The sequence below is a fragment of the Chiloscyllium plagiosum genome, chromosome 10 (assembly GCF_004010195.1).
Source record: "Chiloscyllium plagiosum isolate BGI_BamShark_2017 chromosome 10, ASM401019v2, whole genome shotgun sequence".
NCBI classification, from domain to species: Eukaryota; Metazoa; Chordata; class Chondrichthyes; order Orectolobiformes; family Hemiscylliidae; genus Chiloscyllium; species Chiloscyllium plagiosum.
Window position 1 is genome coordinate 79,603,677 of NC_057719.1, and position 72,089 is coordinate 79,675,765.

The window sequence follows — 72,089 nt, forward strand, 5'->3', positions numbered from 1 at the left end:
TTTTAGCTATCTTTACCCGCAGTGCAGGAATGTTTAACCACTCTTCTCAGACCCGGACTTTCACATTATTCTGATCTCTGGAACATCAGAGTCAAAAAATGTGATGCTGGAAAAGCACAGCAGATCAGGCAGCATCTGAGGCGCAGGAGAATCAGGAATCGATGAAAAGCTTATGCCCGAAACGTCGATTCTCCTGCTCCTCGGATGCTGCCTGACCTCCTGTGCTTTTCCAGCACCACACTTTTTAGATTCTGATCTCCAGCATCTGCAGTACTCATTTTCTCCCTGAAACATCAGGCCACAAACACAACCAAACCAGGGGATGCAATCAGTTTTGAATCCTTTTTTTATTGTGTACGCCTGGGTGAGTAAACATGTCTGCCTGAGTTGGCTCACACCTGAGATGGAGTTGTGTAGTCAGCCTCTTGTTATCTCCTCTGTTTTTGTCTTTCTGTTTGAAATTTCCCTGATGCCGTACAGACGGGACATTACACAGGTCCACACAGGACTTGACAGACAGTCACTGGTTGTAAACCTCCAGTCATTCTTTGGTTGTAGCATTCCTCTTTTGAAAAAAACATGCGTTGAAATTAAAAGTTTCTTATTTCTGTACATAATTCAGGGTTCTGATCCACCACTACGATGGCAAACTTCATTGACCTTAGAGTGCGCTGGGCCCACTCTTGAGCTGCTGGAATGTGTGGTCGGACTTCAAGCCTTTGTTTGTCTCTGCCTCTGTCAGCTTGGACAGGATCAAACTTTCCCCTGACTTCCCCAACAGCTGAATAACCCGAGGATGCTCGCCACTAAAGCCCACACATAAAGGCAGGCTGGAAACGAGCAATAGTTGGAACCGCATTGCAGCGGCGCTCATAAGGTCAGAAGGAATCCAAGCAGGAATAGGCCATTCAGTCCATCAAGAGTCCTCCGTTATTCAGTAAACTCATAGCAGAACTGATTGAAGCATTAAATCCAGCTTCCTACTCCCATAACCCTTCACCCCTTTGTTTATTAATGATCTGACTAACAAGGCCTCAATGGTGTGGCCTCTAACAGCGTTCCCTCTGATTTTTTTTTCCCAAAGGCACGGTTTCCGAGGCCTGTGCGTGGCTGCAACTTCCAGGACCAGATGCCCATGCCGCAGTCATCGTGCCAATGGCCGTGTGTGGCACATCGGAGCAGCCACTCCCTCACACAGCTTGGATGGAAGGCAGGCCTCCACTGTACTTTGGGAAGCATCATTTCAAATCCTCTGAGAGAAGGAACTTCTCTTTACCACATCTCAAACGGAAGACTCCTTTTTCTGAAAACGTGCGTTGTAGCTTTTTTTTTATTTCCCCAAGAGCGGAAACAACTGATCAGCATCTACCTTGTCAAGCCTCCTCAGAATCATATGTCAAGACCAGTTCCTTTTCTCTAATAACAATATGGCTAAGCTCCTTGACCTTTCCTCATACAACAACCCCTTCATCACAGGGATCAAACTTGTCACAGAGTCATAGAGATATCCCTCTTCAGTCCAACTTGTCCATGCCGACCAGATATCCTAAATCAATCTAGTCCTATTTGCCAGCATATCCCTCTAAACCCTTCCTATTCATATACGCTTCCAGATGCCTTTTAAATGTTGTAATTGTACCAGCCTCCACCACTTCCTCTGGCAGCTCATTCCATACATGCACCACCCTCTGCGTGGAAAATGTTGCCCCTTAGGTCCCTTTTAGGTTTTTCCCCTTTCATCTTAAATCTATGCCCTCTAGTTTCCCCTACATTCAGGAAAAGACCTTGACTATTTACCCTATCCATGCCCCTCATGATTTTATAAACTTCTTTGAGAGCCTTCATTGAAGGGCTTCCTTTGCTAATAAGGAAACCAAAACCGTATGCAGGACAGTGATTGTGGTCTCAGTAAACGTACAATTGTAGCAAGACTTCCTGACTTTTATACCCCCATTCCCTTTGCAATGAAGGCCATTAGTCCTTTTACCTTCCTAAGTATTTGCCAGTGGCTCAGTGGTTAGCAGTGCTGCCTCACAGTGCCAGGGACCTGGGTTTGATTCCAGCCTCAGGGCAACTATCTGTGTGCAGTTTGCACGTGCTCCCCGTGTTTGTGTGCGTTTCGTCTCACTATCCAAAGATGTGCATTTTAGGTGAATTGGCCAAGCTAAATTGCCCATAGTGTTCAGGGATGTATACGCTAGGTGGATTAGTCAGGGGTAAATGTAAGGGAATGGGTCTGGGTGGGTTATTCTTCGGAGGGTCAGTGTGGACTTGTTGGACCAAAGGGCCTGTTTCCACAGGAATCTATGATTCTACTTGCTGCAACAGCACGCTACCTTTTTTAAAAAGCAGTACAGGCCCTTTGGCCCTCGATGTTTAGCCGACATGTGAAACCAATCTGAAGCCCATCTAACCTACACTTTCCATTTTCATCCATATGCCTATCCAATGACCATTTAAATGTCCTTAAAGTCAGCAAGTCTACTACTGTTTCAGGCAGGCAGTTCCATGGCCCTACTACTTTCTGAGTAAAGAAACTACCTCTTACATCTGTCCTATATCTATCACCCTTCAATTCAAAGCTATGTTCACTCATGCATGCCATTACCATCCAAGGAAAAAGGCTCTCCCTGTCCACCCTATCTTTAAAGCTATGCCCCCTCGTGCTCGCCGTCACCATACTTGGAAAAAGGCTTTCCCTGTCCACCCTAACTAACCCTATGATTATCTTATATGTCACCTCTCAACCTTCTTCTCTTTAATAAAAACAGCCTCAAGTCCCTCAGCCTTTCCTTGTAAGACCCTCCCTCCATAACCAGGCAACTTCCTAGTAGATCTCCTCTGAACCCTTTCCAATGCTTCCTCATCCTCCCTATAATGCGGCAACCAGAAATGTACGCAATACTCCAAGTGCGACCATGCCAGAGTTTTGTACAGCTGCAACATAACCTCGTGACTCCAAAACTCAATCCCTCTACCAATAAAAGCTAACACACCATGCGCCTTCTTAACAACCCTATCAACCTGGGTGGCAACTTTCAGGGATCTATGCATATGGACACGAAGGTGCTACTAAGAATCTTACCATTAGCCCAGCATTCTTTATTCCTGTTATTCCTTCCAAAGTGAATCGCCTCACATTTTGTCTACATTAAACTCCATTTGGCACCCCTTAGCCCAGCTCTGCAGCTTACCTATGTCCCTGTATAACCTGCAACATCCTTCTGCACCCTCCGCAACTCCACCGACCTTAGTGTCAACCTCAAATTCACTAACCTATCCTTCTATGCCAGATCATTTATAAAAATGACAAACAGCAGTGGCTCCAAACACTACGAGTAACTGAACTCCAGGATGACCATCTCCCATCATCCACCATCCTGTCTTCTTTCAGCTAGCCAATTTCTGATCCAAACTGCTAAACCACCCTCAATCCCATGCCTCCGTATTTTCTGCAATAGCCTACCATGGGGAACCTTTTCAAACACTTTATTGATATCCGTATACAGCACATCAATGCTTTACCCTCATCCACCTGTTTGGTCACCTTCTCAAAGAACTCAATAAGGTTTGTGAGGCATGACCTACCATTCAAAAAACCATGTTGACTATCCCTAATCAACTTATTCCTTTCTAGATGATTATAAATTCTATCTCTCATAACCTTTTCCAACACTTTACCCACAACTGAGGTAAGGCTCACTGGTCTATAATTACCAGGGTTGTCTCTACTCCCCTTCTTGAACAAGGGAACAACATTTTCTATCCTCCAGACTTCTGGCACTATTCCTGTAGACAATGATGACGTAAAGATCAAAACCAAAGGCTCTGCAACCTCCTCCCAGGCTTCCCAGAGAATCCTAGGATAAATCCCACCCGACCCTCCCCTTCTTGAACAAGGGAACAACATTTTCTATCCTCCAGACTTCTGGCACTATTCCTGTAGACAATGACGACGTAAAGATCAAAACCAAAGGCTCTGCAACCACCTCCCTGGCTTCCCAGAGAATCCTAGGATAAATCCCACCCGACCCAGGGGACTTATCTGTTTTCACACTTTCCAGAATTGCTAACACCTCCTCCTTATGAACCTCAATCCCATCTCATCAGTATTCTCTTTGATCAACATTGTCTTTTCCTGTGTGAATACTGACGAAAGGTATTCATTTGGTGTCTCTCCTATCTCCTTACACTCCATGCACAACTTCCCACTACTGTCACTTTTCTTGTGACTCATGTGTGAGGCCACCCAGATCAAGCCCTCTGTACTGCAACAGCCTGTCTCAGTTTAAGCATTTTTCTGCTTTTCCATTCTTTGCTCCATGGTGGACCATGTAACATGTTCCCACATTGTCCTTAATAGCTCAAAGTTTTGCCCACTCACTTGAACTTTCTCTAATCCCTCTGCAGTCTCTGTATTATCCTCACATCTTGTTTTCTTGCCTGTCTCAGCAAGTTTAGCTACAATGCAGCTTTCCCCTTCACTAGTTACTCACTAAAAGTCTTCACTGGGGCCAGGTCCACTTGGAACAATGTCCATCAATATAGTTCAACCATTTCTTCCTCAACTGAGATCAAAATGGCTCATTAAAACAGCTTTATTAATAACTAGGGAATAAAGCTTAGTTCATCCACAGGAATTCCTCACAAGCCATTTTTGAACATCTATATATCCAAGGTGGCAAGAAAAATGGCTGCCTTTCTTAAAAAAAGCCAAAAGAACTACGGAGACTGGAAGTCAGAACCAAAACAGAAATTGCTGGAAAAGCTCAGCAGGTCTGGTCGTATCTGTGGAGAGAAATCAGAGTTAACAGAGTCTAGTGACCCTTCTTGAACAAAGCTGCAGGTCTGGCAACATCAGTTCTGAGGAAGTTAATGTCTTTGGTTTGCCTTTCATATTATTTTTCCTGCAAAAGCAAAATGAGACTTTTGAAATGAGCTCAGTTCACTAGAAATTCCTGAAATCCAGAGGAGTTTCCAGGGTTTTACTTTAAAGTAAAACCAAAGAATGCCGTTGCTGGAAATCTGAAACAAAAACAGAAATTGCTGAAAAACGTCAGCTGGTCTGGTAGCTTCTGCGGAGAGAAATCAAAGTTAACGTTTCATGTCCAGTTCTGAAGAAAGATTACTCAACTTGAAACGTTCAGTTTGCTTTCTCTCTGCAGATGCTGCTCAAATTGCTGAGTTTCACCAACACTTTCTGTTTCTGTTTGACATTAAAGTGATGCCCCGAGTGAACCCAGCAGATGTGCTTTGAGTACCTCAGCTCACCTTTATCAACTTACTTAGTTCTGCCAATCTCTGGATTGCCCCGGACATAATTACAATGAGTATTTCTTATGGGTGAGAGATGATTGGTCTGTAATGTTGACTTCATGGACCATCTATACTGCCTACAGCAGCATAACTGAAGTCATATCAGTAAAAGGAGGCATAGTCTTGATCAGAAGAGGTTGTGAGCTCTGAGAGATTGATGGCATAAACTGAACAGATTACTAGAGCAATGAGAATGCCAAGAACTGGAAAACCGTATTCACGAAACCAGAATATGACAGAAAGGACAGGTCAAGGTCCAACAAGAATGTATATCCTAAGGGTAAATGGGAAAGGGAATTGGTGTTTTGTATAAAATAGGAAGCTAGAGAATAATTAGCTTCTTTGAGATCTACACATTAAGAGTGAATGGAAAGGGGCTTGGGGTGGTGTAAGTGCAAATGGGAAGGGGTTTGGAGCTTTGGGATTCAGTAAATGAGTTTGAATAGGAAAGGTTCTTACCCATTGGGATTCTAAGCGGAATGAATGGGAACATCATTGGATCTGTTGGGATTCTAAGTCATTAGAACAAATGGAAAGGGGTTTAGATGCAGATTCTATGCAGCAAGATTAGCCGGGACAGAGTTTGCTACCTCGGAACTTTATACATCTTTTCACAGTGTCCCACTTTAGTTCCCAGCCTTTATTGTTCCACTGTCAATAAACAAAGTTAAGCTTTGCTCTCCTATAGCCCAAGACAGGCTGAAATCTGCACCATAAAGAGCCTGATCTGTTTAGGCTGGGCCTCTTCCATCAAACCGTTGAGGGGGAGGAGGGACAAAGAAAAGGGTGGTCATTAGCCAGGTCTCCTGGACGACTGCAGGGCCTTTGTCCAGGCACTAATTTATTTATGAAGGGATCCTGTGTACAGACAGACAGTCGGGGTGTTATAAAACCGAACACATTGCCCCAGGGACAGTCTGAAAGAGAAGGGGGCTGATCTTGGCAAGAGAAAATAGCAGCTATTCCCCACAGGCTTCAATTACTAGTCATTACTCAAGAGCAAAAAAAACAGTGTGTATCTGTGATAGTTAACATAACTGGGGAATTTTCCTAAGTATCCAGGTGTCTTCCCAGAGAAGCTGTTTCTGTGTAACGCTGTTCAGAGATCTTTCAGCTCTGAGCACTGTTTAAGAAAATAGTTTTCAGTAAGTCGTGAAAGTCCTGCGTTTAAATGTCAATCAACTTTCAGGAGTGCCCACGTCGCAGCATAAGAATCTGTCTCACTTTCCTAATTACTTGCTCAGAAACCTTCAGCCAATTCAAACAGAAAAGAATTACCGCCAGCGATTTTATCAAGGGGCTTAGGCGGTTCATAATGAAAATCAACAGCACCTACCCCCGCTCCCTGCACTATTCCACCACCCCACCACCACCTTCGCTGTTTAAATGTCAGAGGTGGTGGAAGGAATTGTCACAGTGAGGGAGCGCTGCGTGGTCAGAGGGGAATAATCAAGACTCCATCTGCTGTTTTGAGTGGAACAGAAAGATCCCATAGCACAGAAGAGCAGGGGGAGGCCTCCTTGGCATCCAGATGGAAGTGTATCCTTTTAACTGAATGTGAGAGCAGATCTTCTGGTCATTTATCTCATTGCAGTTTGTGGGATCCTGCTGTGCACAGGTTATTTTGCGATAGTGATGATACTTCAAAGGTACTTCGAGGCATATAAAATGCTTCCACAGAAACTCAAAAGGGCAGATAGAGTATTTACTTTAAAGTCTTACCATAAAGACAGCTCCACCCCAAATCATTTGCACTCCCTCACTACCGCCCTGTGACATCAACCCAAAATACGGGCTCAGGTTCTAGATTAAGGCTTGAATCTCAATGCAACTGATTTGAAAGTCAGGTGTACCCACTGAGCCAAGGCTGACATTTTTGTTAAATAACTTCCAGTCTATCAGGTACTGGGGACTCGCAACTCCCTAGAATTGTTAGGCATCAGGATCTCATTCATCAAGTAATGGCGATTGAAACAAAAACAAAATAATGTGGATGCTAGTAGTCTGAAACAAAGCCTAAAAACATTAGAGAAACTCTACTGGTCTGGCCGCATCTGCAGAGAGGGAAACACAGTTCACGTTTCGAGTTCAATATGACTCTGCTTCCAAACTATCGGACTCAAAATGTTAACTCTGTTTCTCTCTCAACAGGTGCTACCAGACCTATTGGCTTTCTCCAGCACTTTCTGTTTTTACTTATGAAAGATTTATGTGTTTGCATGCAACACCAGTTATGTTTGTTAGCTGGTATCATGAGGATCTAGCATAAATGGTCAATACTTTCCATAGAATCCCTACCATGTGGAAAGAGGCCATTCAGCCCTTCGAATCTGCACCAAACCTCGACAAAGCATTCCCCCATCCTATCCTTGTGACCCCAGATTTCCCACAGCTAATCCACCTCCCCTGCACATCCCTGAATGCTGCAGACAATTTAGCATGGCCAATCCACCTCACCTGCACATCTTTGACACAGACACAGACACGGCGAGAATGTGCAACCTCTACACAGACAGTCACACAAGATGGAATCAAACCCGAGTCCCCAGCACAGTGAGACAGCAGTGCTAACCACTGAGCCATTGTGCCACTTATAACCATTAACTTTTACTTCAAGTTAAAAACCATGCTCCTCACAGTGCTGTCTTTCTGACATGTTCAGTCAGCGATAATAGGAATTTGCATTTTTGCAGAATCCTCAAGATACTAGTCAAAAATCACACAACACCAGGCTATAGTCCAACAGGTTTATTTGGAAGCACTAGCTTTCGGAGCGCTGCTCCTTCATCAGATAGCTACTTCCAATTAAACCTGTTGGACTATAACCTGGTGTTGTGTGATTTTTAACTTTGTCGACCCCAGTCCAACACCGGCATCTCCACTTCAAGGTCCTAAACGCTCCCTGTGACTTCACGGGTGTGTACACAAGCTGAAATTTAACTCAGGCCAAATCAGGACATATCGGGCTTATTTTATTTGACCATGAGATAAAGGGAACCAATATCGTATTTGACTTTCCAAAAATGTTTGATAAGGCTCCACATAAAAGATTACTGTCAGATAATGAATTATATTAGGCAACTTTCCCATAAGGGCTAAATATAACAGACTGTGATTGTTGTTTTGAAAATTATGCTTTATTCATATAAACATCTATAAGTACATACAAAGGTTCTACATCATATCTGTACAGTCTTTGCACAGAGCAAAAAACACAAACAAAATATTGGAATTTTGACATTTCTCACAGTTTCTCTACAGTTGCAAAAAAAAATGCTTTTCCTATTTATACAGCTAACAATTTAATGACCATTTGGAGGCACTCGAAGAGTTTGACAGTAGAAGAGTCCCTCATCATATCATGGTAGAAAGAACTTAAATGGTTGGGTGCCATGATTTAGTGCGTCCCTCAGCACGTACCCCTGGACCTTGGAATGTGCCAGTCTCTAACACTCGGTCAGGGTCAACTCCTTGCTCTGGAAGATCAATAAGTTCCAGGCAGAGCAAAGAGCATCTTTCACCAAATCGATGATCCTCCAGGCACAGCCAATGTTGTCTCAGTGTGCAAGCCAGGTTACAGACTGTAGAGCACAGAACTGCTCAGGACAAACTTCGACGCAAACCACTGCATCTTTCTCCAGACTTACTTTGCAAAGGCACATTGCAGCAGGAGATGTGTGACAGTCTCAATCCCCCACCCTGCCCCCCCATTATAGCTGCTTTCAGGGCAGCATACGGTGGTACAGAAAGTCTGGACATACATGAAGGATCTAATGGGTATTGTCCTTCTCACCACCAGCTAAGTGGTGTTTTGGTGCTTGAAGAAAGTTCTGGTGATGGGGCATTCTGCCAAATGATTTTGACAGTCTGTTTGGGGAGCCACTCGACAGAATCCACCCTCTCCTTTTCCTGCAGGGTTTCGAGGATGAGAAATGCTGACGGATTTGTGGTCAAAGGTGTTTCCCTTTGCAAGTTTTTCTACGAGAACATTCTGCGGTGCCGAGGCCAGTCCCATCCTTCACGACACCAGGGACAGGTAGAACCTCAACACGTAGTGACACTTGGTGTTTACAAACGCACTACTTGATGCAGCCACACACAAAAGTGGCCAACAGGGTGAGGGCAGCATCCAGTGCGTTCATCCTCCCTTTATCTAGAGCTTTGTACACGGTGTCCCTGCGGACATGGTCCATCAAGGTGAAGTGGAAGATGGATCAGGTGACTGCAAAAGCACAGTTTGGGGAATAGGTCAGACCTGCACATTCAGTGACACTGAGAGCACTTTGTGTCTATAATGGTCTGTGGTGTCATAAAGAAGGATAACTCTCCTTAAGCATGGAGACCAAAACTTTACACTACTTCAGATGCAGGCTCATTAAAACTTGAACAGCTGTGGCAAGAATCTCAATTTTTGTACTCCATCCCCTTTACAATAAATTTCCTAATTACTTGCTATATCTGCACGCTAACGTTTGTGATTCGTGTAAAAGAGCACCCAAATCGACCCATTTATACGACAGAAATGGGTGGCACGGTGGCTCAGTGGTTAGCACGGCTGCCTCACAGTGCCGGGGACCCAGGTTAGATTCCAGCCTTCTGTGACTGTCTGTGTGGAGTTTGCACATTCTCCCCGTTTCCTCTGGGTGCTCAGGTTTCCTCCCACAGTCCAAAGACTTGCAGTTTAGGTGAATTGGCCATGCTAAATTGCCGATAGTGTTAGGTGCATTAGTCGAGGGAAAAAGGGGTTTGGGTGGGTTACTCTTCAAAGGGTCGGTGTAGACTTGTTGGGCTGAAGGGCCTGTTTCCACACTGTAGGGAATCTAATCTAATCTAAAATATACCATCTCTCTTCATTTAAATAGTGTAGCACTTAACACGTAAAGGGTCCCAGTTTGTAACTGGGCAGAAACATTGATGCTACCTTATTAAGAGAGTCAATTAGTGCAGTTGACTAACCAGTTGGCATGGAGACCCTCGGGTTAAACTATCACTGGTCATCTCTCTCTGTCTAATGACAGGGCAGCCCTATGGAGGGCTATCCACTCGGACTATGGCGACTTTACCTTTTGCTTGTATTAGAGAAGATCCATTCAACTGATTCCTGGATTGGAGAGAGTTTCGTGAAGAGGGGAAGTTGAACAGGTTGGGCCTATTAATCATTGGGGTGTAGGAGAATGTGATGGGACCTTTTTTGTAAGTATATGCAGTTCTGATAGAGAGGATGTTTCCCTTCATAAGCAAATCAAGAACAATGGGATACTCGGTCAAAATGTGGGCCATTTATTTAAGACATGGCCGCTGATGAGGCATTTCTTTTCTTACATGGTCTTTAAGCTTTGGAATCCACTAGCTCATTAAGCAGTTGACACAGGGTCATTGGATGTATTCAACCCAGGGTTGCAGGGGGAGCTGATTGGAAAGTGGAGTTAAGGCCACAGTCAGATCTGCTATAATCCTATTGAATGTTGAAGAAGGCTGGAGGGGCCGAATGGTCTACTCCTGTTCCTTCTCCTTATGTCCTCATGTCAGCTAACAAGGCAAATCCCAAGGAGGACCCAAAAGGAGGGGAGAAAGATGGAAAAGTTTAAAGACAGACTTCCAGAGTCTCGGGAGGAGCTACTGATCGATGTTTCAGAATGATGGTGAGAGGCAGATAGATTAACAGCAGGAGATATACAGTCAGTAACACAGGGTGCTGGGGGAGAGGGGTTACTGAGTGACAGTGCGAGGGAGTTGGATTAATATCAGGAGAGATACAGTCAGTAACACAGGGCACTGGGGTGTGAGGGGTTACTGAGTGACAGTGCGAGGGAGCTGGATTAACATCAGGAGAGATACAGTCTGTAACACAGGGTGCGGGGGAGGGGGGTTACTGAGTGACAGTGTGAAGGAGCTGGATTAACATCAGGAGAGATACAGTCTGTAACACAGGGTGTGGGGGAGAGGGGTCACTGAGTGACAGTTTGAAGGAGCTGGATTAACATCAGGAGAGATACAGTCTGTAACACAGGGTGCGGGGGAGAGGGGTTACTGAGTGACAGTGTGAGGGAGCTGGATTAACATCAGGAGAGATACAGTCAGAAACACAAGGTGCTGGGGGAGAGGGGTTACTGTGTGACAGTGTAATGGAGTTGGATTAACATCAGGAGAGATACAGTCTGTAACACAAGGTGCTGGGGGAGAGGGGTTACTGAGTGACAGTGTGAGGGAGCCGGATCAGCATCAGGAGAAATACAGTCAGTAACACAGGGTGCTGGGGGAGACGGCATACTGTGTGACAGTGTAATGGAGTTGGATTAACATCAGGAGAGATGCAATCAGTAACACGGGGCACTGAAGTGATTTGTGGTTGAACAAGAAATATAAAATATCTGTGAGCGGAGAGTGAAAGAGAAAGGAACTGTGGAAGATGGAAGACGGCATCTTTGATTGGATGAAAGGGAGTTCTATTCTATACACTGGCAAAAACCTAAGGAGGAAAGTTATTCAACTGTAAATAATATCAAAGTGTGTTGTTTGGTCCATCAAAGAGATGAACTCTGTACAACAAACTCCCCTGTGCAGCAGATGGCTTTGTGGTTTGGACTCACTTCCCTTTGAGGCCTGTGTGCAGAAGAGGATTGCTGAGTTTGTGGTGGAGCTGGGCACCCTGCAGATTTGTGCCTTGCATGGGCCATATTGTGTAAAAAGTGATTGGTAGGTGGCTGCATCTTTCATCTGGGATCAAATGAGCATTTTTATAAAGGGTCAGTGGGGATGGGCTGTGCGCAAAAAGAAGTAACCACACAGATCCAGACTTTGCAAATGCACAAGCAATACTGTTGAGTAAGTCCTGGTCGATTGTAACTCTGTTCCCATAGTAATCGTAACACGTGCACCAGTTTCCTCAATTTTGCACAGTGCCTTAATTTTATTTATCAAGTTGGTCAAGTCGAACGCATTGGGCAATGCAAATTGTTCTGAAGCTGTGGGTGCACTGTACCTTTAAGAGAGTTAAAAGCTTGAAGTGACAGCACCAAGTGTTCTCAATAAAATACAATATAACATGTAGCCCCGGCTACTGGGTTAGCTAGGGTTGCTGGTTGCCTGGAAATGACAAAACAGGTTCAAATTAGGCCAATCAGTTAAAATTACACACCAAAAACTAACAAATTCCAATTAAGTTTGAATTGAGTATATTGACAATCTTAAAAGCTAAAGACACAATCCAATGCTTGAGGTATAAGACCGGGGAAAATTGAACAGTTGGGAGGAGAACTGCTACCAGACCAACAGCTGTAGACTGCCAGTCAGAACTCTCTGAGAGGGACCTATCTAGAGAAGGAGTTTGCACAGGGAAAAACCTCAACACTGACCTGGAGAGCCAATCTACCGACAAAGATGAAGAGAAGATTTGACTGCTGGTTGGTTTTAAAATTTGAATTTTCCTGTAAATCTTCATTGGGAGTTTTTATCAGACTAGTATTCTTGAAGGGAAAGTAAAGATTGGCGAGAGAAAGGAGGTGTAAATAGTTGTGAGTTAATTATTCCCTGTTATACTTTAAGAAATAAAGTTGTTAATGTTTACTTTAAATAGTTCATGACCCCTCAAATCTAGAGAGATTACTGCATAGGATAAATCTTTTCTGTGTTGCAGATTTAAATTAAGCAGAAGGGGTTACCCCTTGTCGTAACAAAATTCATTCAACGAAGAGCCCTATATGTTTTCCCATTCCCTCCTTCAGATGTCCTCACTTTGTCACTTCAGTCCTGAAAACGTTGAATATGTTGGACCAGTGTCCTCTTGCCACTTGAGTGGTTAAAGCTGATGTGTGACAGTCTAAATGATATTTTTCTGCAGACTGGGGGTGCTGAGCACATCATTGCCTAGCTGCCAGCCATATGCATACCCTTTCTGAACCCCTTCTTTACAGATCGCTTCTGGACTACATACGCCCCGATCTTTACTGCCATACCACTCACACTCCCCAAACTCCAACTGACCTCCTCCTCTAGTGCTACAATGCTGAGATCTCAGCACCCGTCCAATCCTGGCCCTGTGTATGTCGTCCACTCCATTTGCTCCCAGCTTTGGTGCTGTTCTTTCAGCCACCTGACCCCTAAACTCTGGAAGACAATGAGGTCTGCAGATGCTGGAGATCAGAGTTGAGAATGTGTTGCTGGAAAAGCACAGCAGGTCAGTCAGCATCCGAGGAGCAGGAAAACCGATGTTTCGGGCCAGAGCCCTTCATCAGGAATGCCTAAACTCTGGAGTTTGCTCTTTCTCTGTCTCTGTCTCCTCCTTAGTGATTCCTGAAACACTATCTCTTTGACCAAGATTTTGAATACTTGTACCAAGTGATAAATATTGTTTGATAATCACAACTGTGCAGCCTCTTTATGTTTTTTTTTTAAACAATGTTGATTGTGCTGCATGCATTAGCTGCTGTTATTTTGCAACAGATGGAGAACGCAGGAACTTATTTTTAATTCTTTCAAGGGATGTGGGTGCTGCTGGTTAGGCCAGCATTTACTCCCTGTCTCTCATTGTCCAGGGGGCAGTAAAGTGTCGAGCGTTTGCTCTGAGTCTATAGTCACATGTAGGTCAAACTAGGTAAGCAGTTACCTTCCCAAAAGGACATTACTGAACCAGATGGGTTTTCCCCGACAACTGGTGGTGGATTCGTAGTCATTGTTAGATACTTAATTCCAGATTCCATCCACCACAGTGGGATTTGAACCTGGGTCCCCAGAACATAACCGGGGTCTCTGGATTAATAGTCTAACAATAATGCCATTGGGCCATCACCTCTCCATTGCTTAATCTGTAACAGATCCAAAAAAGAGGTGAAGAAAACTCCAGTGGTGAAGAACAAAATCACCATTTTTTTTCCAAAATTGTCACATTTGCCACATGTCATGTCTTAGTCAGTCATGTATTGTCACCAAAAATATCACTTTCTGAAAAATGTCACCGAAGTTGCACTTGAATCCAACCATACTAATGGCGTCCACTGCCTCCTTCTGGACATTTAGTGCCTTGAAATAACAGAAACCGGCTGTAAAAGCTCCAAATGTCAGCTAGCAGAACTGATAAAGGGTCATTGATCTGTGTTTACTCTGTTTCCGCTAATACTATCGGTCCTGCTGAGGGGTGCCAACCTTTTCTTTGATGTTGATTCAGCACCTGAAATCTTCTCTGCCATTGAGTTCCATCACAGTTAATCTGCACCTCCCTCCTACTTCCTGCCAGGGCTCCATATCACTTGTTATCTTCATGCGACAACGATCTATCAACCTCGGTCTCGAAAGCTCTGATTGAACCCAGCAGCCACAGCATTTTGGAGTGAGACAGTTCCACATTTCCCAGCACGAGTTGTGAAGGCCTAGGTCTTTGAGCTCAGTTGGCTGGATGCCCCATTTCCAATACAGAGCGACACTAACAGCATGGGTTTAATTCCCACACCATCTAAGGTTACCCTAAAGGACTCTCCTTCTCTACTTCAACCCTCACCTGAAGCATGGTAATTCTCAGGTTAAACCATCACATCAGCTGTCTCCCTCTCTCTAATGAGAGAGGTCTGGTCTGGTAAGACTATGGCAACTTTATCTTCTGAAGCTCAAGCACAATTAAGAAATTCCAAATGGCCATCAATATGCCATGGGGATCACAATATTTAAGGAAGGATAACAAGGTGGCTCAGTGGTTAGCACTGCAAGCTCATAGGGCCAGGGACGCGGGTTTGATTCCAGCTTCGAGTGTCTGTCTGTGTGGAGTTGGCACATTCTCCCTGTGTCTGCGTGAGTTTCTTCCCAGAGTTCAAAGATGTGCAGGCCAGCCATGGGAAATGGAGGGTTACAAGGATAGGGTGGGTCTGGGTGGGATGCACCTCAGAGGGTCGGTGGGCCGAATGGCCGGCTTCCAGACAATGGGGGTTCTATGAAAGGAGATAAGTTGAACTGTAGTAAATATGGGTGCACTACATTGAGCTCATTAGTTGTCAAATTCTTTTAAATTTCTTTTTAATCGCCTCCAGGTGATCTCAATGTGGCTTCTCATTCACCAATTTGTTCCTTCACAGTGCCCCAAGTTCAGGAAAAGAGCAGAACAAATTTGTCACTGCGCTCTTCGATCTCACAAAATCATCACAACTGGTGAATCAAACTGCCCCCTGGAAGGTGCAGCAACAAGGTGAGTGTCCGGCAAAGTTCGCAAACATGGGTCAAACATGGGCTCCTTTAGAGTCATAGAGATGTACAGCACAGAAACAGGCCCATCGGTCCAACTTGTCCATCTTAAATTAACCTAGCCTCACTTTCCAGCACTTGGCCCATATCCCTCCAAACCCTTCCTATTCATGTACTCATCCAGATGCCTTTTAAATGTTGTGATTGTATCAGCCCCCACACTTCTTCTGGCAGCTCATTCCATACACACTGCCCATTGTGTGAAAAAGTTGCCCCTTAAGTCCTTTTTAAATTTTTCCCCTCTCACCCTAAACATATGCCCTTTAGTTCTGGACTTTCCGACCCCAGGGAAAATTAGATTAGATTAATTAGATTACTTACAGTGTGGAAACAGGCCCTTCGGCCCAACAAGTCCACACTGACCCGCCGAAGCGCAACCCACCCATTCACACATTTACCCCTTTACCTAACACTACGGGCAATTTAGCCTGGCCAATTCACCTGACCTGCACATCTTTGGACTGTGGGAGGAAACCGGAGCACCCGGAGGAAACCCACACAGACACGGGGAGAATGTGCAAACTCCACACAGTCAGTCGCCTGAGGCGGGAATTGAACCCGGGTCCCTGGCGCTGTGAGGCAGCAGTGCTAACCACTGTGCCACCGTGCCGCCCACTTGTCTACTCACCCTATCCATGCCCCTCATGATTTTATAAACTTCTATAAGGTCACCCCTCAGCCTCCAATGCTCTAGGGAAAACGGCCCTAGCCTATTCAGTCTCTCACTATAGCTCAACACCTCCCACGCTGGCAACATCCTTGTAAATCTTTTCTGAACCCTTTCAAGTTTCACAACATCTTTCCGATAGGAGGGAGACTAGAATTGTACATAATGTTCCAAAAGTGGCCTAACTAATGTCCTGTACAGCTGCAACATGACCTCCAACTCCTGCACTCAATACTCTAACCAATAAAGGAAAGCATACCAAACGTCTTCTTCACTATCCTATCTACCTGTGACTCCACTTTCAAGGAACTATGAATTTGCACTCAAATGTCTCTTTGTTCAGCAAAACTCCCCAGGACTTTACCATTAAGCATATATGTCCTGCTCTGATTTGCCTTTCCAAAATGCAGCGCCTCTCATTTCTCTAAATTAAACTCTATCTGCCACACCTCAGCCCCTTGGCCCATCTGATCAAGATCCCGTTGTGCATTGAGATAACCTTCTTCGCTGTCCGCTGTACCTCCAACTTTGGTGCCATCTGCAAGCTTACTAAGTATACCTCCTGTGTGATCAGGCTTCATTCCTTCTTTCTTTTGGTTTACTCTGGACAGGCTCCCACAATTGGGGTAATAATTTATGCCATTTACTATAAGCTCTTCAACTTCAACCAGCTGAGGGTGGGGCATGAAGAGGATGGCTGCACATGGAGTTGACCACCGGGGCCTGTGCCCACTGGAGGTGCCCAAGCTTGGCAGCATTGCCCCTCATGACCAATCACAGTAAGGGTGTCCTCACGTGTGTAAGAAAGAGAGAGAGAGAGAGAGAGAGGGGCAGAATCTGGGAGGAGCTGCAAGTGAGCAACTGATGCAGGAGAGAAAATGGTTGGAGTTTGAAGTAACAGCTTGGAAGGCAAGTGGTTGCCTTGAGCAAGTCACTCGGCTTTACTTTAGCCAATTCCACATCTCAGGGGTGGCATCGTGTGGCTCCAAGGCCAAGGGGTCGACCAAGTGTGGCTCCATGTCACAAGGATGGTCGGGTAGTACTCCAGGTAATGGTGTGTCTCAGTACTGCTCTGCAGGGTGCCACCTCTTGTGGGCCTGAGGGGGGGGTAAGGAAATGTAGAAACTGTAAGGAAGAAGAAGGAAGAGTCTGCACAGGTGGGCAAGCTGCAAAGGAGACTGTCAGCTTGCAGAGTAGGGGTCTGCAACACAGGAGAGCAAAGATTGAGGCTGCAGAGAAAATGGAGAGGCAAGGGATGGATGGAGAAAGTTCTAGAAAAGGAAAGAGAACAATTTGAAATCTGCCAACAATGGAATACTCAAGTACTTGGGGGGCCAGAAAAACTTGAAATCAGTGATGTCATGAACATGTTGAAAGTGACGTGGAATCTCTAGCTTAAGGCAGCATAAGATCAGGAGCCATTATTTGGGAGAAACGTAATGGATGCTATTATAATCAATACTGACTGTAGTTAAATTGATATCTGTGATTGAGATCTGAAATGCAGTAATTTGGGAAGTACAATGTACAAGTTGTGTGCATATTCAATCAAACACACTAGCTGTGACTTTGTGAATCTGTGAAAGGTGTGTTTCAGGTGCTAGCCTGTTGGCTGGTGGCAATTTAAATACTGTGCTGTTTCAGAAATTAAAGCTTTTCTGTGTGTTGTAGCTTTATTTTTAATGCAGGGTTGAAATTTGAGGAAAATGATGAGTCCTTGAAATTCTGTTTCTGTGTGAGTCCAAATATCCTGTAGGCCAACTCAAATACAGAAGACGTTGTTATCTTATCTGACTACATCACCTAGTAAATGAGTTAGTGGGAATGAAGATGTAGTCCCTGAAAAACAAAATGTAGCCTATGGAAATTATAGTGTATCTCTCAAGCAAATTTCAAGAAAAGCCCTCAGTAATGATTGTTTTGACATTTTTTTGATTTAGTTTGATTTGATTTATTGTCGTCATATGTACTGAGATGCAGTGAAAAGTATTGTTTTCTAGTATGCTAATGTATGCTATCCAGACAAAATCATACAAATCAAACAGAATACAGTATATAGTGTTACAGCCACAAAGGAGCTGCAGAGAATAGTCAACTCTAATATACGAGAGGTCTGTTCATAAGTCTGATAACAGCAGGGAAGAAGCTGTTCTTGAATCAATTGCTATGTGTTTCCAAACTTTTGTATCTTCTGCCCCAAGGGAGGAGGGTGCAAGAGAGTACAACTGGGCCAGGGAGGGATCTTTGATTACATTGGCAGCTTTCCCAAGGCACAGAGATGGAAGGCTGGTTTGCTTGATGGATAGGGCTGCATTGACAGCTGTCTGTAATTCGTTGTGTGGTCTCAGGCACAGCAGTTGCCATACCAAGTTGTGGGACAAGTTCACAAAAACTCAAGGCTGGTTGAGCAGTGAATGACCAAGTTGTGTGTAATTGTCTGATGAAGTAGTGATCGCAAAGTGCATCATACTGAACTCTTAGCTTTCACTGGCCTTGATAAATAGAGACAGATACAAGAGCACAGTGTTTTACTGAGCTTATGGAAAATACATCGACCGGATCGTGACTATGGTTTCCAATTCTGGTCACCAGGAGGATGTGAAGGCTTTGAACAGGTTGCAAAGGAGTTTTACTAAAAAAAGCACCAAGAATGAGTGATTACAGACAAGTTTAGATTACTTCACTAACAGCCAAGAAACCTGAGAAGATTCGATGGAGGTGGATAAATTTCTGAAGGTTCAGATAATATAACCAAAAATTGTTTTCAGTGGCTGAAAGATCAATGATTCAGATTCTAATTGTTCAGGAAAAGAACCACAGAAGTAACATTATATAAGGATTTGAAGTATACTCCTTCCCCGAAATCGAGGTGGCTACTGATTCAAATTAATGTTCAGGAGAAGATTGGATAACCGAATGGTGTGAAGGGGTAAACAAAGATTGGATTGGTGAGGGCTAACGTTCTGTCTGAGCTGTGCCTGCATGCAATGTTCCACGCATTGTGATTGATATGCTAATCAAGGCATGGGCTTCAATTTCCAGAAGTCACTGCAGCCGGTAAGAAAATTAGAGGGAACGCTGGAGGCGGTGGGGGGGTGGGGGGGGGGGGGGGTGGTGGCAGTGAAAGGAATGATAGGATTTCTTTCTGAAAGAACCATTGCGGACCCAATAGGCTGAAAGGTCTCCTTGTGGTTTGCGCCATTCCAAACAATAGGACCCAAGATTCACCATCAGGGTACTTGACAGACGCTCCAATTTGACAGAGAAATAATGCAGCAGACTTAGAGAGGGTACGACGGACGAAGTCAGGCGTCAGGGAAAGAATGTTAGGGTCAAGGCCTGCAGCAGGGAGAGGAGCTCAAAATGGAGTCAGGCCACAGTGAGAGCATGGGAAAGACCCCCAGTCTAGCAGTGGAACGGAGATCTGTCCATCAGACGAGAAGTACATGGGCAAATCTACAGCAGGGCAGCAAGCTCTGGAGGCAGCCTGCAAAGCAGTCCAGGAACAAAGGAAACACTCAGAGCAGGGAACGTGGCAAGCTGCATGAATCTGTTGGCTGAACACTTGGCTGAACACAGAGCTCTATGGTTGCCATTTCTGGGTGAACATGCAAATGGCAGGTGAGAGTGCGTCTTCTGGACTGTGCGAGTGGCCCAACTGCGCCAACTGAGATTACTACTCTAAATGCTATTGGCTGACTGTGGACCTCAATCACATTGGATAGCTGGGCTTTAGCCAAGGGATGAGATTGATAGGGTAAGTACCTGGACGGTTGAGGGCCTTCGCCTCACATAGATGTGTTGAATCCGAGCGTGTGGCATCTTGGGGAAGGCCACTGAGGGCATCACAATGATTGCCCACTCACCTCACATTGATGGCAGTCAGCCATTATTTTACCACAGCAACAAGGTGCCATAAACACGGGATTAAAGATATCGCACGGCGCAAGCAAATATTGCATCAGTAAAGGAAAAATCAGAAAAAAAATGGGACATAAGAGGGCACGGTGTCTCACAGTGCCAGGGTTTGAGTTCAGCCTTGGGTAATTGTCTGTGTGGAGTTTGCACATTCTCCCCGTGTCTGCGTGGGTTTCCTCCGGGTGCTCCGGTTTCCTCCCACAATCCAAAGATGTGCAGGTTAGGTGGGTTGTCCATGCTAAATTGGTCACCATAGTGTCCAGGGATGTCTATGTTTAATGGACTAGCCATGGGAAATGCAGGATTACAAGGATAGAGTAAGGGGGCTGTATTTGGGTGGGATGCTCTTCAAAGAGTTGGTGTGGACTTGCTTGGCTAAATGTCCTTTTTCCACATTGTAAGAATTCCATGGTTCAATCCACACTACCTAATCAATTCAAATCCTTGTATGAAAATGAAAAGTGCAGGGAAGGTTTTGAATGTCCTGGTATTGTCCAATGTTCCACTTAGTTTGCAGGTTACAGTATTACAGTACAGCTTTCTAAACATCTCACTCTCAAATGAAGGGATCCAGAATGCCCACATTTGTCAGATCTTGATGAAGGACTTCCCAAGGCTCCACTGTATTTGGATCCTTCCCTGTCTTCAGTGGTGCGCGATGGTGAAACCTTTCTTTGTTTCCTAGCTTCGCAGTAACTTCGATCCATGCCAGAGCATCAGCCTCCAGTTAGTGTTTATGGCAGTCAGCCTACTAACTAAAGTATGAGCAGCTCAGAGCATGAATCCATAGATCCACCAGAATCAGCTTCAAGCTCAGGAGAATGGAGATGTGGCTACCTTCAGATCATCAGAGGCTGGAATCCCATCTGATGAAGGTATTCCTTCCAATGGGTTGGGGGGGGGGGAAGGAGGTAAACAGAACTTATTCATCCCAACTGCCATAAAAAATGGCCAAGAATATGGCTCGAAATTGAAGTCTTAGCCAGGAAGAGGCTTTGAGACTTAGGAGTGGGGCATGGTATGAGGAAGTAATGGGGAGGCAATGGTCAAGTGGGATTATCATGAAGCTGTTAATCCAGAGGCCTAGAGAATGTTCTGGGAACCCGGGTTTGAGTCCCTCCATGGCAGATGGCAGAATTTCACTAAAGAATCTGAAATTAAGAGCCTAGTAATGACAATGAATCCATTGTTGATTGTCAGAAAAACCCATCTGATTCACTAAAGTCCTTCAGGGAAGGAAACTGGTGTCTTTACCTGGTCAGGCCTACACTTGACTCCAGATGTGCAGCAATGTGATTGACTCTTAAATGCCCCAATTAGGAATGGATGAATAAATTTTTAAGTGAAAATGAAGAAATTGTTAAGGGTCAAGTATTATTGGTTAAAAGGGGTACAGTGAAAGACTTCAGGGGAGGTGTAGCATATTAGCATTCTATGATATAGTCATCAATGATGCCATGGTGAGGACAGAACAAGATGGACATGGGACCTGTGATTCTAGGGTCTCAGAATGAGTCCCTCATCCTCTCCCTAATGTACTGTGGTATGTTTAATAAAACCCGTTGGTTTTAGCTTGCCAAAGTGCAAAGCTTATCCTACTACAGCTAGACATTTGAAAATTACCAATTGCCTCAGATGCATCAGTATCCTGGGGCGATCACTGGGATCAGAATTTTAAAATTGCACCGCTACTAGGTCCCAACTCCACAATCTTTTGCAACCGTGGCCCCAGTTGATGCAAAATAAAAATCGACGGCAACCTTTCCTTTCACAACTCCGATGGCTTCGGAGATGAATCCAGCTCCAGTGAAGAAAAGTTCATGAAACCATCCATCGCTGGAGACGGGAAAAGATTAACCACGGGGACAGCTGATTTCGGAATCCCCAACCCTTAGAAGAATCCCGAGGGATGAATACAATTAATTGTAAGGCCAAAGTCAACAATAAGAGAATTGACAGTCCGGAATATTACAGGCACCAACTCAGGTGCGGGACAAACTGAGGCTCTCGACTGTTTAACAGGGTGGAACGACACTCAGGCTTCATTGAACATCACTGCTTTCAAGAGGGATGTTAAACTAAAAGAGCTGGTTGACAGGTCTTAAAGAGAGAACATCACATATCCTGTGTGCCCAAGCTATGGATATATTTATATATTTATAAAGAACTGGAACAGTTTATTAAACAGCCCCTGTTAAAGTTGACAGGATATCAGGATCACCAGGAACACCATTTAAAAAAAAAGTGTAGCCTTAGCATCGCCATTAATTAAAGGACTCTATACCATTAGTAGACCCTGTTATAGGGGGGATTATATAACTCTTTTATGTTGGGTATGGCCTCAGCCTGCTTTCCTATTCAATTCAGGATCCTCTGTGTTTGTGTAGTTTAAGACCCTGTGCTAAAGGATAGCACACTTATAGCCCCAGTGTGTACCACATTGCAAGATGCATTAAGAGTGTTAAACAAAAGTGCTGGGCCTCAGCTATTTACAATCTATGTCAGTGAGGTGGTTGCGAGGTACAGGTATAAAGTATTCAGTTTTGCTTATGATACAAAGTTAGGTGGGAGAGCGTGTTGTGGACCATAGCACCATGAGACATGGGAGCAGAAGTAGGCCGCCGAGACTGCTTCATCATTCGGTGAGATCATGACTGATCTGGTCATCCTCAACTCCACTCTTCCCCCAACCCTTGATTCACTTTCTGATGGAAAATCTGTCCACCCCAGTCTTGAATGTACTTAAAGACACAGCCTTGACAGCCCTGTGAGGCAAAGAAACCACGAAGTGATATTGACAGGTTAGCTAAAGTGGGAAAGATCATGACAGATAGAATATAAGGTTTGAAATAGTAAGGTTGGCCATTTTTGGATGGAAAATAGAAAAGTACAGCATTTTTAAAATGGCAAGAGACTTGGGAAACTTGGGATGGAAGTGTTCTTGTGCAAAATCAACGAAGATTAACTTACAGCTATAGCAATTGGAAAGCCAGTAATACCGTTAGCCTTCATTAGAAAGGGATTGGAGTTAAGAGTAAAGATCATTATTACCCCATACAGAGCATTGGCAAGACCCTGTCTGTAAAGGCTTGGTCTCCTTAGCCAAGGAACTACATATTTGCATTAGATAGAATGCAGCAAAAAAAAAATCAAAAGATTGATTCCTGGGTTGAGGGAATTGTCTTAGGAGATTGAGCAGACTGTACCTACATTCTCTAGAATTTAGAAACTGACAGGTGACCTCATTGAAATATATAAGGTTCTTTAGGGGCTTGTAAAAGTAGAAGGTTCCCCTAGTGGCAGAGAGTAGAATATGGAGTTACAGAAGGGATGACCATTTCAGACAGAGGAGAAATTTCTTCTCTCAAAACTTTGTGAATCTTTCAAATTCTCAACTCCAAATTTCTGTGGCAGCACAGTAGTTGAATGTCTTTAAAACACCAGTCACTAGATTGTTGGATATTATGAGTATCAAGAGACATAGGTGCAGTGCAGGAAGGTAGAGCTGAGGTAGAAGATTAGTCATGAATCATATTGAATGGTAGAACAGACTTGAAGGGCTGAATTACCTTCTCCATCTCCTACCTACTGTATTCTTAAGATGCACTAGAGCAATTTACTAAGGTTTCTTCAGCTGGATCTTCCTGCCATCATCTAGGACATCAATGTCAATGGAAATATGGGGCGCCATCATCTCCAGGTTTTGCTTCAAGCCATCCTAACTTGCTTCATATTGGACTAAATTTTCCTAAAACTTGGTTAAATGTCAATTTCAGGGACTTTCATGAAGGGTTTTTCTCTATGCAGCCCTATTGAGCTATGCCCTGCAATTCTCTGTTGCTCAATGCATTATGTACACACCATGCCTCTACAGCATCACTCCTGCATTCACCGGTGATGGAAATGCTCGCTGCTGCTGGGACCCTTCCAGTTTCCTGACACCAAGCCCATGTTTAAAACCCAACAGGGCATCACGTCAAACAGTGTCAACCAGGAATTACCCTTCACATAGACATATTCCAAGGGAAATAAAATGGACAAGTTTCTAAGGCACTTAAGTGACCACAGACAGCATTTCATTGGAAATAGTATATCTTATTTGTAAAATTATTGGCATTTTAAGTCATTATCTGTCTGACCAACTACCATAGTAGCTGAAGCTACAGGAATGAAATGACAGTGCCCACCCTTCTTAAGTAGAACTACTCTTTCCCTGATGCCCATCATAACATAACATCTTGTCCGAGCTCAAAGTTGTAAAACCATCAAACAGTTGTTAATGTTAACTTTTTTTAAACAATCAGTAAAGTGAAGAAAGAACAAAAAGAAAAGGTTTATTTCTTTCCAGGAGTAAACTGGAACAACTTTCGAGCAACACATTCACAGTCAATGGACAATGCCTTCACCTGACACATCTCCATTGGGAACCGAATGCCAATTAAGTCATGTCAGGCATTTTATGCCTAGTGTTGCTACGTTCTGTAATGATAAATGTGAAGTTCCTCCTGATTAATGCCTCCATCCTCCTTGTCAGAAGACTGCTTCTGCTCTCCCAGCTCTTCAGCCTCCATCAGTCCTTCCTCTTTGCTTGCTCCAGTTGTGCAGACCCAGCTTGCTAGAGTCATAGTCATAGAAATGTACAGCATGGAAACAGACCCTTCAGTCAAACTCTTCCATGCTGACCAGACATCCCAACCCAATCTAGTCCCACCTGCCAGCACCTGGCCCATATCCCTCCAAACCTTCTGATTCATTTACCCATCCAAATCCCTTTTAAATGTTGTAATCGCACCAGCCTCCATCACTTCCTCCGTCAGCTCATTCCATACACGTACCACCCTTTGCATGAAAAAGTTGCCCCTTAGGTCTCTTTTATATCCTTCCCCTCTCACCCTAAACCTATGCCCTCTAGTTATGGATTCCCCCACCCCAGGGAAGACACTTTGTCTATTTGTTCTATCCATGCCCTCCATGATTTTACTAACCTCTACAAGGTCACCTCTCAGCCTCCGACGCTCCAGGGTAAACAGCCCCAGCCTATTCAGCCTCTCCCTGTAGCTCAAATCCTCTAACCCTGGCAACATCCTTGTAAATCTTTTCTGAACCCTTTCAAGTTTCACAACATCCTTTTGATAGGAAGGAAACTAGATTTGCACGTAATATTCCAAAAGTGGCCTAACCAATGTCCTGTACAGCTGCAACATAACCTCCCAACTCCTGTATTCAATACTCTGATCAATAAAGGAAAGCATACCAAATGCTGCCTTCACTATCCTATCTACCTGCGACTCCACTTTCAAGGAGCTATGAGCCTGCACTCCAAGGTCTGTTTGTTCAGTAACACTCCCTGGGACTTTACCATTAAGTGTATAAGTCCTGCTAAGATTTGCTTTCCCAAAAGGCAGCACTTCGCATTTATCTAAATTAAACACCATCTGCCACTTCTCAGCACATTGCAATTACTTCCCTACCTTCCCACAGTGTTCTAACGTACACCTGATCAGGTCCTGGGGATTTATTCACTTTTATGTGTTTCAAGACATCCAGCACTTCGTCTTCTGTAATATGGACATTTTTCAAGATGTCACCATCTATTTCCCTACATTCTATATCTTTCATGTCCTTTTCCACAGTAAACACTGATGCAAAATACTCGTTTAATATCTCCCCCATCTCCTGCGGCTCCACACAAAGTCCGCCTTGTGAGCTTTGAGGGGCCTTATTTTCTCCCTAGTTACCCTTTTGTCCTTAAAGTATTTGTGAAAACCCTTTGGATTCTCCTTAACTCTATTTGCCAAAGCTATCTCATGTCCCCTTTTTGCCCTCCTGATCTCCCTCTTAAGTATACTCCTATTATCTTTATACTCTTCTAAGGATTCAATCGATCTATCTTGTCTATACCTTACATATGCTTCCTTCTTTTTCTTAACCAAAACTTCAATTTCTTTAATCATCCAGCGTTCCCTATACCTACCAGCCTTTCCTTTCACCCTGACAGGAATATACTATCTGTGGACTCTCAATATCTCATTTCTGAAGGCTTCCCATTTTCCAGCTGTCCCTTTACCTGTGAACATCTGCCCCCAATCAGCTTTTGAAAATTCTTGCCTAATACCATAAAATTAGCCTTTCTCCAATTTAAAACTTCAACTTTTAGATCTGGTCTATCCTTTTCCATCACTATTTTAAAACTAATAGAATTATGGTCACTAGCCCCAAAGTGCTTCCCCACTGACACCTCAGTCACCTGCTCTGCCTTATTTCCCAAGAGTAGGTCAAGTTTTGCACCTTCTCTCGTCGGTACATCCACATACTGAATCAGAAAATTTTCTTGTACACAATTAACAAATTCCTCTCCATCTAAACTCTTAACACAATGGCAGTCACAGTCTATGTTTGGAAAGTTAAAATCTCCTACCATAACCACTCTATTATTCTTACAGATAACTGAGATCTCCTTATAAATTTGTTTCTTAATTTCCCTCTGACTATTAGGGGTCTATAATGCAATGCCAATAAGGTGATCATCCCTTTCTTATTTCTCAGTTCCACCCAAATAGCTTCCCTGGATGTATTTCCGGGAATATCGTCCCTCAGCACAGCTGTAATGCTGTCCCTTATCAAAAACACCACTCCCCATCCTCTCTTGCCTCCCTTTCTTTCCTTCCTGTAGCATTTGTATCCTGGAACATTAAGCTGCCAATCCTGTCCATCGTTGAGCCATGTTTCTGTAATTGCTATGATATCCCAGTTCCATGCTCCTAACAATGTCCTAAGTTTATCTGCCTTCCCCCTTCAGCCTCTTGCATTGAAATAAATGCAGTTCAATTTATCAGTCCTACCTTGTTCTCTGCTTTGTCCCTGCCTGCTCTGACTGTTTGACTCGCTTCTTTTCTTAACTGCACCAGTCTCAGATTGATCTCTTTCCTCACTAACTCCCTGAACACCCCCCCACCCCACCACCACCACACTCCCCACCCCACCACCTTACCAGTTTAAATCCTCTTGAGCATGCCAAGCAGCTCTAGTAAGTCTCCCTGCCAGTATCTTAATCCTCTTCCAATTCAAGTGCAATCCGTCCTTCTTGTACAGGTCACTCCTACCCCAGAAGAGATTCCAATGATCTAAAAATGTGAATCCTTCTCCCATACATCAGCTTCTCTGCCATGCATTCATCTGCTGTATCCTTCTATTTCTATCCTCACTAGCTCGTAGCACCAGGAGTAATCCAGATATTACTACCCTCAAGAATCTCTTTTTTAAAATTCCTGCCTAACTCTCTATATTCTCCCTTCAGAATCTCATTCTTTTCCCTTCCTATGTCATTGGTTCCAATGTGTGTAATGACCTTGAGGACATTCTGCACCCTCTCTGAGACATCCTTGATCCTGGCACCAGGGAGGCAACACACCATTCTGCTTTTTCACATCTGTCTTTGCCTCAGACTAGAGAGTCCCCTGGTACAATCAATCACTTGGAACCCGACGTAAGCCTCATTGCATTAGAGCCAGTCTCAATGCCAGAAACTTGGCTGTTCGTGCTACGTTGCCCTGAGAATCCATCACCCCCTATATTTTCCAAAACAGCATACCTGTTTGAAATGGGGATAGCGCTACCTGCCTACCTCTCTTACCTTTCCTGGAGTTAACCCATCTATGTTACTGTATTTGTAACTTTTCTCCCTTCCTATAACTGCCATCCATCACATCCACTTGTTCTTGTAAATTCCTCATTGCCTCTAACTGTCTCTCCAACCGATCCATTTGATCTGATAGGATTCGCAACCAATAGCATTTATTGCGGATGTAATCCTCAGTAACACCTAAACTCTGTCTGGACTGTATTGCAAAGTCCGCCTTCTCCCAGAACCTCATATTTGGGAGGCCTATTCCCTGCTGAGGTAAAAAGGCTGCACTACATCTACACTCAGTCTGAGTCAGAGAGTTCCATAATGGTTGCTAAGGGTAACTCTTGTCTCCCAGTAACTATCTATGTAAGGCTTCCCAGCCATTTAATTTGAAATTTTTCAAATTTCTTTCAAACTCACTTTTCCTTACTATCTTCTTCCTCTACCTGAATAGTCTTCTAAAAGCCAAATGTTTGACTGTGCCCTACCCTTTCTCATTGCTCTCATTTCTTTCTTCGTGTACAACTTGAGAAATTTTCAGATGTCCATATGTAGGGCAGTGTTATATAAGAGCAAGTACTTTTTGTAACTGATATCTATGATGTATCAGAACTCAAACACCCTGTCTACAAAGTATTGTCTCCCATTGTCACAATGTTATCGCACATCTCCATAATTCCATAACTATTGGCACTTTCAAGCTCAAACTTACACAATTTTGATTACCCAGAATTTGCCCAGCTGTGATGATGACTTCCCGCCTGTAGTGGCATTGCTGTTTCTCATGGCTGCATCCGCCAACAACTATTTTCAATTCAACTATCCTGCTTTTGTAAATGCGCAGCAGTACACATTGTGATTTAGCTATTATTGATAACATTAAAAACGTTTATATCAAAGAAAGTACAGAATTATATAACTTTAAAATAAGGAGTAAACTGTGTCTGTGATCTTGGTCCTATTTTCATAGCATTTCTAAGACTCTCCCGATATAAAACATTGAGATGTACTATTACAGCCTCAAAATTCTCTTAGCTCCCTAAATCTGGCCTCTTGCACATTCCAAATGTTAATTGCTGCATCATGTCATGTTTTTCAGCTGCTAGGCCTTATGCTTTGGAATATTCTCCCTCCGCAGCTCTTCCAATGTTCTTTACAATTTACCTCTGACCAATCTTTCAGTAATTTCTCCTCATAGTTCCTTCTGTGGCGCATTGCTAAATTGTATTTGGGATAATCTGACATGTTCAAGACACTATAATCCTGCCTCAAAATTCTTATCAAATTTTGCCACTTTATTACCAATATTAATACTAGATAAAGTATGCAGAATAAATCAGGGCAGGAGGTAGAATTCCATCCATGGGCCCATATGTTTTTTCAGATGGATATTCAGGATCCAAAAGCACTGTTGGTAAGGAGAGAGAGAGAGATCCCTGATGTTTTGGCCATTTTATATCTTTCAAACAACATCATTAATGGGGAGGCAATAGCCTAGTGGTATAATCGCTAGACTATTAATTAGCTAATGTTCTGGAATCCTGGGTTCAAGTCCTGCCATGGCAACTATTGGAATTTGAATTCAATATAGAATCTGGATTTAAGAGTCTAACAATGATCACAAATCCATTGTCAATTGTTGGAAAACCCCATTTGGATCACAAACGTTCTTTAGGGAAGGAAATCTGCCATCTTGGCCTATATGTGACTCCAGGAGAAAGTGAGGACTGCAGATGCTGGAGATCAGAGCTGAAAATGTGTTGCTGGAAATGCGCAGCAGGTCAGGCAGCATCCAAGGAGCAGGAGAATCGACGTTTCAGGCATGAGCCCGAAACATCGATTCTCCTGCTCCTTGGATGCTGCCTGACCTGCTGCACATTTCCAGCAACACATTTTCAGCTCTATATGTGACTCCAGACCCACAGCAATGTGGTTGACTCTTAACTGCCCTCTGGGTAATTAGGGATGGGCAATAAACACTGACCTAGCCAGAGACTCTTTCCTCCCATGAATGAATAATTTTTTTTTAAAACTATTGCCTGAATATTTTGCTGCTGCTTGTAGCATCTTGCTGTTTGCAAATTGCATGCTTCCTTTTCTACATTTTAATAACAACCAGCACTTCAAAAAATACGACATTCTGCACTGGGTTGTCCAGTTTATGTTAGGCACTATATAAATTCAACTATTTTCCTTTTAAGTGCTGCCTCATACCCTAACACTCCCTGGAAATTCTAATAGAATATAAGGTGAATGAAGACCTGTTACTTGCCTCATTTCTTAGAAATAACATGCAAATTGAGTTAACCAAAAGAACAAGAGAGTTAATCACATATAAATAGGTGAGAAAAGAGTTAAGTATCTTTCTACCGGTTAATGTGAGGGATTTTGTTTTCAAACATAAGGCAGATTAATTGACTTCTGATTTTTGTTCTTATGAAGAACAGGAATCCAATCATGGTTTGTGGGTTAGTGGAAAATGTAGATACTCCATTTATGCAAATATGACCTATTACTTTCAAAAATGCAAGGAACAATTAATAGAATCCCCACAGTGTGAAAAGAGGCCATTCAGCCCATCAATTCTCCCCCAAACTACTGAATACCATCCTACTCAAACCCATCCCCTTCCTCGAATCCTACATTTCATATCACTAATCCACCTAGCCTGTACATCCCTAGGCACTACCGGGCAACTATAGCATGACAACCTGCACATCTTTGGACAGTGGGAGAAAACCGGAGTACTCGGTGGAAACCCATGCAGACAAGGGAACAGTGTGCAAACTCCACACAGACAGTCACCTAAGGATGCAATTGAACCAATGCTCCTGGTGCTGTGAGGCAACAGTGGTAAACACTTAGCCACTGTGCCGCTCAAATAAGGCACACATATTTATGCTTTAGCTGCAGGATAGTACATTATATGATACTGAGCACATGGTGGCTTAGTGGTACTGTCACTGAACTTGTAATCCAAAACTCTAGGCTAATATTCTGGGACATAGGTTTGAATTATACTGTGGTGGATGGTGAAGTTTGAATAAAAATGTGAGTTTAATGGTGAACATAACCATTGTCAAGTGTTGTAAAAGTCTATCTGGTTCATTAATGCCCTTTACGGAAGGAAATCTGCCAACATTACTCAGTCTGGCCTACATGTGACTCCAGACCCATAGAAATGTGTTTAATTCTTAATCGCCTCTGGGCAATAAATATCGTCTTAGCCAGCGGCACCTGTGTCCCATGAAGAGTTGAAAAAGAATATTATTTACGTGTTCTGTATGATGATACTATGGCTTTAAGAGGTGTATTTTTCCTGGTTTGTTTTTGAAGAGATAGAGGGGCCAAGTCATATTTTGGAACGCCACTAAGGTAAACAACTTGTGAGGCCTGAGTTTTTTTCAAGCTGGAACAATAGAGGCAGCCTGGATGGGTGGGGGGGGGGGGCACCCCAAGAACCAGGATTTTTAGACATTTTGTTTTTCAAGAGGCGTTGTTGCTGGGGTCTCAGCTGAACTTGGAAGCTGCAGTGCATCTCTCCCAGCTACCTTCTCTTTCAGCATTTTTTCTTGATGTTTTCTCATTCTGCTGCTGGAGTTGAGTGTGAGACTACCTATTTTTCTGAGCCTGCCTTTGTCAAGGTGTGTTTACGGGATGTTCCTACATTGGAGGAGTTATTGTTTTGTGGTAAAACAATCTATTATTGTGTTACGTTTTCCAGTTGAGTTAAGTTATTCCAATTTCTTCTTCCTTTTGTTGTACTTTAACTATAGTGGATGAATAAAGTGTGTTTTGCTTTAAATCCGGCAGTTTGACCAACTGAATTGCATCCAGAGCACGCCTGATACCTACCTGTAAAATAAGAAAAAGTTAGGATCTAGACTATCTTCTGAATATTTTGCGAGGGTTTGGTCTGGTCCATAATACCCTGATGTCTGTATGCACATCCTATTTGCTATTCTCACCATAATATCCCGATCTCACATTCATAATGGTGACTGTGAATGCGTAAATTTTACAATTATATCAGTGCAGGTGCAGCAGCAGCACCACTGCTGGCCAGACAGTGTAATTACAATGTTATGAGTTTACATTAGTAATTTCCATTCTAAACGTAGGCAAAGGAGCTTCCAATGGAAACATGAAAAGTACTGTGCATGTGACTTTAAAATAGGGACTGGAATGCATCTGAGTTCCCAGCCTTTCGCTCTGCTACAATTGAAGACTATGCAAGATAACTGAAGGGTGTTATTATAGCATGCCAAGTTTACATGGAAAGCTTTCAATATAACTGTGGAGGTCAGAATTTATAATAGGAAAAAGTGCAAACAGATGTTTGACCGTCAACATATCATCTAATGGCAGGTGCCATGTTATATGGTAGCAAGAATCAAACATTTAATTAGTTAAAGAAAAAACGTAAAATAAACACAGTGTTCCTCGCAGCAACACAAAAGGTACAAACCTCGCTGCAAAAAGTTACATCTGCAACAGATGTTTGCAATAAATCCTTAACAGAAATAGTGTGACTAATCCTGGGATAAAGTGAAATTGTTATAAAACTCAAGTTGTAAATTGGAACCATCTTTTCTCGTTTCTCCTGTCATTTCTGCAGCGTATCTGTCCACAGTTTTATCCCAGGAGATTAAATCATTTATTCCCCTATCCTGCAGCACACTTGCTAAAATTCAATTCAACAGCAGATAACTTGTCACAATGGTGAGATTTGGCACTTGAAGGTTTTTCATTGATGCATTGTCCAAGTCATACCATGCTCTTTTCCATATCTATTTCTTTTAACACTTTGTGGACATGGTTGATGTTTTCCAATGACTGAGTTAAAAAGACTTTCACTTTATAGATAATTTTTAATCAACCTTTTCAGAGATGCTATCACACACTTCTAGTGGGGGTGGGACTTGAACCCCAGCTCTCTGGTCAGAGCGGTAGCATTGAGGTACAAGAACCATACCTTTCATCCATGTCCTGTGTTTCACTTCATCAAGAATTCTCAAAGCTCTCACGCCCAATAAAACATATATTGAAGTACATATGGGAAATATGATAGTCAATTTGCACACAGCATGCTCCCACACACAATACTGAGATAATGACTTGACAGTCTGCTTTAGCGGGATAAACATTTTCCAAAAGGCAAGAGATAACGCCCCTGATCTTCTCCTTACGTCATCTTTTATGTTTATCTGAGAGGGAAACCTGGTATTGGTTTAACATACCATCCAAAAAGGAGTCCTCTGATACTATAGAAAACCCATCAGTATTGCCATGAAAGTCTCAAAAATTAAGTGCTGAAGTCTCTGGGGTGAGGCCTGAAGTGTAATAGAATGTACAAATAATGAAGATGATGCAACTGATGTTACTCTAACATCTGAAGTGGAGAATAGAGTAAAGAAAAAAAGGAGCATTTAAAGAAGGAGGTTTTAGACACTATGCTAGAGAGCTGTATTCAATAACCTGGAACATATAAATGTAAATAGTGTTGCAATATTGAAGGGAATGAGAGCCTTACTCTAGGATAAAGATGACTGAGGTTGCGAGAAGCCAAGAAGACATTTAAGCTTCAGAAAATAGAACAGCTTCCAAGAGTGTATATGTAGACAGTCAGCATCTAATTAGCTAAAGCAGAACTCATAACCTTCTGATTCAGGGACAGACTGCTAGCAACCTGACATTGCCACAAAAGGCTGGGTTTCACTGTGTCTCTATCTCAGCCTGATTTCTGGTCATTCACCCTCACTTCCTTCAGGGTTACACTGGAATGGTGAACACAATGGGCTGAATCTGACTCCAACTTGCCATTCCGCATTCTTCCTTCATATGTGTGCCAATCTTGGCTTAGTGTCAAAACTACTGTCTCCAAGTTAGAAGGGTTGTTATTTTTCCTGCAAAGAAACCATAAACCAAAATAACCAAATATACTGAATGACCCCCAATAATTTTTACTTCAAGGCAAATCACAACCAAAGCAAATCAAGCAAGAATGAATGGGCAAATGATACTTCAAGTAAAAAGGTAAATTTCAGTCCAAATTGTCAATAGAACAAAGATGTGTCACGCACAGCCATAACCATTCAGATACATATGTAGCACTATGAAGTTACATAACTCCACAATGTATTGTTCTTTGTTCACACCAGGCAGGTCCAGAATTCTATCCACCAAAAGCTTGCCTTTCAGAATTTCACAAGTACAATTATCTGACCGGTAAGATCCAGTTTGAGCCCTAATTGGAAAATGCCCAGCTCTTAAGCATCTTTGAGCTAGTCACATGGCTTTCCAGATTTTTAGCCAACTTGCACAATATCTGCAAGCACTCTTGTCTCCTTTCACGCCAAAGACAAAAACTGACATCTAATTTGCTTCTTCTGCTTACAAGTTGCAATGTGTTCCTTTCTGTATCTGTCTTCTCTTTGCATTTGCACTTCTGCGTTGATCATTGCTGTGGGCGGCACGGTGGCACAGTGGTTAGCACTGCTGCCTCACAGCGCCAGAGACCCGGGTTCAATTCCCGCCTCAGGCGACTGACTGTGTGGAGTTTGCACGTTCTCCCCGTGTCTGCGTGGGTTTCCTCCGGGTGCTCCGGTTTCCTCCCACAGTCCAAAGATGTGCAGGTCAGGTGAATTGGCCATGCTAAATTGCCCGTAGTGTTAGGTAAGGGGTAAATGTATGGGTGGGTTACGCTTCGGCGTGTCGGTGTGGACTTGTTGGGCCGAAGGGCCTGTTTCCACACTGTAAAGTAATCTAATCTAATCATCTTCACTGCTCCCCACACCATTCCACCCCCCTGCCATCTCTTCTGCTTATACCTCCCTTTTGTGTCTGCAGGTCTGCATGGTGTCTGACTACCATATGACTTCATCCGTAACATCTTCACCGCTGGCACTGCCTCCAGGACAAGGGTCACCAGTATAATGTTACATTGCTTATGATGGTGACATAACTAATGAGGTGGCTCTGACATCAGTAGGAGGGAAGACATCAGACCAGAAGAAGCATATGAAGAAATGGGGCTTACACATTACAGCAGAGAGCTGTATTTAGTAACCTGTAATTTACAAATATAAATAAAAGTGTGTCACATTACATCAATTTTAGAAGAGCAATAATTAAACACAAGGAGACAACAGCCTCAGGGACAACATATTAGCAGACACCCACAGCCCAGAGATACTCAAAACTAAATATAGCAGTATTAATCTCAAGCACAAGGTTGCAGCAAGAGAAATAGTCATCAATACAGGATCTGAAGGTAAAATAGAGTCTACTGGTCACATCTGAAAAGGAAAACTCTGCGGGAACAGCAGGACCTTAGAAAGCTTCAAAGACAAGACTCCAAAAGCCAGGAATACAAAAGAGGACTTTGACTGTGTGTTTCTATGTCATTACAAATACAAGCATTAGAGTGGGAAGACTCTGAAGATGAGAATAAGTATCTCAGAAGACTCAAAAGCAGAGCTACAAACCAGCAGCTTTCTAGAGAGTGGAAGCACAGAATCAGAATACTTTGACTATAAGAAGGGAAAATCCTAATTCTCAAATCCCCAAATCCAAAATCTTGTAATTATCCATGGAGGTGGCAGCTTTGGGAGGGACTATGCCATTACCTCAACTATGAGATAATACACAACACCCGCACCGTGGAAAAAACTGGAAGCGCTAGCTCCAGTGCTGTAGGCCAGCTTCAGGTTTGTTCATGGAGATACAGTAATGTCAAATCAACACACTTTTATGTGCTGTAGGCCCAATATCTGATGATGAAAGGCTAAAATACAAGAGCAGCACTGTGCTGCAGAGGCTGGATAAGAACACAAAACTGCAGATGCTGGAAACCAAGGCAGACAGGCAGGAGGCTGGAAGAACACAGCAAGCCAGGCAGCATCAGGAGGTGGAGAAGTTAACATTTCAGGTGTAACCCTTCTTCAGCAAAATGGGGGTGGGTGCAAGGGGAGCTGCAAGCTGTTTCAAGTTCTGGTGAGGCAACAGTTGTGAGCAGATTTGGGCTAAAAATCCCTAAAAAAATATGGTGTTGACTTTAGCGTCTTGCAGAGGTTTCAAGGAATGATCCTGGGGTTGAAGTGTTTGTTATATGAGGTGCGGTTGTGGACTCTGGGTCTGTCAACTCTCAATGGAGTTTTGAAGGTTGGGGGGGTGTCTGATTGAAACTCATTGAGAGGCCTGGTTAGTTTGGGTGTGGAGAAGACGTTTCCACCAGTAGGAGAGATGAGGACCCCAGGGCATAGCCCCAGAGTGAAGGAACCAACCTTTAGAACTGGATGAGGAGAAGTCCTTTCAGCCAGAATGTGGTGAATCTGTGGAACCCATTGCCACAGAAGGCAGAAGATGCCAAGTCATTGAGTGTATTTAAGACAAAGATAGATAGACTCTTGATTAGTGAGGGGATTATGGGAGGAGAATGGGGTTGAGGAATGTATTACCTGTGATCGAATGGTGGAGCAGACTCAATGGACCGAATGGCCTAGCTCTGTTCCTATATCTTACGGTCTTATAGCCTTGTGTTCTGGGAAGACAAAATGTGGAAGAAAGTATGACAGAGATTTACACATTGATTAAGACAATCACTGTGCATTTTACCCCAAATTAAATTTAGCTATAGAGTAGACAATTCTTAATGAGTAATCGGAGCATTGGATTTTTTTCATTGGTTTATATTGTCACATACAATCATGTGGGTGCAGAGCTTTGAAGTTTGAACTTAACTGGGGACCACATGGTAGTCAAACCAGGGAATGAGAAGTTGTTGATCTACCTTCAATCCAAGGAGCATTTAATGCTGTAACAGGTCATTCAATTTGCTACATAGGTAGAAATCAAGATTAAAAAAAAGACGTTAGTTCTGTGAGGAACTATTGGGGATTTTTCTGACCCTGCTGGAAAGCCCACCAAAACATCAAAAGGAGTAGGAGTCAACAGCATCAATCACACTCAGGTAGTACAGTGGCTCAGTGGTTAGCACTGCTGTCTCACAGCACCAGAGACTTGGGTTCGATTCCACCCTCCGGCAACTGTCTATATGGAGTTTGCTATTTCTCCCCACATCTCTGTGGGTTTCTGCCCACAGTCCAACGATGTGCAGGTTAGGTGGATTAGCTATGGGAGATACAGGGATGGGGTTTGCTCAGGTCTCAATGGGATACTCTTCGGAGAGCCAGTGGTGACTCGATAGGCCGAACGGTTTACTTCCACACTGCAGGGATTCTATAAAAGATATGTGTCAGGGCAGAACACAGGTGCAATGTGTTTCCTGCAGGAAGATGTGTGCTATAGATGTGGGTAGTTTGGACCCTTCAAGGAAATATTGTAAGTTAGCAGCACCCTCTTCACCTCAAACCAAAGGAAATGTTCTGTAAAAGAAAAATGTCTGAACAGTAGAAATTACACAGCAATGAAAATGTTCAATAAATTATAGATATAGAACAAAAGTTGAAAACAGCATTCCCAGGTCAGGTTATCACAGAATCATAGAATCCCTAAAGTGTGGAAACAAGCCCTTTCAGTCCAACTAGTCCACACCGACCCTCCGAAGAGTAACCCACACAAACCCATTTCCCTACCCTATTACTCTACATTTACCCCTGACTAACGCATCTAACCTACACATCCCTGAACACTATGGGATAATTTAGCACGGTCAATTCACCTGACCTGCACATCTTTGAATAGTGGGAGGAAATCAGAGCACCCGGAGGAAACCCACGCAGACACGGGGAGCATGTACAAACTCCACACAGACAGTTGCCCATGGCTGGAATTGAACCCGGGTCTCTAGCGCTGTGAGGCAGCACAAGAGTCAGCACAGATTCCAGGCCATCAACTTGAAGCTACAAAGTGTTTGAAACAAAGTGTATTGATAAAGGAACAGATTGTCTCAATACTGGAAGACAGCTTGCCATGGTTGAAGTCTGTGAACGTCACACTAGCAAACATAAAACTTCATGGTCCAGGAGGCATCGATCTTCAAGTGCGTGGGCAAATCATCATGAATTGTGGACAGAAAGGATTAGATTAGAGTGATAAGACATGTTCTGAAGAATCATTATATTTCATTGTTGAACACAACACAAATATTCAGCCAGGTTTCTTAGAAAGTGTAAGTAAAATATCCCAGATTGAAGACCAGAAAGAATTTCCAAATCCGTTTAAAGACTTAGAGTGATTGAAGCAGAGGATATAACATTACTTTGCAAGAAGATGCAAGAACCATCTGTGTGTACACCCTCAGAACAATTCCTCATCCTTTGAGGGGAGAAGTAAAATTTCAGTTGGATAGCATGAATGAAAGGAGGTTTATGTCACAAATGAAAGGACTGACACAATAGTGCTCATCCAAAGTGGATGCCAACAATGGATTCTGGCAAATACCTTAAAACACGTGTCAAGATTACTGATTGCATTTACTACCCCATTCAGGTGGCATTGTTTCAACTGTTCCAGCATTCGGGATCTCTTCTGCATTAGAAAGTTCACAAAGAACAATGTCTCAAATACTGCGAGAGAAACTGGGAGCCATTTTGAATACAGATAATATACTAGTTCATGGTAAAATGAAGAAAGATCAGAACCAGTTGAAAAGAGAGAACATACTCTTGTCAAAAATGTTGAGTCTTCTAGAACAATAACCAGCACTTCACTGGCAAATGAGGGCAAACTCAAACAAATTGATGCAGCTCCAAACTTTGACAAGGAGTGTGAAAAGGGTCAGAACTCTCTTCAAGGGAGTTCAAAATATATTCCAGCAAGTGCTGAAAGGTAATACAGAAAAACAATGTTTGACAATAGTGGAATTTTATTGATGTACAAGCATAGAATGTTTATATTAAAGTCAATGTGAAAAGAAATCATACAGAAATTCTAAGAGAGATATCTCAAGGTACAGGTTCACAGTTCCTTGAAAATGGAGTCACATGTAGACAGTTAAAAATTACAAACCACCAGGTTATAGTCCACCAGGTTTAATTGGAAGCACACTAGCTTTCGGAGCGTCGCTCCTTCATCAGGTGATATGTCCACTATCCCCTGATGAAGGAGCGTCGCTCCGAAAGCTAGTGTGCTTCCAATTAAACCTGTTGGACTATAACCTGGTGTTGTGTGATTTTTAACTTTGTACACCCCAGTCCCACACCGGCATCTCCAAATCATGACACGTAGACAGGGTAGTGAAGAAGGCATTTGGTACACTTGCCTTTATCGGTCAGTGCATTGAGTATAGGAAGTTGGGAGGTCATATGCAGCTGTTCAGCACATTGGTTAGGCCACTTTCAGAATATTGCATTCAATTCTGGTCTTCCAGCTATAGAAAAGGTGTTGTGAAACGTGAAAGGGTTCAGAAAAGATTTAGAACGATGTTGCCAGGTTTGGAGGTTTTGAGCATCAGGAAGAGGCTGAATAGGATGGGCCTATCTTCCCTGGACTGTGGAGGCTGAGGGGTGACCTTATAGAGGTTTATAAAATCATGAGGGGCATGGATAGGGTGAACATTCCAAAGTGGGGAAATCCAAATCTAGAGGACTTAAATTTAAGGTCAGAGGGAAAAGATATCAAAGGGACCTAAGAAGCAACATTTTAATGCAGAGGGTGGTGCGTGTATGAGATGAGCTGCCAGAGGAAGTGATTGAGGCTGGTACAATTTCAACATTTAAAAGGCATCTGGATGGGTATATGATTCAGAAGAGTTTAGGGAGATGTAGTCAAGTGCTGGCAAATGGATTAGATTAATTTAGGATGTTTGGTTGGCTTGGACGAGTTGGACCGAAGGGTGCATTTTCATGTTGTACATCTGTATGACACTAGGTATCACAAAGTGCAGGACAAGAACACAAACGTCAGCAAACATTCTGAAAGACATTTGGAATTACATCGTGTTGAGCCAGATATGTGTCATGCACAGCCAAATGCTTGAGATGGTAATAATAATGAGAATTATGTTGATAATTGTGTTAATGTTTCCATAAACTATGTAGATAATAAGGGTCTATTACTGAAATAGTATAAATCAGGTAGCAATAAAGCTGGGGATTGATGTACTATAATGATTTATGAACATCATAATCATGTAACTGATATGGCGAGTCTAACATCAGTAGAAGATAAGACATCAGACTAGAAGAAGCATATAAGTCAGACACAGTTGTATATGGTGATGAGGCTGAAAGGGGTAATGTTGGAGACTGTATTAAGCTGCATTCAATTTCAATGTCAAGATTAGAGTGGTGCTGGAAAAGCACAGAGGGTCAGAACCCCTCCCATTTATCTCTCCACCCTGGAGGCTCCCAGCCTCATTCCTGATGAAGGGCTCCTGCCCGAAACGTCAATTTTCCTCGGATGCTGCCTGACCTGCTGTGCTTTTTCAGCACCACTCTAATCTTGTCTCTGATCTCCAGCATCTGCAGTCCTCACGCTCACCTTCAATTTCAATGTGTCATATGGGTTCAGGTTGTTGTAAGACAGAACAATGTAAAGTAACTTTTACATAATTTCCATCATTCAACAAACTACATCTTGTTCAGGGCAAGAGTCTTTTCATGTTAAGACTCACAAATGGCTGTTCTTCCACCATTGTAAACTTAAATAGGCCTTTAGACCAAGCAAAGGGAAGAGGTTTAGTGGCAGATTCAAATACTACAGACAGTAGACGGGAGACCTGTATTTAGGAACCAGTAAGGTAAATAAATGAATTGTTCCACATGAGGCATCACAACTGATCCAAGGAAGACAAGAGCCATCAATGAATTTCTAGCACTGAAGTGTATAAATGATTCTTAGACATGGTGAAGCAAGTGGGAAAGTTTATCCTCAACCTAGCCAGTCATACTCAATTTATAATGAGAGAGCTTTTAAAGAAAGGTTAGCACTGAAGTCAAGAGCAGATGGAAACTTTACAAGCCTTACCAAATGATGAAAAGGTAACAGCCTCAAGGAATGTATGCATTGATACTCACAGTCCATTGATACTCCAGGACTAGTATCGACTGTAAATGTGCAGGTAGTGGTATTAAGGTGAAAGATTAAACAACATGGACAAGTATTTCTTACCCATGAAACTTCAAAACGACCATTTTATAATTGATGCAAACTGATCAAAGTCCCTTTCTAAACAATCTTAAAACAATTACAGATTGTAAAGACCTGTTAGATAAATTAGTATACTGCTTCCAGGTCAAAGGGCTAGAGACAAAAAAAACTGCGGATGCTGGAATCCAAAGCAGACAAGCAGGAAGCTGGAAGAACACAGCCAGCCAGGCAGCGTCAAGAGGTGGAGAAGTCGATGTTTCGAATGTAACCCTTCTTCAGGACTGGGGGTGAGTGTTGGGGGGTGCTGCAGATAAAGGGGGAGGCGAGGGTAGTGAGGTTTGGATATGTGAATACAGATAGAGGATATGCCGTGCTTGGTCAATGGGAGAAATGAATCCGGTTGGTGGCAGGGAGGAGTGGAAGGGAGGGGGAGAGGCTGGGAAGGGAGTCAGAGGATGGGAAGGGAAGTTATTTGAAATTGGAGGACTCAGTGTTGAGCCCTCTGGGCTGTAGGCTGCCCAAGCTGAAGATGAGGGGTTGTTCCTCCAATTTGTGATTTAGTTCATTGTGGCAATGGAGGACGCCAAGGATGCTCATGTTGGAAAGGGAGTGAGAAAGGGAATTAAAATAGGCGGGGACTGGGAGGTCCAGTCGGCCCCTGCGGGTCGGCTGAGATGCTCGGCAAACCTTTCCCTAAGTTTACGTTTGGTCTCCCTGATGTAGAGAAGACCACATCGGGAGCTCCTGATGCAGTAAACTAGGTTGGAAGAGAGGCAAGTGAACCTCTGTCTCACCTGAAAGGACTGTTTGGAGCCCTGGATGGAGGTGAGAGAGGTGGTGTACCACCAGGTTTTGCATCTTTTCTGGTTACAGGGGAAGGTACCTGGGATTTCATAGGGGTTGATGGAGAGAGTGGGGCAAACCAGGTTCTGTTGAAGGGAAAGGTCCTTGTGGAAGATAGAAAGGGGTGGGAAGGGGAAGATGTTCTTGGTGGTGGGGTCTAGTTGGAGTTGATGAAAGTGCTTAAGGATGATTCGTTGGATGCGGAGACTAGTGGGTGGACATCTGGGATGCTTGGGAGTGGAATGTCTCCTTGTCCGAACAGATGTGGTGGAGGCAGAGGAATTGGGAGAACGGGATGGAGTTCTTGCAGGATACTGGGTGGAAGGAAGAGGTGTAGACTAGGTAGCTATGGTGATCTGTGGGTTTGTTGTAAACATCCGTCTGGAGATGGAAATGGAAAGGTGAAGAAAGGAGAGGGAGGTGTCCCAGATGGACCAAGTGAATTTGAGGGTAGGGTGGAAGTCGAAGTCAATGAACTGCTCCATTTCAGCCCTGGGTGCAGGACGCTGTATCAATGCAGTCAACAATGTAACAGCAGGAGAGGTGGAGCACTGTGCCTGTGTAGGGACTGAAGAGGGGCAAAGAGGCAGGCATAGTTGGGGCCCAGCCAGGTGCCAATGGCCGCCCCCTGGATTTGGAGGGAATGGGAGAGGTTAAAGGAAAAGTGGTTGAGGGTGAGGTCCAGTTCGGCAAAGCGGAGGAGGGTATTGGTGGAGGGGGACTCGATTGGCCTATTGGAGAGGAAGAAGCGAAGTCTTGGAGGCCATCTTTGTGGGGTATGGATGTCTTGACATCCTGCAATGAAAACAGAGCTCCCCCCTTGTTCCCTCTTGTCCTCACCTACCACCCACCAGTGTCCGCATCCAAAGCATCACCTTAAACACTTCCGCCAACTCCAACTAGACCCCACCACCAAGAATATCTTCCCCTCCCCACCCCTCTCTGCCTTCCACAAGGACCATTCCCTTCGACAGTCCTTGGTTTGCTCCACTCTCCCTACCAACCCCTGTGAACCCCCAGGTACCTTCCCCTGCCACCGGAAAAGATGCAAAACCTGCTGGTACACCACTCCCTTCACCCTCATCCAGGGCCTCAAACAGTCCTTCCAGGTGAGACAGAGGTTCACCTGCCTCTCTTCCATCCTGGTTCACTGCATCAGGTGCTCCCAATGTGGTCTTCTCTACATCGGGGAGACCAAACATAAACTTAGGGAGCGGTTCGCCGAGCATCGCAGCCGGGCCCACAGGGGCTGACCGGATCCCCCAGTCACCGCCCATTTTAATTCCTCTTCGCATTCCCTTTCCGACATGACCATTCTTGGTCTCCTCCATTGCCACATCAAACCGAACCACAAATTGGAGGAACAACACCTTATCTTATGCCTGGGCAGTCTACAGCCTGGAGGACTCAATATTGAGTTCTCCAATTTCAAGTAACCTCCCTTCCCAGCCCATCCTCCTCCCTTCCACTCCTCCCACCACCTACCAGATTCACTCCTCCCATTGACCAGCCAGCCTCCCACCTGCCTTCACCTGTCCCCACTTCACCAGCCTGCCCCCACCATACCCTTTATCTGCAGCTCCATCTACAGCCAACCCCCCAGTCCTGAAGAAGTGTTATGCCCAAAACATCAACAGGTCAAAGGGCAGCACGGAATTCATGTTGCACTTGAGTATGAGGGCCAATGCCAGGCAGTCTGGTACTGAGGGAGAACCGCATTGTCGGAGGTGATACTAAACTGAGGCACCATCTGCTCTCTGAGGTGGATTTAAAAGATGCCAAAGAGCACAGGAATGGTGATCCAGCCAATATCTATCTCTCAGTTAGTATCACCTAAACAGATTATTAGGCAATTCCTATCACCTCCTGCGCACTGAGATCAGCATTTTCCACATTAAAACAGTAGCAATTAAATATTCCTTCAGATATCAAGCATTGTGGGACATCCCCAAGGATGTGAACGGCACTATATAAATGCAGGTTCTTCAGCTCAAGCTTTTTCTCCATGACGCTTGAATGGCCTCAGCACAAAAGGAACCAACCCATTCCACAGAGAATACAAATATTATGTGGCACATACCATTGCCAGTTAAATGGTCCTTGTATTACGAAAAACAGATGTGATATCTGCTGCTTTAAAATGAAAATTTAGGTGGTCTTACCCATTTTAATGCAGTTTCAATCATTGTCAGCAATGTATCTTTTTTTTTCTGAAGAACCACATTCTGTTGAAAGGACCAGATGCGGCCACAGAGTTTTTTAGAAAGACTCAAATTGTAAAAATATAGCAAAGCGTGAAAAACTGGTCAATCAAAAACAATGTTTATGTTCATTTGGGATTAATCCATGTATGGCCTGTATTAAAATGTTTTTTTATCCTGTTGATGTTTATTCAGGAAAGTAACTCAATTCTCCCGAGGGATAGAAGTAGCTGGAATTGAAACAAAATAGAGAACGAGTTCTAAGACACTATTGCTACTGATTCTGAAGGGGTTAATGCTGGAGACTGCATTAAGGTCCACCCGTCCTGAGGCTGTCATACAGGCCTGGGTGGGGATAAGGCAGAACATGTAGGCCTATAGCCACAAGTCCCCTCATAGTTTTTGCACTAATGTCAATTGTACCTGAGAAAAATGCAAAACCAAAAGCCAGTCTGGGCCTATGGTAATTTTATTGGTAAAAGCTGGATAATTCAGGTCAAATTCACTGTGGATCGTTGGAAACATCAGCCACATATTGAGCTTCAAGTGAAAGCATTTATGATCAGTGCCAAATGAAATGGAACTGTGGCATTTTCCAACACGGGTGAATGGAAAAAGTGAAGGGCAAGCAATTATAAGCCCCTCAGGACGCTCATGTGAAGCAGCAATAGAGAGGAGTCTTTGGAAGAGGCCTCAGCACAAGCCATGTGCCTGATCACGTTGGGGATAAATGTGTTGAGAGTTCATTTTCAACAAATGTGGCGCTGTGTTTTAATAGCTGCTATTAAATTGTGACCTTTCCCAACATATTATGTGAGAATTTAACAAAACCAAAGTTGTAAATAAACATCTCGTTCCAATTCTTGCTTCAGAACCCATTCTTGGCTCGGCTCCCAAACATTTCCTTGGTGTGCAGCTTACATTTCCCTGAACTATCACTTGTTAACCATTGATGCCTAGTGCAAGGGGCTCTTTGCTTTTCTTTTCGAAGACCAAAGACGGATTGAGTGATCACTTGTCCAATTGCACCAATTCTGTGAACTGCCTGGAAGTCACCACTTTAACATTCCCACTTGTTACAAGCCCCATGGGGGAAACCATAAATCAAAATAAATGCGTTTACTGCATGAATCCCGAATCAAGAAGTTACCAAAGAAGCTGAGAAAAACTCAGCAGGTCTGACAGCATCGGAACCATTTCTGATGAAAGGTCATCGATCTGAGATGTGAAATGTGTTTTTCAAACTCCACAAATGCTCTCTGACTTTATTTCAGATTTTTGGCATATTTGCAGTACTCTGCTTTTGTGAATAAATTATCAACAAGATTCCACAGATCCTTTAAAGAAATTACAACTCTTCTTTACTGCTTCTTGGTCAATGGTTTTCACATTGCCTCATCTTTGGGAAAATGAAAGCTTTACTCATCACAATGTTTTCTTTGCAACACATTTGAAATATATCAAGTTCTTAACATAATAAATACTTTAACACCTGTACATGGGTAACAACAATGATATGATGTGTTTACAAAACAGATTTCATTCCAAAGTGTTATTTTAAAATGTTGTAAAATCCAACACATTCACCTGGCTTTAAGACATCAGTGTTGTCCTGGTTCCTTAAACTCTCAACATGACGTCAGTAACCACCAAGTTCCAGTCTGCATCAGGCACAATTTTAATGTAAACAGCTACGACATCAAACTCCACTTTGGTCCTTAGTTTTGTACTTTTCCAGGAATACTAGTAAGCTGTGGTCTGTGATGTTTTTTTTTAACATTTAGATTGAACTTTAGACAGACTGGACCTTGGGAGGGGTCCAAATATTTGCTTATTGCTGGTAAATCATCTGGCTTCTAGATATTGGCAACAATGTATCGGACTGCAGGGAGTAAACTCCTATCTTACTCCCATATTTATCCCCTCTCACCTTCTTTCCCCCTGGATTCAGTAATTTCCTCACTTAGATGAAGGACCAGATTGTCACCAGCATTTTCACATTTTCCACATTCACCTCACTGGTCTGCACAGCATCAGACAAAATGAGAGGGAGTGTTGACAGAGCGTGGCATGGTGACTTTGCTGTTATCATTTGCCTCAATCTGTCATTTATTTCCATACTTGTCCCATTTTTAACTCCATTAATTCAGTGCCACCATTTCATCTCGTCTTCCTTCCATCCTAACACACACCTCCACTTTTGTTCTTTCTTTTCTTACCCTCTTTCCCTACCTCTGCCCTTGCTTGAAAACCTTTCTCATCTCTCAGGGTTTCCACTTCAGATGGAAGTTGGACAACCTGAAGCATAAGCAGCATCTCATTCTCCGTCGATATTGTCAGATCTGCCACGTGGGTCCACTCCAGATTTCCAACATTCATAATTTTTCCTTTTGTTTTACATCATTACCGGGAACCAGATGCTTCCATTGTCCCCTGTCAAGTACAGCTAACTACAGATGTAGCTTATCCAGCACACTAAACGGCTCGGCATAATGGTCTCAGTCTAATACTCTGCTGATTTGACACAGCCTCTTCGTTGATTGATGACCCACAGTAACATGGCTTGATACCTGGCTTGATAACTGCTGTGTTTGCTCTCACTCCCTCATAGGTTCGCCAACCATTCTTGTTTAGTTCGGAGTGTCAAGGAATTCAAGATTAATCTCTAGCACACAGCTGAGAAACATCATCGAGGAGATTTCAAATAAAACTCTTGTGTTTTCCATTTACTTTGAGAAATTCCATTTATCTGTTGTTAAACAGCTTTATGTTTGGAAGAGAGCTTTGACTGACTGCCTGAATGACAGAGGGTCTGTTCACCCTGGACTGTTAGGGTGATGCATTACAAGGATAGATATCTTGGCAGTGGGGCACTCCGATACTGGAGATCATGTGATAGAACATAGAACATAGAAGAATACAGCGCAGTACAGGCCCTTCGGCCCTTGATGTTGCACCGATCCAAGCCCACCTAACCTACACTAGCCCACTATCCTCCATATGCCTATCCAATGCCCGCTTAAATGCCCATAATGAGGGAGAGTCCACCACTGCTACTGGCAGGGCATTCCATGAACTCATGACTCGCTGAGTAAAGAACCTACCCCTAACATCTGTCCTATACCTACCCTCCCTTAATTTAAAGCTATGCCCCCTTGTAATAGCTGTCTCCATACGTGGAAAAAGATTCTCACTGTCGACCCTATCTAAACCCCTAATCATCTTGTACACCTCTATCAGGTCACCCCGGAACCTTCTTTTCTCCAATGAAAACAACCCCAAGTGCCTCAGCCTTTCCTCATACGATCTTCCTACCATACCAGGCAACATCCTGGTAGACCTCCTCTGCACCCGTTCCAGTGCCTCCACATCCTTCCTATAGTATGGCGACCAAAACTGCACACAATGATGAAAGGGGTACATCCAACTGGACTTGTCAATCCTGGGTCTCTTTCTGTCTGTTCCCAAGGCATCGCCATTCAATACATTCTGTCAATCCTTGACTCAAAATTTGCTTTTATCTGACCCAGGTATTCGTGGAAATCATAGAGTAGAAACAGGCCATTTGGCCCAACAAGTCCACACCGACCCTCCAAAGAGTAACCCACCCAGACCCATTCCCCTATCCTGTCACTCTACATTTCCCCTGACTAATGCACTGAGCCTACACCTCCCTGAACACTATGGGCAATTCACCTGACCTGCACACCTATGGACTGTGGGAGGAAACCCACGCAGACACGGGGAGAATGTGCAAACTCCACACAGACAATCGCCTGAGGCTGGAATCGAACCCAGATGCCTGGTGCTGTGAGGCAGCAGTGCTAACCACTGAGCCACCGTGCCGCCAAATGATTATTGATTATCATTTGGAAATGTTTGCCCTGCCCTTGTGTTGCAGTTGAACTCCTCTTTTCCATACTCGCTGACCCGCATGTATCTTAATGCAATTCGGTAGTAGGAAAGAGAGAAAGCTATAAGTCCACCTTAAATTGGCATGCTTTAAAGAGAGAGGAAATCCATTATCCTATTGAAGGGCTTGGGTGATTAAGCTTGGACTTGGGATATCTGTTTCCAAGACTGGGATGGATTCCAGCTCCTGGAGTGCTCGGTGCATGTGTTTTAGAATTCCTGGTGCAATTGGTGAGGATAAGAAGTTGACATTTCATGCCTATTATGGATAAAACTGCCTTCCAAATGAGGACAGTGATCCAGTAAAGGTCACTGAAGCCATCATTAAATAAACAAAGAGCTCCTGATTTCCTACAAGTCAAATATGTGTTGTTATCATTCAGTGTTCAGCAAAAAGGATTACAAGCCTTCATTCTAGGTCCCTGATCCATGGTCACTCAGATACTTTGCATATGATTGCAGCTGGCCTTCAAACTTCACAGTACGTCCACTGCAGACATATCTCACAGCAGCTACCAGTGACACAACGCGAAAGTGACTAACTGAATGAAGATGGAACATAACATTCAGCATAAATAGCACCTCTTTGCTCACTGCCAATTGTACTGATGAAGAGTCACCGGAATCAGATCGTCATCTCTGCTTTCTTACCACAGATGCTGCTGGACACACTGAGTTTCTCCAGCAACTTCTGTTTTTGTTTTGGATCTTCAGCGTCAGCAGTTATTTATTGTAAGAAATTGGAACGTAACAAGCTGTAAGTCCAATGCATAAACCAACTCAATATCTCATCCACAAAATGAAGAAACTTTAATGGCTGTTATAAACTTTAAGCCCTATTAAAACAATGACCCTAACCTACTGATCAGTCCTTAATCAGTCCTTTCTATCTCTTTTTGTATTTCTGTATTCTTGTTGGGATGATTGATTGTAAAACCAATGTCAGGGTGGCTGCAAAAGAAGTTGGTCTTAAATAAATAGACTAGCAGTGCCATTCAAGAGTTGATGATAGTTGGCTCTCTACCGTTTCTTTTCCTAAACATAAGATTTCAATGAATGAAATGAAAATTTACTTCTTTATATTGCCATTCATCTCAAACTATCCCAATGTGCTTTACAACTAATGATGTGCTGAGCTTTACTGAGCTTACAAGACCCAGACTGAAACCACATATATAACACAAACATTTGAATTGAATTGAATTAGCTTTATTATCACATGTATTGGAACGAGTATAGTGAAGAGTTTGCAAGTTGCCACTAACGGTGCCATCTTAGGTACAAGGTACCTAGGTACAGAATCTTAGGTACAAATTCGTAGGGAAAACAAAATTAGAAAAATAAAGAAATAAAAAGACCAGCATTACAGATCATAGGGAAAAATTTGAAAGTAGGGGAATAAAAAGTTCACAACAACTGTCCTTCCTACCAGGTCCATGCTGACACCTAGTCTCCAGTCCTCACTGAGACTTAACTCCAGACCACACTGGGCTTCACCTCAAGGCTCTCAAGGCCAGGAAACTGCTCTGAAATCATCTCGAGGCCAAAGGCTCAAGCTGAGACCAAGCTGGACTGAAAGACCGATATGGGCGACCAAAAGATCATCCCTGTGGGCCAAGAGACTGCCACGTGCCACCTTAACTGTTCTTGGAGCTATAACGCCAGGGATGGAGTAGTATTAACAATAAGCATTACAGGACAACCCAGAGTTGTGAAAAAGTTCCATTTTTTACTTCATTTACAAGTCGCTTTGTGCACATGTTGGATCACAATGCAAGACACTGGAAAATAGTTGTTTGTAAATGTGAGGAAACGTTCATATGTCAGTGGAATCTTTCAAATTACACCCCTATAAGGGACAGCACTCATAAGTGCGAATGATCATAGGTTGGACATTTGTAAATCAGGCACCCTATAACTTGAGGAAATGGAAGTGTGCGTCAATTAGCAATAGTCAGAACTAGGACCATATCGAATACCAGAACAATGCGCACCTACTTAGCTTGTTTTCGAGGGTAAAATATTCAAAGATGCTGCATGTTCTGGAACCAACCAGAAAACAGGTTATACGAGACTTTCTATTGTTTAACGTGACAGGACTAATTAATGACCTCAGAGCTGAGGCATCCCAAGATAACAATGACCACAACATGATTGAATTTTGCATCCAATTTGAAAGGGAGAAGAGTGGGTCTAAGACTAGTATTTCAAACCTAAATAAGGGCAACTATGTGGGCACAAAGGCTGAGCCAGCTGAAGTGAACTGGCATCCTGGGCGAGGGAATAGACCAATAGACACCGTGGCAGATATATAATGGGCTATTTCAGAATTCTTAACATAAATAAATTCCTATAATAAAGAAAACTTCTCAAAGGAGGACCACTATCTGTTGTTGACTAATGAAGTTAAGGAAAACATCAAGTAAACAAAATAACTGCAGAAAGATGATTGACAGATGAGGTGATTGGTCAGAATGTAAGAAACAGCAGAGAGTGACGAAAGGGCTAATCAGGAGGAAGAGATTGAGCATGAGAGGAAGCTGGTTAGAATGTCAAAAAGAATGGATAGCTGGATTTTCTACAGTGTTTACAAAGTCAGAGTGAGTAAAGTGAGTGTTGGTCCTCCAGAGAGTGAGAATGGGGAGTCAATATTGATAATGTACAAGCAATGGTTGAAATGAACAAATTTTTTCATCCATCTTCACTATAGAGGATACTGGAAACATTATAGTAATAGAGTCATAGAATCATAAATAGCTACAAATCAGGAAGTAAAAACAGAGAGGAACTTAGCAAAGTTAAAATCACAAGAGAAGTGGTACTAAACAAACAGCTGCCAAGTCTTTGGATCCAGATGGACTTCATCCTAGTGTCTTATAAGAGGTGGCCAATGAGGTAGTAGATGCATTGGTGTTTTTTTTCCAAAACTGCCTACATTCAGGCAAATTTCCGACAGATTGGCAAGCAGTAAGTATAACCCTCTATTCAAGAAAGGAGAGAGGCAGAAAACAGGAAACTACGAATCCATTAACTTGATGTCTGTCATGTAGAAGATGACAGAATCAGTGGTTATAGTTGTGCACTTAGCAAAAAACACAAGGTAATCAGAAACAGTCAGCATGGTTAGTGGGCTCCAGATAACTCAGATGGTTTAAGTATGGCTATACTACTGCCAAGGTCAAGGGTTCAATCCCCCTTTTGGCATGTCTCCTTAATAGACAATAGACAGTAGACAATAGGTGCCAAGCAGGGTTCAGATTCTTGGCAAGTCAGGTCAGAGTTGTATAGAACTTTAGGTTAGGCCACATTTGGAATATTGCGTACAGTTCTGGTCACCACACTACAAGAAGGAGGTGGAGGCTTTTGAGATGGTACAGAAATGGCTTACCAGAACATTGCCTGGTTTGGACAGCATCAGATATGAGGAGGGATTGTTTTGGTTTCTTTTCACTTGAACGTTGAAGGATGAGAGACAAGCTGATAGAAGTTTCCAAAATTACGATAAGCATGGATAGAGTGTACAGGTTGAGTCCTTTTCCCAGGGTAAAAATGTCAATTACTAGAGGGCACAGGTTGAAGGTAAAGGGGGCTAAGTTCAAAGGAGATGTGAGAGGCACATTTTTTACACAGAGTGTAGTAAGGGCTTGGAATGCAGTGCCAAAGGAGGAAGTGGAGGTGGAAACAACAGCGGTATTTAAGAAACATATTGACATATATCTGAATAGGCACAGAATAGAGGAACACAGACCACGTGTAGGGCAAAAGGGCTTTAGTTTAGAAAGACATCATGTGTGGGTGCAGTCTTGGTGGGCTGAAGGGCCAGTTCCTGTGCTGTACTGTTCTTTCTTCTGTTCTTTGTTTCATCAAAGGGAAAACCTGTTTAACCAGTTTATTATAATTATTTCAAGAAGTAAATATGTGATGTGGATAAAGGGAAGCCTATGGACGTGTTATACTTGGATTTCCAGCAGGAATTTGATAAGGAACCACATTAAAGATTTTTGTGGAAAATAAAGGCTCATGGTGCAGTGACTTATGTATTGACATGGATAGAAAACAGGTTGGTTTGGCAGTAAACAGAGAGTGTACATAACTGGGTCTTTGTCTGGTTGACAGGATGTAACAAGTAGAGTGCTGCAGGGGCCTCAGTTTATTACAATTGACATCAATGACTTGGATGAGGAGAGTGAAGGCTTCATAGCTGAATTCACAGATGACACCAAGATAAGTAGAAAAGTCTGTTGTGAAAATACATACCGTAAGGATAGTCTGAGTGAGTATGGAGTATGAAGTTGTTCACTTTAACAGGAAGTATTAAATGAAGACTGTAGAGGACTTGAAGGTGCAGAGAGATTTAGGTAATCTGGTGTCTTTCTAACAAAATGTTAGTGTGCAGGTTAGTATCTAATCAAGAAGGCTAATGGGTTGCCATCTTTTATTACCAGAGGAATTGAACATGCAATTAAGAATGGTATGCTTCAGTTATACAGGACATTGAATGCTGAGTATGTTGCACTATCATTAGCCACGGGAGAGGTCCTGGAAGACAGGAGGGTAGCGAATGTTGTGTCCTTATTCCAGAAGAGTTGCAAAGAAAAACCTGGAAACTATAAAAGGTAAGCTTAATATCTGTGGTAGGCAAGTTACTTGAGAAGATTCTCAGGGATAAGATACACATGCATTTGGAAAGACAAGGTTTGATTAGGAGTAGTCAGTATGGATTTGTGTGTGGCAAATGATGCCTCACAAATTTGTTAGAGTTCTTTAATGAAGTGACCAAGAAGGTTGATGAGGGCAGGGTGGTAGACATAGTCTCTATGGATTTCAGTAAGGCCTTTAATAAGGTTCCACACGGCAGGCTGCTCTGGAAGGTTAGATTGCATGGAATCCAGGGGGAGCTGGCAAGTTGGATACACAATTGGCTTGGTGGTAGGAAGCAGAGGGTAATAGTGGAAGGATGCTTGTCAGACTGGAGGCCTGTGACTAGTGGAGTACCTCAAGGGCCCATGCTGGGCTCATTGCTGTTTGTTATCTATATCAAAGATTTTGATGAGAATGTACAAGGCATGACTAGTAAGTCTGCAGATGACACTAGAATAAGCGACATTGTGGACAGTGAGGAAGGTTATCAGAAATTGCAGCAGGACCTTGATCAGTTGGGGAAGTGAGCCAAGAAATGGCAAATGGAGTTTAAGATTGAAAAGTGTAAGGTCTTGCATTTCGCAAAGTCAAAGCAAGGTAGGAGTTTCATGGTGAATGTTAGGGCCTTAAGGAGGGTAGTGGAACAGAGGGACCTTAGAGTTCAGGTTCACAGTTCTCTGAAAGTGGAGTCACAGGTAGACAGGGCAGTGAAGAAGGGCTTTTGCTCACCGGCCTTAATCAGTCAGGGCATTGAGTATAGAAGTTGGGAAGTTATGTTGCAGTTGTACAGGACACTAATGAGGCCGTGCTCTAAATATTGTGTTCAGTTTTGGTCACCTTGCTTTAGGAAGGACATTATAAAACTGGAAAGAGCACGGAAGAAATTTACAAGGATATTGTCAGGACTCAATGGTCTGAGTTATAAGGAGAGGTTGGACAAGATAGGACTATTTTCTTTAGAGCATAGGAGACTGAGGAGTGATCTTATCGAAGTGTATGAGATCATGAGAGGCATGGATAGGGTGAATGCACTCAGTCTTTTTCCCAGGGTTGGGGAATCAAGGACTTGAGGGCATGAGATTAAGGTTAGAGTGGAAAGAATAAAAGGGAATCTGAGGGGAAACCTTTTTACACAGAGGGTGGTACGTATGTGGAATGAGATGTGAGTGGAAGTGGTTGAGGCGGATACATTAACAACATTTAAAAGGCATTTGGACAAATACATGGATAGGAAATGTTTGGAAGGATATGGACTAAGTGCAGGGAAATGGGGTTAGCTTGGATGGATATTTTGATTGGCATGGATCTGTTTGGGCTGAAGGGCTGTAGGACTCTACAACTGTATGAGTACAATTTTGGCCTCCTCATTTAATAAAACATGTAACTGTGATGGAGGTGGTTCAGATGAAGTTCATTAGATTGGTACCTGGGTGAAGTAAGTTTTCTTACAAGGATAGTTGGACAGACTGGGCTTGTTTCCTTAAAAGAGAGAAGGGTGACCTGATTGAAGTGTATGACATCCTGAAAGGTCTTGACAAGGTGGACATGAGAAGGATGGTTCCTCTTGTGGGGCCAGTCCAGAATTAGGGGACACTGTTTTAAGGTTAGGAGCTTCCTCCTTTAGGACACAGATGAGGAGAATTTTATCCTCTCAGAGGGTGGTGATCCTTTGGAGCTCTCTGCCTCGGTAAGTGATCGAGGTGATGCCATTGAATAGATTTTATGGCAGTGGTTTATGGATTCGTATTAGACAGGGGGATTGAGAGTTATCAGGAGATGGGGTGGGGAAGATGGGAATGTGGAATTCAAAACACAAACAGATCAACAATTATCTTATTAAATGACAAACAGGCTGAAGTGGCCAAGTAGCTTCTATTTCTTATCAATAAAAAGGGGTTAAATCAACTCCATAAAATCTTATGAACATTACTTTCTATTCCTCTCTCCCTCATATAGTTATCTCACTTCTCTTGAATAAGACACCGACATTAGTTACCTCAATTATTCCATGTCCCACAAGCTATCTATTGATTTCGGGAAAGTTCCTCCTGGATTTTATAGAATCCCTACAGGGTGGAAACAGGCCCTTCATCCCAACAAGTCCACACTGACCCTCCAAAGAGTATCCCAACCTAACCCATTCCCCTACCCTGTTACTCTACATTTCCTCCTGACTAATGCTCCTAACCTACATAGTCCTGAACACCTTGGGCCATTTAGCATGACCAATTAACTACACATCTGTGGGAGGAAACCGGAGGAAACCCACACAGACACGGGGAGAATGTGCAAACTCCACACAAACTGTCGCCCGAGACTAGAATCAAACCCGGGTTCCTGGTGCTGTACGGCAGCAGTGCTAACCACTGAGCCACCGTGCCACCCCACTTATTCATGACCATCTTATTTTGAAGACTTCAATTGTGCTACAGATGAAGCAGCTTCTCTGTGACTATCCCCTCCAACCCTATCATAACTTTAAAGATCTGTGCCTGGTCTGGTGGGTGGATAATACCCAAAAGCAGATGAAAACCCATTCCAGTAACCAATAACGATAGCAGAAGCCAGTCACTACTCGTGGACACCCACTTCAACTTAAGACAGGTTTGTAAGACGAACAGGAAGAAGTTGAATGGCTGAAGAGATATCCATGAGTAAGTTTGGCATTGGATCTCCTGGGAGAAGCTACTAAGCCTCATGGATATGGAGTTCAATAGTACCAGAAACTGAGCTGACCACTAAATATGAATATCATGAGTTATCATGTTACTGATGTTAATAATCAATGAAGGGAAGGATTTCCATTTATTTTGTGCCTTTCCTGACCTCAGGAAGTCTGAAAGCACTTTACAGCCAAGGAGGTATAGTCAAAGTGTCGTGACTGTTGTAATGTGGAAAAATGTCCAAGAGGCAACTTTCCCTCGCAGTCTTTTAACATTTAGGAAAGGATCCTGCTGTCAGAGCAAATGAGAGCCCTGATGCTACACTTTATCAGGAGAAGTCACACACACTGCCCAAATGTGGATGGCGAGAGGCCCCTCAAAGCTGGACAACTAATAAGAGGTCTTTCAGTGCAGAAGGAGCTGTGGCCTGGTTTCCAATCACTTCTGTCCTCGGACGCCCTCTCAAGCCCTTTTGAAACTCATGAAGCAAGAAAGCATGGGTGCCATTGGCAGGTCTCCCATGAGGAGGAGCATGGGGCATCCTAAAGCCTCAGCTAGGCAGGGCAGGAATGGGGACAGCTCAAAATCTTCCTTGATGACTGACCTCCTGGTCCACTGCTGGGAGGACACCTCCGGCAGATAGCCTTTCCCAACACCGAGGGAGCTTCCGATCAATGGCCGTTGATTGACTTGTGACTGTCCACAGGTGGGTGACTATTCTGCCCAAGACTCTGGCCTCCCAGACCAGGATAATAAGCATCAATTCCCACCTTCATGTTGGATGAAAACCCTATCCTGGGCTGCTGTCGGTAGGAGGGACTGTAGCCAGAAGACACAGATCAAGGACAATTGCCAAAATGAATCAGAGACATGAGAATTCTTTTCGCAGCAAGTCTGGATTACATGAACTGGAGGTGGAAGATGGTTCAATAGTCACATTGAAAATAGAGTAGAAACTATACTTGAAAAGGAATAAACAAATCACAAGGGTTACTGGGGAAAGGCAGAGCAGGTGACAATTTGACTGCTGTTTCACTGACAATGCTGAGGCACAGTGGAAGGAATGGCCTTCTTTTGCCCTGAGGTGGAGGAGCCGGTGTTGGACTGGGCTGGACAAAGTGGTCCTGCTCCACAGCCACCTGATGAAGGAGGTCGCTCTGAAAGTTAGTGCTTCCAAATAAACCTGTTGGACTATAACCTGGTGTTGTGTGATTTTTAACTTCTTCTGCCCCGTCAGCATCTAACAACTTGTGAAGGAACTTTACCGCGGAAAACAGGCCCAGGACATCAGTCTCCTCAGTGACTCTCCTCAGTTCAGAGAGCTCATTAACGAACATCACGCTCTAATGAAATGGTCACGGGAGTGCAAGTTTACAAGGTTTTAAAATAGCCTTTTGTTTGGAGAGATGGTGTCTCATATTTCCACAGCTCCTGATTGCCAGGCATTTTGTCATAGAAGAGGCCATCCAGGCCATCAGCTTTGTGCTGGCTCTGTTAAAACGTCTCCCAACCAGCATTGCTGTCCTGCCTTTCACTCACAGCCCTGTACATTCTTTCCCTCTGAGCTTATGTACCTGCAATAGTGTATCAATTTAGCTTGTTCCCACCAAGCTTTCAGGGTGTGAATTCTAGATCATAACAACTTAACGTGTGTTAAAACAAAAGTCTCCACAGTGTGCCTTTGGCAACTTTGCCAGTGCCTCAGATCTGCATTTTCCAGTTACCTTGTGTCAGTGGGAAACAGTTTCTCATCGAAAACCCTCATGATTTTGATCATTTTCAATCTCTCCTGCTCCAAGGAGTACAATCCCAGCTTCTCTTGCCTGCTCTTTTATTACCTGTTATGATGCAGTACATGACAATACATCGAGGCATCACGCCCCCACCCCCATCCCCTCACACTTCTAATATATTTCTGGCTTGATTCAAAGAACTGTGCTGTTTTATCACAGTTTTGCATGACACACAGTAACAGCTAACACAATCCAGATGCATCACTCCAGTCAGTGTACTGCCAATAAAGCACTCGGGGAGTGCAGTCTGGTGAGGAGATAGCTACCAATGTAGCTGGGGGTGGGGGGAGGGATGTTGTCAGTGGGGAGGGACAGTGAAGGATAAGGGGAGGGAAAGCAGGCATTTCAGACTCCAAATGAGCTGGTAGTTAAAGGCCAGCTGATTATGAACAGAGTATCACTCATTACCAGAGGAAATAATGTCACTTGGAACCCCCAGCATCCTTGATTAACAACCCTCCATACCACTTCCCAGCCCTCTCTCTGAAACTCCTCTGAACATAGACCCCGTCGAGTGATAGAGTCATAGAGATGTACAGCACGGAAACAAACCCTTTGGTCCAACTCGTCCATGCCAACCAGATAGCCTAAATTAATCTAGTTCCATTTGTCAGCATTAGACCCATATCCTTCTAAACCCTTCCTATTCCCATCCCAATATCTTTTAAGCATTGCAACTGTACTAGTTACTACCACTTCCTCACATTTTACACACGCACCACCCTCTGCGTGAAAACGTTGCCCCTTACATCCCTATTATATCATTCCCCTCTCACCTTAAACGTAGGGAAAAGACCTTATCTATGCCCATCATGATTTTATTAAACTCTATAAAGTCACCCTTCAGCCTTCATGCTCCAATGAAAAGAAGTCCTAGCCTATCCAGCCTGTGCTTATAACTCAAACCCTCCAATCATGGGCTAGTAACATCTTCAAGGCACAAGTCAGAGGTGCAATGGAATTCCTACTTGCCTGTATGCATGCTACTCCAACAGCACTCAGAAAAACTCAAGTGCATCCAAGTAAAAGCAACCTCCATCTACCACCTTCAATGTTCACACCTTTCACCATCAAAGTACAGTGGCAGCAGTGTGTGCAATCTGCACCAAGGTTCCTTAAACCATACGTTCCAAACCCATCACAACTACCACAAATAGCAGGACAAGGGCAGTAAATGCATGGGAACACAACCACTTGCAAGTTCCCGTTCAAGTCGTGCCGCACTCTGACTTAGAAATATATCACTGTTCCTTCACTGTCACTGCATCAAAATCCTGGAACTCTTTCTCTAACATCACTGTGTGAGTACCTGCAGTTCAAGAAGGCAGCTCACCATCACCTCCTCAAGGGTAATCAGAGATGGACAATAATTGTCAGCCTGGCCAGCAATGCCCAAGTTCCAAGAATAAGTTAAAGAAAGCTCAATGACCTTCTAACTAAGGAGAGATAACAAAAGCACCATCCTCTCAGATGCCTGACTCTCCCCACCACTCCACCAATTGCAGGGATCAATGGACTCTGGGGTGTAAAGTGCCCTGGTGTTTAATATAATTCATCCTATATGTAGTAACACATTTGTCAACCAAGCTGTGAAGTAGTTAGCTATGCTATTTATACTTTTTCAAAAGATTTGAAATCCATCGTGCAATTAAAACATGCACTTAATGTTGAATAATGTGCCAAGTTGCTCAGATTGGCAAAATACAAAGATTGACGTCCAACATACATTAAGATAGTGACAAAACATTTTTAAGGATGCAGAGTTTAAGCAGGTCCTTAAAGGGGATTAAATAGAGAGAGAGAGACAGAGAGAGAGAGACAGAGACAGAGGCAGAAGGGTTTTGGGTGGAAATTTCTGAAGCTGAGACCTGAAGTTACAGATGGTTAAAGGTGGGATGTAGTGAATGGTGCACAAAAACAAGAGGAAGCTGAGAAAGAGACATAGATAGAATAGGGGTGTCTCCTTTTTCCAGGGTGTGGAGTTCAAAACTAGAGGACAAATTTTTAAAATGAGAGGAGAAAGATTTAAAAGGTTCAGCGATGGGCAGTCTTTTCACAGAGAAAGTGGTGGGTAAGTGGAATGAACTGCCAGAGGAAGTGGTTGATGCAGGCACAGTTACAATATTTAAAACATTTTAAAAATATTGACAACATTTGGACAGGTACATGCGTAGGAAGAGTTTAGAAGGATATGGGCCAAATGCAGGCAAATGGAACTAGTTTAATTTGGGAAACGTGGTTGGGATGGACAAGTTGGACCCAAGGGTCTGTTTCTGTGCTGCATGACTCTATGACTTGCTCTTGCAGCCACAGTATTTATATGGCTGATCTAATTCAATCTCTGATTAATGGTAACCATATAAAACTGTGATGCCAAGCACTGCCAATATATTGGGTATCTGCTTTTCTGACTGGATCTACAGGACCTACTTGGTCTAAAATGACTAAATGAGTGGGTAGGCCTTTGGACTAAGAAAGATATAGTTTAGTGCATGATAACAATCAGGTACAAGTTACATTAGTGAGGTGGACCTTATTAATAACACTGTGAGGAGACCTAGGTTTAGGTCTGTCTTCCTAGACAGCTAGAGGGGACGTGTCTTTCCCCACCTAAATCATTAGCTTTCATTAGCAGGGGGATTGAGTTTAAGAGCTGTGAAGTTATGCTGCAGCTCTATACAGCCCTGGTTAGACCACCCTTGGAATAATATATTCAGTTCTGGTCGCCTCATTATAGGAGGGATGTGGAAGCTTCAGAGAGGGTGCAGAGGAGATTTACCAGGATGCTGCCTGGACTAGGCATGTCTTATAAAGAAAGGTTGAAGGAGCTACGATGTTTCTCATTGGAGCGAAGAGAGATGAAGGTGACTTGATAGAGCTGAACAAAATGATGAGATGCATAGATAGAATGGATAGACAGACACTTTTTCCCATGGTGGAAATGTCTATCATTAGAGGGCATAATTTTAAGGTAATTGGAGGAAGATTTGGGGAGATGTCAGAGGGAGGTTCTTTACACAGAGAGTGCGTGGAATGCACTATTAGCAATGGTAGTAGAGTCAGATACATTAAGGACATGTCAGTGGCTCTTGGATAGGCCCATGGAAGATACTTCAATGAAGGACATATAGGTTAGTCTGTTCTTAGAGTTGGATAAAGGACCAGCACAACATCGAAGGCCGAAGGACCGAAGGGTCTGTACTGTGCTGTACTGTTCTATGTTCTAAATCACAATGGCAGCATCACATTGGTTGGAGCTAGATCTGGTCTTCAGCATTTACTCTTTCAGAACCATTACCTTTATCATGATAAAGGATCGGAACACTGAAGAACATCTAGACAGATTGAAATTTTAATCCTGACATGCATTTTTAAAAGAGGATTGCTGCAGCCGAGGAATGACCATAAGTGTGAATTCAGTGTGGACCTATGGAATTTCAGACTGGTACAGAGTCAGGAAAATTTCAAACAGAAATACTTCTCAAGAGGAGAATACAAGAGGCTGACTTACACACTCTCCCTCTCACGAGGAAGCCATCCCCAGCAGTCATGTTTGTGTTTCACCTTTCTGAGATATACAAAAACAAAGTTAAAAACTGAACCGCAACCAATGTTCTGGGTGTGTTAGTGGCCTGGCATTCTGGAGTAATGTGGTGTTAGGAAGGTCAAAGTTTAAGCACAGCTATTAAACACCCCTGCACTGCAGGTAAAGCGAGAGAAAATTCTGTTCTGTCACTCTGACTGCTGTCAGGCAGCCACCATTAAAAGAAACTCAGACAAAACATCAATCCACAAAGGCAAGAAGCTCAAAATCGATTGCTCAACTTCCAACATAACTCCACCAGTACCAACCCTTGTATATGTCGCAATGTTCTACAGTCTACTCTTTACAGTCAACTCAGTCATAGATCCATGTAGCTATTTCTAAGATTTATGCTGTTTTTGTACTCACTTCTTATTCCTATGCTGTGTCAATATGTGTTGCATCATTATTTCTTCTCGTGTTTGACAACAAATAAACTCATTCTTTTATGAACTTACTGATCTAAACTTGGCTCCTTTTAAAACATAAGTTGATTCGGACTCGGAGAAATGTATTCAGAAAGGAAGGAATCCATTTTAAATTCTTTTCTAACGATCTATTGAGGGAATGGATGAATAAAAAAGGGGAACTAGATCTCTCCCCTCACTCAGGAGTTTAAAATTGCAGGCATCCTGCAACAAATCAGAACAAATTGGGGAACCTTATTCAGGGGCTGGTCTTAGCTTATACCTCTGTAATATCCAGGTTGTTGATAATGAGGACTCAACAATGGTACTGTAACTGAATGTCAAGGGTGATGGTTCGGTTCTTTCTTGTTGGAGATGGTCATTGCCTGCAGGCCACTTGTCGGGTACAAATGTTACTTACTATTTATGAGCACAAGCCTAAAATTGTCCAGGTCTCGTTGATTATAGACATAAATTGTACAGTGATGGAAATGTGTTGCTGGAAAAGCGCAGCAGGTCAGGCAGCATCTAGGGAACAGGAGAATCGACGTTTCGGGCATTAGCCCTTCTTCAGGAAAGAAGGGCTAATGCCCGAAACGTCGATTCTCCTGTTCCCTAGATGCTGCCTGACCTGCTGCACTTTTCCAGCAACACATTTCCATCTCTGATCTCCAGCATCTGCAGACCTCACTTTCTCCTCATAAATTGTACAGTGTCTGAGGAGTTGTAAATGGTGCTGAACATTGCTTAGGCATTGGCAAATATCCCCACTTTTGACTTTACGATGGGAGTCATTAATAAAACAGGTGAAGCTGGTTAGGACACTACCTGAAGGAACACCTGCTGAGATGTCATTGAGCTGAGATGATTGACCTCCAACAACCTCAACCATCTTCTCATGCTGTAGCTATGGCTCTAACCAGTCGAGAGTTTTCTGTCTGTTTTCCAATTATTCCAGCTTTGCAAGGGTATCTTGATGTCACACTTGGTCAAATGTGACCTTAATAGCTAGGGCTTTCACTGTCACCTCACCTCTGGAATTCAGCTCTTTCAACCATGTTTGAACCAAGGCTGTAATGAGGTCAGGAGCTGAGGGGCCCTGGTGGAACGCAAACTGGGTATAATATGAGCAGGCTATTGCTGAGCAGGTACTGCTTGATAGCACTATTGATGACGCCTTCCATCACTTTACTGTTGATCGAGAGTAGACTGTTGGGGCGGTAATTGGCCAAGTTGGATTTGTTGTGGTTTCTGTGCTTAGGACATATCTGGGCAATTTTCCACATTGTCGAGTAGATGCCAGTGTAGTACCTGTACAGGAATAGTTTGTCTAGGGGTGCAGCAAGCTCTGGAGCACATTTGCTGAAATTTTGGATGGATCCATAAACCTTACAGTTCTTGACAGCTTGAAGAGCCAATCACATTGTCTGAAGGCTGGCATCTGCGATGCTGGGAATTTCTGGCCAAAGCATTTGTCTCATCCTTTGTACTGATGTGCAAGGAAACCTCATCATTGAGGATGAGATAGTCAGCAGGCTTATCCTCACTTTAGTTGCTTAACTATCCATTGGCTGTGCCAGACCACAGAAATGTGATCTGATTCATTGATTGAACAGAACCTCAGCCTTGTCTGAGTATCCGCTTTTTGGACTAGCTCCATGCTGTACTTTCTTGTTTGAGCTTCTTGCCTTTGTGGGTTGATGTTTTGTCTGAGTTTCTTTTAATGGTGGCTGCCTGACAGCAGTCAGAGTGACAGAACAGTATTTTCTCTTGCTTTACCTGCAGTGCAGAGATGTTTAATAGCTGTGCTTAAACTTTGACCTTTCTAACACCACATTACTCCAGATCAACACCTCCTTTTTAGGTGTGCCTGGTGCTACTCTTGCCATGCCCTCTTGCACTCTTTATTGAACCAGGGTTTATTTCCCAGCTATATGTCTTGGTAGAGAATATGCTGGTGCATGAGATTACAGATTGTAGTCGAATACAATTCTGCTCCTGTTGATAGTCCATCACACTTCAAGGATGCCCAATGCTGAGTTGCTAGATTTGTTCAAAGTCAATCCTATTAGCTCAGATGATGTGAAAATAGAACTCCATATCCATAAGGACTGTCCTTTCCATAGGGACAGCATAGTGACTTAGTGGCTAGCACTGCTGCCTCACAGCGCCAGGAACACAGGTTCGTATCCAGCCTCGGGCAACTGTCTGGGTGGAGTTTGCACATTCTTCCTGTGTCTATGTAGGGTTCCTCTGGCTGCTCCTGTTCCCTGTAACGGTTCCAAGATGTGCAGGTTAAGTGGATCAGCCATGCTAAATTGCCGATAGTTTTCAGGGATGTGCAGGCTCACTGAGTTAGACATGGTTAATGCAGGGTTACAGGGTCTGGGTGGGATTCTCTTTGGAGGATCAGTGCAGATTCCATGGGCTGAATGGCCTCTTTCCACACGATAGGTATTCTAAGATATTCTATCCTATCAATACTGTTGTGAGCAGATGAATCTGCAACTGGCAGATTGATGAGGATGAGTGTAAATATGGTTTATGGAACCCTCTTGTTGGTTCCCTCCCCACCACTTGTAGACCCACTCGAGCAGCTAATTTAGGACCCAACCAGCTCAGTCCACATAATGCTACCAAGTTCCTCTTGATGATGGACAGTGATGTCCCTTCCCAGAGTACATTCTGTGCTCTTGCCACCTTCAGTACTCCTTCCAAGTCCTATTTAACACGTTTGGTACCAATTCACCAGCCGAAGCGGGCTTAATAAATAGCATGAAGTTTCCTTGTATGATCCCATTGAAAGATGGAGTGGACTGGAGGAGTTAAAGGGCCTGTTATGTTCTTAGCTGCTAGCACACTTGTTACTGAGTCAGAAATCTTTGACCTAACTTTGTACCTAACTGCACCGCAGGAGCATGTTCACCACACAGACTGCAACAGCTCCACGAGGTGGCTGAACACCACATTCTCAACAGCAACTGCGGATGGGCAATATATGTTGGCTTTGACCATCAGAAAAGGCCTGAACACCAGAAAGTACCAGGAGGATGTGGACGGAAGTTTACGGAATTAGTGGGGATGAACAGAAGTTGCAGCCAAACCGAGCTGAGAATGGTCTAAATTAATGGGAAATGGGAACACCAACCCTCAGTGGGATTTTATTAACAACAGTGGGACTGACTTTCAATAGGCATCCCAACACAAAAGAGGCAGGAAGTGAATTTTAATCTTGAGATGCTGTTCAAAGAGTCATTTTCCTAACAATCACAATGATTCCCCGTGCACCCTCCCCTCAGCATCTCCCCACTCCCACCCGGATAGGGTGCCATTGGAATGCTATCCTGACCCTAGTGGCAGCCTATTCCTGAGCCTCTGTCTTCATAATGAAGAGGGACCTGCTGGGTGCCAAACCCTGACCACTGTTGGACTTTGGAAAAGGTGACAGGTCTCCAGCAAGCAAAAGGGGAGAGGGTGGAGAGGGCAATAAAAGGGGATGCTCATACTAGAGTGAATTCAATGATAGAAGACCCAAGGGCATAATAATGAGACAAGTGAAGAAATGTTCCTCAAACAGCTTTTCTGGCAGCATTGGCTATTGTATAAATGCCTAATAAAGGAAAGATGAGAGAAATGAGAGTCAAACACAAACTAACAATACAGCTTCAAACAAAACGGAGGAAGGGATCATAATCTGATATTATCGAAGTGGATGCCAAGTCCTAAAGGCTGCAGTGTGCCTGATCGAGAGATGAAGTGCTGCTTCTCAAAGTTGCTTTGAGCTGCTTTGGAACATTGCGGCAGGCCGAGTACAGGAAGTAATAATGCCTCATGCCAAACTCTGAGCACTCACACACAACACCAGCTCCAACAAAACATGAAGAACAGGTTTTTCCAAGTTGGCTGTTGTTACCTGGGAACAGCTGTTAACTGTTGCAAAGCAGTTGATCAGCAGGACTCCATGCCAACGCTGACTCAACAACTAGAAAATGAAAATAAAGAGATTCCTTTTGGCCTACTACAAAACAAATCTGTTTTTTTTCTCTCTAAATTGTATTTCCAAATGTTTGTCCGTTAGTACGTTGACTTTCAGAGAATCACAGAATAGTTTAGCACTGAAAGATGTCATTCTGCTTGCATTTCCTCCTATCCCTCTGACTTTTTCCACAGTCTTGGAGTTTTCTTTCCCCTCTTCCCCCCCAGCCATGTCTCCAATCTCTTTTGAAACTTGCTGCTGAATCTGTGTCCACTAGCCTTCCAAGTAATGCATTCCACAACAACATGCTAAAAAACACTCTTCATTTGTTTTGGGTTCATTTGCAGTTCACTTTCAGGCTGTATACTCCAGTTACTGCCTTTTTCTGCTGCTGGGTCAGTTTCTCTTTATTTATTATGTTCAAACGTGTACCGAATGCCTAAATAAAATATCTTGTTAATCTTTTCTATTCTAAGGAGGATCACATGTTCTACATTCTGATTAGTAGACCAATATCATTTATTGTATCCATTACACCCTATGCGGTCTCCTCTACACTGGCGAGACTGGACACCTCCTCACAGAGCGCTTCAGGGAACATCTCTGGGACACCCGCACCAATCAACCACACCACCCCGTGGCCCAACATTTCAACTCTCCCTCCCACTCTGCTGAGGACATGGAGGTCCTGGGCCTCCTCCACAGCCGCTCCCTCATCGCCTGACGTCTGAAGGAAGAACGCCTCATCTTCCACCTCGGAACACTTCAACCCCAGGGCATCAATGTGGACTTCAACAGTTTCCTCATTTCCCCTCCCCCCACCTTACCTCAGTTCCAACCTTCCAGCTCAGCACCATCCTCATGACCTGTCCTACCTGCCCATCTCCCTTCCTACCTATCCGCTCCACCCTCCTCTCTGACCTATCACCTTTACCCCACCCCCATTCACCTATTGTACTCTTTGCTACCTTTTCCTCAGCCCCACCCTCCATACCCATTTATCTCTCCACCCTGGAGGCTCCTTGCCTCCATTCCTGATGAAGAGCTTTTGCCCGAAACATTGATTTTCCTGCTCCTCGGAAGCTGCCTAACCTGCTGTGCTTTTCCAGCACTACTCTGATCTAAACAATGACTATATCAGTCGATTAAGGTATTGGTATAGCATTGGCATGGAACCAAGTCCCATTCAACATCTCTAATGTACTCTTTGACCAGAAATGGGTCCCATTCTGGCAACAAACTAATTTAAAAACTCATCTTCAAGAATTCCCTAAGTAGCCTCACCCCTCCCTACCCACTGTACTTAAGCCTCAGATAACTTCCCAATTCTCCTACTCCAGACTTCATGTATTCCCTTTCCCATTGGCAGGCATGCCTTCTATCTTTCTAGATTCTAAGCCTGAGGCGAAGCCAGGCTTGATATTGTATTTGATCTCAATTCAGCCAATTATCAGCTCCAAGGTTGAAGATGATTAATTCTACCTCTGTAATATTGTTCATCTCTGATCCTTCCTCAACCCAGTTGGTCATCCATGTCTTTACTACTTACTCTGTCCTGGGTGACATCCCATCTTCCACTCACGAATAAATGCTTGCACATTCTAATTCCTGCTGCCAGCAGCCTAACACATACCAAGCCTCAGCTTCTCATCACCCCTGAGCTCAATGATTTATACTGGCTTTTGAGCTGGAAAGCCTCAATTTTAAAATCGTCACTTCTGTTTTCAAGTCCCCACATTGTAATCATTGTCTCCACCCTGTGACCTACGCCAGTCCAGGAAACATTCAAGATCTCTGCACTCATTCAATTTTGGCCTCTTGCTGTACATCTCAGATCTTATCACCTCCATCATTGGCTGCTGTCCCTCCATTCAAATGTTGTGACACTAAGCTCTGGATTTTTTGCCCTAAATCTCTCTTTCTTGCCTCTACCTCCTTGACCAAGATTTTCATCATCTTCTGTGGAACAGAGTCAGCATATCTTTCACTTATAAGACCCTTAAGTGCCTTATAACATTTGTTAAATTAAATGTACAATTTAAATGCAAATTATTGCCCACTCTGCATACAAACTAAAGAAGAAAGCTTACCTAATGTAAAAAGAAGACAATCCTCTCATTTGAACATAATTTAAGTGATTAAAATGGGTTTTATATTGTTCCCCTATTCAGGAGTTAATACATTTGATGATTGCTGTTTTGTGAGGGAGAGCTTCCTAATATTAATCCTTCATTTGAATTTATTGGGATTGTTTCCTGCTGTATGTATGTTCTACATTTCCTTTTATTTCACGGTGTACCATCTAAAAGTAGCCTTCAGAGGCTGGAAACCCCATTTTCCTCCAGGCTCCCTTCATAATTCTTGTCATGTTCCTTCTGACAGACAAATGGGCCTTGACTCTCCATAATCAGGATGGCAACAATGTGCAATCACATAATGACTTCAGTCCAGAAAAGCATCCCAAACCACTTCATAATTTAATCAGACAAAAATGGACACATTGGTTGATGCTGTTGGACCATTCTAATATTTCACATGGTGTGTTGTTAAAGTTTTGTCTGATTACACTTGGGTGCAACAGACTACTTTAAGGAACTAAGTAATTGCAAGATGTTATTGTGGTTAGCTGAACTCAAAATTGGCTGCATTTGTGACATTAAACACAGGTCGTTTGGTTCCTGAGCATACTCTACCATTCAATTACATTCAGTTTATCCATCTGAACTGTGTTTACTCACCTTGGTTCCTTACTTGAGAAAGATTTGGCAATCCTGGTTTTGCAATATTTAATTAATTAAATTGCAGTAGATTTTATTTAATTGAAAATTGCAAAACTGTGATCGTTTCATGGATTACAGCCTTTCATTGCCAGATTTTATTTTCAAACCAACATTTTAAACACCCTGTTGGGATTTGAACTCTCATTTGAGCAGATTAATTAGACAGCGGACTGGTAGTGCTGAAGCTGCAACAACATCACCAAGACAAGTGGTCACTGCATAGGTTTGCAGGTATTGGAAGAAAACATTTCAGAAATTCACAGGGCCATAGATCAGGTTTCTGCTTTCCCCGGATGGGAACCCTTCTTTGACCCAAGGAACCAACTTTTTATTCGTTCAAGAGATATGGGCATCACTGGCTAGACCAGCATTTATTTCCCAACCCTAATTGCCCTTCAGAAGGTGATCTGCCTTCACGAACCTCGGTAGCCTGTATAATGTAGGTAAATCCACTAAGCTTTTAGGAAGTTCCGGGATTTTTACTAGCCTCTCTGCCTCCCATTGCACCTCTTGGGAATTGTTAAAATCCTGGCTGTTAACTCTATTCCTCTCTCTGCGGCTGCTGTCTGACCTGCTGACAATTTCCAGTTTTTAATCAGTTTTGGATCAAAAGGTATTTTCCTTATGTGAACAAAGTCTATCAAACTTTCTGATCTCTTGCCATGTGCTATAGGTCCAAAGTTATTTTTGATCTCTTACACTTTGTTTGTTTTATTTTTAAGTGAGGGCTGCATGATTTCTACTTCCTTTTTGATCAATAAGTGTTAACATCTTCTGGCCAACAGGCTTTATTGCACTAATTTGTCATCCTTTTATCTGTGGAACTAGTTTTTTTATGCCGTGTAATGTTCAGCCAAGTGCAAGAAAGACTGTGGGTCCAGAGATACTTACAGGTGAAAGTATTTAAGGTAACTCACTCACTTCATGGGCGTTAAAGCTGTATATGTTTTCATTAGGCTTGAGATCTGGCAGAATTCCCTTCACACCACCCACGTTCAGAGCCACATTAAGTAATTACTACCCTCTGAGAACCTTTCTTGCTTCTTCACAGTTTCTGTTCAGCTACAATTAAGCAGGCAATCATTCCAATGAGAAAGATAATGTCCTGAATTGGCCATCAAATCTGCAGAGTCTTTGTGAAGATCTGAGTTTCCCTTCAAGCGGGAGGTGGTGAATCTTTATTCATTCCTGGGATGTGAGCATTTATTAGGAGAAAGTGAGGACTGCAAATGCTGGAGATTAGAGTTGAGAGTGTGGTGCTGGAAATGCACAGCAGGTCAGGCAGCATCCGAGGAGCAGGAGAGTTGACGTTTCGGGCAAAAGCCCTTCATCAGGAATGAGTCTGTGAGCCAAGGGGGTGGTGAGATAAATGGGAGGGAGGTGGGGCTGGGGGGAAGGTAGCTGAGAGTGCGCACTCTCAAGAAGTTATTAGTGAGTTGCCTTCTTGACCTGCTGCAGTCCATGTGCTATATCTAGATCACTCGTTGGGGAGGGATCTTGATTGAACAACGCTGAAAGAATGACAATATATTTCCAAGTCAAAATGATGAATAGCTTGAAGGGGAACTGGTAGCTGATAGTGTTCATATGTACCTGCCACCATTGTCACCACCTACATGGTAGCGGTGTGGGTTTGGAAGATGCTGTCTGCGGAGAATTGGTGGATTTCTGCAGGGCATTATGTCAACAGTACACACTACAGCCACTGAGCATCGGTGATGGAGGGAGTGAATGTTTGCGGATGTGACACCAATCAAATGGGCTGCTCCGTCCTGGATAGCGTCAAACTTCATGAGTATCTTGAATCGAGTGACTAAATACAGTAACTAAGTTACTAAAACAGCAATGATTCACCAAATCCCCACTACATCTTTTTAATCTTTCTTGTTCCATCTTGTGAACAAGAGACCACAAAGATATGACAAGCCATGAAAATATCGATGCATCATCCTCCTCTTAACTTGTTATTCATTCAGAAAGTTGGCATATTTGTCCAGCTGTCTTGTGAAAAATGGTGCATTGGGAATGAATGTGGTCTCCATTCTGTTTGGCTCAGTCTTTACCTTCAGAATACCTCTGAAAACTGCTTAATATTCCACTCCACACAAATTTTGAGTTCAGTATCTTGTCATTTCCTCCAGGCCATTCCATCTCCTTCCACTTTGTCAGTAACTACAATGGCAAGTAGCAAAACTGTCAAAAAGACTAATGGACCCTTCCATTATTCATTATAACTAGAGGGCTTGAGCAAAACAGGGAGCAGGTTTTGCTACAATTACGCAAGGCCCTGTTTAAGTCACATTCGCAGCACTGTGGCTCAAGGCACCTTTGAATGGATATATTGCTCTTGGAATGGATACATGGTAGATTCATCAAAATGTTACCAGAACTCCAGGGATTCGAATATGAGCAGTGATTCATATTTGCAATATTGCAAACAATTCTCAGTCTCTATATTATAAGAATGGGCATAGAGGGTCACATAGAGCACAAGCACCATCACAGTCACATTGAAAAGATATCGTTGTTTCCATGGTTTGCGATCACATAAGTTAGTCTTGAATTCTCAAGATTGTAATAGGAAAAGGAATGATTTGATTGAGGTTTTTGGGATTTTGTAAGGAGTTCAATTGGTGGGTTGAGGAAATCTTTTCCTGATTGTGAGTTAGTCAGTCCAAGGGAAAGTAAACCTTAATAAACAGAGCCGCATCATTAAAGGAGGAAAGTAGAATGTTTAAAGTGTGTTAGAATCATAGAGTCGTAGAGATGTACTGCACAGAAACAGACCCTTCAGTCCAACTCCTCCAAGCCGACCAAATGTCCTAAATTAATCTAGTCCCATTTGCCAGCACTTGGCCCATATCCCTCTAAGCCCTTTCTATTCATATACTCACCCAGATGCCTTTTAAATGCTGTGAATGTACCAGCTTCTATCACATCCTTTGGCAGCTCATTCCATACACGTACCAGTCTCTGCGTGAAAAGGTTGCCCCTCAGATCTCTTTTAAATCTTTCCCTTCTCAACTTAAAACTATGCTCTCTAGTTACAGACTCATCTACCCCAGGGAATCTATTTACCCTATCCATGCCCTCATGATTTTAGGATCCTCTATAAGGTCACCCCCTCAGCCTTTGATGTTCCAGGGAAAACAGCCCCAGCCTGTTCAGCCTCTCCCTAATGCTCAAACCTTCCAACCCTGGCAGCATCCTTGTAAATCTTTTCTGAACCCTTTCAAGTTTCACAACGTCCTTCGTATAGCATGGAGACCAGAATTGCACACAGTTTTCCAATTAGTGTTGTAACCAATGTCCTGCACAGCCACAACACGACCTCCCAACTCTTATACTCAATGCACTGACCAATAAAGGCAAATATATCAAACACCTTCTTCACTATCCCATCTACCTGTGACTCCACTTTCAAGGAATTGTGAGCCTGCACTCTAAGGAATGTTTGTTCAGCAACACTCCCTGGGACCTTACCACTAATTTTATAAGTCCTGCTCTGATTTGCATTTCCAAAATGTAGCACCTCACAGTTATATAAAATTAAACTCCACCTGTCACTCCTCAGCCCATTGGCCCATCTGATCAAGATTCCATTGTAATCTGAGGTAACCTTCTTCACTATCTACTACACCTCCAACTTTAGTGTCACCTGCACACTTACTAACTATACTTCCATTATACACATCCAAATAATTTATATAAATGACAAAAAGCAGTGGAGGCAGCACCGATCCTCACTGAGACTGGTGAGCAAGGTTAGACCACATAGAATACAGTAGAACTATCTATTTGGATGCAAAACTGGCTCAAAGGTAGAAGACAGAGGGTGGTGGTAGAGGGTTGCTTTTCAGACTGGAAGCCTGTAACCAGCACACCACCGGTCACAGGCCTCCAGTCTGAAAAGCAACCATCCACCACCACCCTCTGTCTTCTACCTTTGAGCCAGTTTTGCATCCAAATACATAGTTCTACCTGTATTCTATATGGTCTAACCTTGCTCACCAGTCTCCCTTGGGGAACCTTGTTGAACGTCTTACTGAAGTCCACATAGATCTCGTTCACCACTCAGCCCTCATCAATCCTCCTTCCAGTCTGAAAAGCAACCCTCTACCACCACCCTCTGTCTTCTACCTTTGAGCCAGTTTTGCATCCAATTCTACCTGTATTCTATGTGGTCTAACCTTGCTCACCAGTCTCCCTTGGGGAACCTTGTTGAACGTCTTACTGAAGTCCATATAGATCTCGTTCACCACCCAGCCCTCATCAATCCTCTTTGTTACTTCTTCAAAAAACTCAATCAAGTTCTTGAGACACAATTTCCCATGCTTTGTCTCTATGTCTTGGGGGAGGCAATGTGCATAGTGGTAACATTACTGAGTGAGCGATCCAGAACCCCAGGTTAATATTCTCGGGACATGTTTTTGAAACCCACATGAAAGACGGTGAAATTTGAATTCAAATAAAGCTAACCAC

The 72,089-nt window shown here is 43.3% G+C and overlaps 1 long non-coding RNA gene across 1 annotated transcript; it reads right to left on the minus strand.

Annotated features, from left to right (window-relative positions):
* Window positions 1–8,456: 8,456 nt before the first annotated feature.
* On the minus strand, window positions 8,457–45,564 carry LOC122553814. The gene is made up of 4 exons (XR_006312854.1): window positions 45,440–45,564; window positions 36,215–36,297; window positions 12,299–12,402; window positions 8,457–9,538 (listed from the first exon to the last, which is right to left on the minus strand). It is a non-coding gene; the product is annotated as an uncharacterized LOC122553814 (long non-coding RNA).
* Window positions 45,565–72,089: the final 26,525 nt, after the last annotated feature.